This window comes from Acanthopagrus latus, chromosome 7 (genome assembly GCF_904848185.1).
Source record: "Acanthopagrus latus isolate v.2019 chromosome 7, fAcaLat1.1, whole genome shotgun sequence".
In the NCBI taxonomy this organism is placed as follows: domain Eukaryota; kingdom Metazoa; phylum Chordata; class Actinopteri; order Spariformes; family Sparidae; genus Acanthopagrus; species Acanthopagrus latus.
In genome coordinates, this window is record NC_051045.1 from 25,173,092 (window position 1) to 25,229,036 (window position 55,945).

The window sequence follows — 55,945 nt, forward strand, 5'->3', positions numbered from 1 at the left end:
CACCTAACTTCACTTTGATATGGACAAAAAAAAGACCAGTGTTGCTATCATTTAGATGAACATATTAAAATAAAGACATAACACTCCTAAATATGTATTAACCTCAGCAAAAGATAAACAATAATCCATCCAAATGCATTTTCCATGACTTAGAAGAAGTCAATTAAAAAACAGATGTGTTGAAACCTTCTAATTACAGATCGTGCTGACAAGACATTTCCTTCACTTAAATGACGGGTTTGACGGTTTGTCAAATTTAAATGATATATGATCATGTTGTGTGTGTGTGTGTGTGTGTGTGTGTGTGTGTGTGTGTGTGTGTGTACACGCACCTCTGCAATGTGGGTCATATTGTAGGTCGGGAGAAACAGCTATTCTTAGATTGAGCTACCGGTCCTGTAAACATCTGTGCATCTACCCGCTTGTCATTCATCTTGATGAGCTGTCATTTATATCTTGAGGCTCAGTCAACAGCCACCATAAACCCCGTCTTGGCAATTTTTGAAGTAGGTGGAGCTAATGCAACCAATCTAGAGTGTATTATTTGCCAGTCTTGTGATATAACCTCAATTGACCCTTCCTCAGTCCCTCCCATTTGTCCAATAACAGTTGAGCAAGCTTAGACCCTGCATGAACCTCAGTCAACTTTCCCCATATCCTGTTAAACGTATATGTGCCAGCACCCAGCTACACAGGACCAGAGTCACCATTTGTCTTATTGATAGGCTCGTCCGACCCAGCAACAGTAACAGTGAGGAGGATGGGACGTAGGATGGATCAGTTCTAGTCAAAGTGAAAACCAGCGGAAGTAAGTAACACTAACCCTGCAGCTTTTTGTAGGTGAAGTACTTTTATTCGACTCATGTTGGAAAACAATGTATACTGTTCCACTGCTTTATTACTATACTTACTAACTATAAAGGATCTATATGTTCTTGACCCAAGAAGTTCCAATGAAACACTTGAAATTCAAGCCTCCAAATCTGGAAACCTGAAAAAGAAAGACCGCTCGGTCGGAGGACATCACCACACACATTGTGACATTTTGGACCATGACACTGATTCATTTCTTTGCTAATGCTATGACAGTTCCTGTTGACAATCTTGGAATCTGATATGGTGTGCAAAGATGTCTGTGGATTTGTCACTCAGAATCCCAACTATAATGAGCCAATCATCGACCCTCGTCATCCGTCCGCTGTTTCCCCTGTCAGTCTGCTGACCACCAACAGTGTCCTGGTGTGAAAAAAAAATTGTTACAGCTCTTTAAAAAAAGGACCCAAGAGCAGACGGAGAAGCAGGCAGGCTGAACAACAAAAAGCTAGCTTTAATAATGGCAGCTGAAGTCCAAAATAATGCAAAATGCAAGTTATAAAAAGGCAGACAACAGAAAAACTGACAACAAAAGGGCGACAAGGGGATTCCAGTAAACTAAACAGTAATACAAAAACGGAGGACAAACCATAAAAGCCGTGGGGATCAAATCAGGAACGCAGGGAACACATGGGGATCGGAGAACAGACACAGGAATGCACGTTGAAAACATAGAAACCAACTGAGAGTGAGGCTTAAATACACTGGAACGATTAACTAAAGAAGACAAAGACAGGAAGTGGTAAGAAAAACATAGAGACATAATCTACTAACTAAAAACAGAAAACAACTAAACCTTGGAGAAGCCCAAACATGACATGCTGTGTGGTAGTCTTGGACACAAAGCAAAGGACTGCACAAAGAAGAGCATGTGCTGCACGCGTGGTGAAAACGGCCACACATACTTCAGCTGCCCTGCCTCCTGTAAGCTGAAAGCCCCAGCATCAGGGAACCCATCCCTCCTCCCTTCAGATCGGAATCCAGCCTGTAGTCTCTCAACAACCAAGTCATCAGCCCGCATCTGGGGAGCCGCTTCACTATCGGGTGAGGGCAGTTTAAGTGGCAAAAGCAACAAAGAACGTGATGTTGATAGTGGGGATGTCGAGGATGATGAAAATGTCGAGCAACATCACGAGAGAGCGAGCCCAGGGCCCGAACTCTGAGTAAAACCGGCTCCATCTGAGAGCTCTCTGCTCCGCTGCCATGTTCAAGCGTCGAGACAGAAATACCCTTTGAAGACGCTGCGAAGAAGGGATGAGTGCAGTTTACCGTCAGTAAAAAAGGAAAACATCTAGGTGATAAGCCATCTCAATAAAGCTGACACACCCCATAATGTCACCAGTTTACTTATCTAAAACCAAGACGCAAAATTAATAATTCAACAAATACTGACTTTGCTGTTAGTTGCACTCAAGACAAAGGGGAAACGTTGAAAAGGGAAACTCTTTCCATCATGGTCTTTCTATCAAGGTGAGAGCTCTCAGATGGAGCTGGAAAAATACTGTATTATTATTAATGTTTACACTGCTCCAGATGCTCAAAAGAATAGCCAGTTATTTAAAGACTGGTGGTGGGACACAGTTTCATTTCATGAGGTGATTTCAAAACAGTAACTGAAGATAATGACAGGTGCGGCCTCTGCTATTTTCTAAACTGAGTTCAGAGGCTCAACAAGAAAGACAGAGAGGTTTGATTCTGAAACAAAAAACACCTAATAACAGAATAAATGTATGTCCGAATTCTAAAGTAACTCGTAGCGGAAAAGTCTTAAATGATTTGTCGGCTCATCTTTTTGTAAAAAAAGATTTTTTTTTTTTTTATTTTTTTTTTATCCTCTGACACCTCGTTAACAAGAGGCTTCTGAAATAAGTAACAGAATTAAAACATGATAATGCATAAAATAACACAACTTAATATTTTAGCCAAATCAGATATTAAATTATGGGAAGTACTAAAACATTGAATAAAAGATCCCTTTAAATTTCAACTGAGGCAATGAAAAATTATATGATACATTAAAGCCAATGTAAGTGATTAAAACACAATACATCAAACAGTCACAGCAGACGCATCGCAAAGGTCGAGGACTGCATTGACCTACTTATTAACTGTATCTTTAAACGCTATCTTTAATTACATTTACAGCTGAAAATGACATCAGAAAGGAACAAGTTTGCCACTGTCAGATACCGCATCCCTTATCGCCTTATCGCTGTGGACCTTTGCTGCGTGTCACCTCTCTCTCATCCAGTTTCCTGTCAATCTTCAGCTGGAAAATAAAAATCATAAAAAGATAACAGAGCAAACCTGGTTCTTGCTCTAAACTCTGGACAAACAACATCAAAGCGGGTTCATTAGATCCATGTGGGAGCACAGCACGGTGTTACTGTGAAAGGAAAACAGTTTGCTGGATTCACTGTGATCCTGTTGTCTGTGAAAAGATGAAAAGAGAAGTGATTAGAGAACTATGTGCTCATGCTTTTAAAAAAATAGTCTCTCTTTTAGTAACAGTCCCTTACACCTATACAGCTCATCAAATGACACTTTAAGGCAGCTGAGAAAAGAAAAGATGAGGTGATACAGGCCATCCAGCAGTTAAATGTTGAAGAAGATGGTCTGCCCACTGAGCTTTGCCAGTTACATATAGATATAGATGCAGCGTTTTCCACAGAATCAGACTTTAATTGTGGTGGTGGCTGTCTAGCAGGGGTGCCATAGAGCACACTCAATACTTCTGCCTGAGTCGGCTAACGTCCAGTTTAGCGGTGCTGCTATCTTGAATGGGGATAAATTGTAATCGGGCGCCTCTTCTAGACTGTCCAAATATTATTGGACCGAATTGTCCAAATTCCGACATTAAAATTAAATAGTCCTACATTAAAAAATACTCCTCCTCCTCTTCTTCGCTGGTTTTACCTGTGGTCTAAAAACCACACTGCCATCCATGGTATGGGAGTATACAACATCGACTGAGTGAGTGAGAACAAAAATAGAAAAAAATTGGTGTGGCCAATTTTGATATTGAGTCTGACCGCCACAAATAAATGAATGTGTGGGAAACACGGATATAGATAAACAGGACCCTCCTCAATCCAATGTAGTCTGCACAGTGGCTGTATGGGGGACACTTTATATCAAGGTCTTTTGTGATTATTATGAGATGATGTGGATTTTGATAATTATCTACCTTAATTATGAAAACAGTTTATAAAATATGTGTAAGGTGATGTAAATGATCCATTAGATGAAATTATAGACAAAGAACAAATGTGCAATTACAGCGCAGCTGTTCTGCAGAACTTTGTACAAACTAGAAAAAATAAGGGTTTTTAGATAATTGGACTTGTTTAAAAAAAAAAGCCTTTGATTACATTTTCAGAGATAACCTCTGGGCGAAGATGAAAGCTAACAGCTTTCCTGGAGCTTTTATTCCAATAATGAGACGTCTGACTTATTTTTCATGCCTAAACAAACTGAATTAAGAAACTCTTCATTTTCATGACTGAATAAACAAAACAACCTTAAAGGACAATGCTGTTTCACTCTCTTTTAATTTGCTCATATTTGGCGGACCCCGCCACCTTTCTGGCTTCAAAAAGTGTCATGGGGACATTCATGACGTTCATTCATGTTGTAACATGTGAAACATTTGCAGTAATGCTGAAAAACATGTACCACTCATGAAAATGTATTTATGTATTGCAAGATTTTAAACCCCATGAAATCGAAAGATGTGCTAGTTGCATCTGTAGGGAGGCACTTCTCGAGGATATTGATTGGCATTGATGGTAGCCTATAGCACTGCAGAATGTGCCTGTAGGCAGGATGAAAGCCCGGCTCGCTGGGGTAGATGATGGCTCACCTGTATTTATACGACTGCAGACCTTGCCCTGGTTCTCTCTACTTCACCATTCAAGACCTCAAGGACATTCCAGCCTTCCACATGTATATCAGTTGATGATTATGTTACCCCTAGGTTGCACCGAGACCTTCAAGGCCGCGTAACGGCTGCCGGAGCTGATTTCAGATGTGGTTCTAGTCGATGTTCATGTATCCACACGCTGCGAAGCCTCGGCAGCGTCCCATTCCCCACTGAGAATACACGGCAAGTCTATTTTTTACCGAGACGGGCCGCGGTCGCGCCAAGCTGACCGGAGCAGATTGTGCCGGGCAGGAAGTCACTCACAGGAACAGCATAGTGCAAAGTACATAGTGCAACATAAAACACCCTGTACAGATTTTAGGTTATGTTTCACTTTCACCACATCAAACATTTAGGTACGTGGCATACTCACCCATGGTAGAAGCACAAAAATCAAGGAGAATGTGACGAAACAAGCAAAATCTCAGGAGGCTACCGAATCAGCCGGCAGCAGGCTCCCCCTCTGTAACTTTCTCGGTGGGATAGGCAGTTGCATGGAGAACAGAGCAAAAAAGCATCGCGCATTGACTCACGCCAGATAGAGACTAGGCGTTACACACACGATACACTCCCCCATACACTCCTGGTATCACTGATTTCCCTGAGTTTGTTAATTTATTTGCTCTTTAATGCATCTGTTACAAGACAGAGACAATTTGTTACACTGTCGATCAGCGGCTAACCTCGGTAAACCACCTTGGTACTTGATTTCCTGGACACAGGTTTTGAGTTTCATATAGTCCATTTTATTAGTAGTTTTGACAGCATGGTGTCCTTTTGTAGTGCACACATTCAGGTAACTTTTCTTAGTCAACGTTGCTATTTTGTTTTAGTAATTTCAGTTACCCAATTGTCTTGGAAGTTAATAAAATATTCTTCGAGCTACCAGTTTCATGAGTATCACATCTAATACCATTAGTTTCAAGTGTGATCTCACAGGTTTCACACGTTCATGTTTATGGGTTTAACATGGGTATTTTGATCGCTTTTACATGTTATCCCATTGGTTTCACGTGCAGTCCCATCGGTATCACATCTAATCTTACAGATTTCACACCAGGTCTCATAGGTTTCACATGCTTTTGGGCAGATTTAACATGGGCATTTACATTAGTTTTACATGGAATCCCATATGCTCCATATGTGATCTCATAGGTTTCACACGGGCATTTGTACGGATTTAACATGGGTTTCACATTTGATCGAATCGGTTTCCCATTGAGAGCCAAAGGTTTTCCATTTGATCTCAAAGGTTTGACTAAAGTATTCCCACAGGTTTCATAATGGAATTAAAAAGACCGTCACATAATATACCATAAAAATGTTCCCAATCCATGTTTCACTTTTGTAAAGAGCATGTCCACATATTCCCCAGGGGATTCTAACATTTTCAAGTGTTCACTTTCCCATGTGCAAAAAGAAAACATGCTCACGTGATCACATGTCCATGGGATTTTGCACATGGGAAAGTGAACATACTTTACAAGAGTGAAAAATCATGGTCTGATGCTTTATTTTCTGTCCAGGTCGTACAGTTCACACAGTTTATTCATGAGATGTATTTGTACCGTCGCCTCCTGTCTCCTAACTGTCCTCAAAACCAGTCTCCTTTTGTGGAGCAGACAGAGGCGGTTCACTTTTGACACCGCAGGACGAAGATCAGCATTGTCAAGATGATCTTCTGTTGGTTATTGTGGTGCATGTCAAAGAATGTCCATCACTGACCTGAGACACACGTCCATCAGTTCACCCCAGCCAATGGCAACATGAGATTCAATCATGATAAAGTATTCATATCAACCAGGCGTGAATGCAAAGGCCCGCTATCAGATGTCATTATTCAGACAAGCTATCCAGATACGTATCACCTGTTTGTACACGGTGTGTATGAGATATCAGGAAATCTGTACAATAACACACAAACACACTCCACTTGTAATCTCCCTCCACTTTGCCCCACCTCTCAGGCCCCTCTCCCCCCTGTATCCAGCCATCCATCACCACAGCGCTTTTCCACAGCTCGCAGGCTTCCTCTTTCCTCCACTCCACTGCCTCTGCACCGCCAGCCATCCTCCCTCCTGATGTTTAGACACACAGATGGACAGATGTGTGGATGGATGGCAGGGACAGAGGAGAGGTGGATTTGCCGCTCCACCTCTGCGCCTTTGTGATATCGAACGCCCGCCCACTCCTGTCATCACCGCGCTAGCAAATAGATTGCCATTACACTCAGCCACTTCACACGTCTGAATAGCTCTCTCCCTTACCGTCTTTTGTGTCCCTTAAGCTCGCTTTTTCTCTCTCTCTCTCTCTCTCTCCCCCCCCTCACTTCGTCTCTCCAGAGTTTAATTTTTCTTTCCACCTCTGGCATATAAGCAACACTGCCGTGACGTTAACGATCAATTTAACAATATATATCGAGCACAGTTCCCGGGAGAAATTTGTAATCAAGAAGTGCATCGATCCACTGTATTATTCTGTAGTTTGCCGTGAATGTTGGAACAAAGTCACATAATAACGCTTGATTATGGGCAGATACATCCCAGGTTTAGTGCAACAAAGAAAGAGGCAAAGGTAATAACTGGAATTGAGTTTCTCAACAGAAAATAACGGTGACTCAGAGAGCTACTCGGTGGATTGGTTTGTACTTTGACAAACAGTCTCAATCCAGAATAAAGCTCCTGAAGCTGTGTTCAGGTACAACATGAAGCAGGGCTCTAGACTAACTTTTTTTTACTAGGATTGAAATCACAAAATTTAGGGGCACACACTGTAAATCAATTTTATTTATATATATATATATATATGAATTCATATATTGAAATAATAATTAAGAAATGATTATATGTTGAGTTCAGTTTCACACCATTTTCTCTATTTACTAAATAGTTAATTAAATATTATATTTATTTGAATTGAATATTAATTCGGCCTCCTAAGTGCACTGATCAACAGCCTCTTGCCATCTAAATGCAACTGACAGTGGAGTTGCATTTTCATTGGAGTACAGGTCGGGCATATATTGTGCCTTAGACCAACACTGTGTTTGTCCAATGTGTTACCTGCATCACCTGCAAATTTTGTGTTCCCCACATGTTGAGGGTATCGACTGCAAAATTAGCAGTTCATGGAATTCGTCTCTCTGCGAAACATTAACCAGTGAAATTCACGCAGCCATTCTTCATGAAAACAGTATTCTCTGCCCTTTGTCACCACCCTTGTGTCTTCAGACTCGAACTCGTCCTCTGGGTTAGGATTTGAATCGGGCACACTACGAGACTTATGGGGGAGGAAATGACCCAGAGATTACAACAGATACATGTCCAATCCAGTTTTGCTCTGCTCGGCAACCCCCACCGGTTGCGTTTTGAGTCTGCCACAGGGCAGTACTGTCGACAACTGGCGATCACTCACGACCACAGTTACAGGTATGTGTTATTAAAAACAACAACACCAAGTGTTCCCGACTGCAGGATTAGCAGAAGAGCTTTCTCTGGGCTGCCGGAGCTGGGGTGGAGCAGATACGCAGCGCAGCAGACCTGGTGGAAGTTAACACATAGACTAGAGTGAAACCGTAACACGCCGTATCTGGTGGAATCGCGGGGTAAAAGTTTCTTTCGACATCATTCGATGAAAGTGAAACCTTCTCCTTCTGCACTCGGAACAACTTTAGGATCCTCCCCCTCCACACAATAGCCACTTACAGTGCCATTCCCCATTCCCTGCCCCTCTCACACACCAGTCGTCCTGCCACCTGTGACTCCAGATTCTTTGATTCGCCCCTTCCACGTACCAGTGTAAAAACAAAAACAAAAACGGCAAATTCACTGGTCGCACATGCGTGACTAAATGTAAAATTTAGTCACACTGTCTCAAATTTTAGTCGCAAAATGCAAGCATTTGGTCGCAGCCTGGAGCCCTGCGAGGGGATTTTTTTCAGGCTTCTTTGACCTCTCGCTAAACTATTATAGCAACCTATTGATGAGCTCCATTGTGCTCCTATCTCCGTCCATTCAATAACTCATTCAACTCAAATGAAATTGTTATAACACCAGCCCCGGGGGAACCTTGACAAAGCGGGTGGCACAATCACTCCCCACTGCTCTCATTCCCAAGGATGACCAGCAGCATGACAGCATGTCAACAAGCACAACTGAAGTTCAAAGTGGCAGTTTTATCCAACCAGAGATGAGGCATGCCAAACAAAGGCGCCTGATGCAATTCCCTAATCGTATCTGACAGAATAAAAATCCAGCCCTCTAAATATAAATCTCCTCGCTGAAAAACAAACAAAACGATCACTTTTAATGTGTAAAGAAAGAAAAACTAACAAAGAATCCATCCTGGTGCAGAGATCAACTATGATCAGTTGTGAAGTGCATTACTGTAGTCACATTACATATGTCTGTAATGCAGTAGTGTAAAGCTTGATATATGCTTATACGTTTATCTATTCTCAGCGCAGGTGCATGCCCTATGTCGTAGCCTTCGCCATATCCTGCGGTGTACCTGGTGCTTTCTGACTTGTAACTTCCCCAGTAAACACACCGCCCTCTTCGGCTGTTGCAGTCATACCAGACTTGCTGGCTGCTACTTTTTTTGGGTTAGGCTGCTGGAGTGTCCAACCGGCGGGCTGCCCCTCCACGCTCAGGCGAGTGGAGTGCAGTGGAGTAATGCAAAATTAATGAAACTAGAAGTTTCCCTCTAAAAGGAGTAAACAAGTAAGGCATGACTTTAAAAAAAAAAAGATATTAAGTAATGTGTAATATGTACCCCGACACCAACAGTGACATACAGACGCATCACCAACTTCAAGATTGTTGTGTGGGAAATGTGAACAGCATGATGGAAGCAGCCCGGCATCCTCTGGAGAGAGGGTAAGCCACAATGCCTTATTGCACTGTTCTCCTTCTTTTGAGAGGAAGTTGGAGCGAGGAGAGGGCCAGCTGTGCAGGATGCGCTCAACAGCTGGCAAAAGTGACAGCCACCTTGCGACAACACGCCGGAGCACCTCTTGATAATCCATTTCAAAGAAGCGAGCGAGGCTTGTGACATTCTCAGCAGACGATGAGAATTCCATTTTGACATCAAAACACGGGGCTTTGATTCTGTTGTTAATGCAGATGTGAATGATGTGCTGCGGCAGCCCTGTGTTTGAGCCACCAATGGGATTATTCTGCAGAATTCACTGGAGCATTATTCACACTCACGCCACTATTTTTCACTGTACGTATCTAACAAGCACTTCATGACATTTCCAGTTAAACAAAGGTAACATTCTGCTAAGAGAGGAAATGTTTTGTTACACTTTTTGTGTAAATCTAATCTAATCTGAATAAATAAATAAATAAATAAATAAATAAATAATGACTGGGCAACATTTCCTGAAATCTGGGAAATAAACAACAAATCCTCACACCCAAGCAACTGAATAGGTAATTGACAGTGTCTCCTGAAATTACATGTACCAAAATTCCCCAAACATAACCACTGCAGCATACCGGCAACAGGCGTACCAGACTTTGACTGTAATATAACAGTTTGGTTTGGTCTAGGCAAGAAAAAGTTGTTAAAATAAAAAGGTAACTTGTGTTACGAACATACCGCTGAGTTGAGGTTTTTGGGGCTTATTTGCCAAAACTGGCCACCCTATTCACTTCCCTAATTGGACTTTATCGGTCTCAATACTTCATCTGACTTCCTCCTTTGCTGCCATAATAATTACTGCAGCCACTAGAGGTCACCACCAAATAAGACATGAATATATGGGTCAAAATAAACTGCTTCCATGTTCGACCTACATGGTTGCTTTTCTGATGAGGGCAGGCTGGAGATAAAACATATGATTACATTCTAGTAGTACTATTATGCGAATGTAGATTGACATAGAGGAGCAATTAATCTCGGTGTCAGTGGTGTGTCACTGATGTTACTCCAAGATGTTATCTTTGCTCAACAGCAGTTACAAGGCTCTCACAAGGAGCCCTTATCTGGAGTGTTTTGTTAAGTTGTTTCGACACAAAAGTCCTTGTTTTTCTAACTGGCAGGAACAAACCTGTCTGTGTTCCCTTCAATTTTGACAGGAAGAGAAAGCAGACAAAGGGGAGCATTGAGCTGTGAAATTTTCAACTTTCCAAAGCCAAGTTCTGTAATTGCAGTGTTTAAACGACACACTTTGTGAAATTACTTCTTGTATGAAAGATTTATGATTGTCTGTCAGAATATCCACTGGCCTCACGGGTCCAATAGATTATTGAGGATGTTTACAAAGGCTTTGCAGCCATTATTAGGTGCTAGACCAGCCCAGTTACCAGAATAGATTGTTGGCAGAGGTGGAGGGGTCAGTGGTGGACTGGCCACCTAAAAGTACAGTGAGAATGACACCATTGGGTATTATAAATATTTTAAGTATTTTAAAGTCGTCTTGACATCTGAATCAGTCTGTGTTTTTGTCACATATGTCTTGCTCCACATCTCACCTGCACACCAGTATCAGGCCCAACAGTGGCAAAAAAGCCATGTGTAAAGTATTTTCATGGTATTTCAGTGTTTGCAACTTCCATTTGCATTAAAAACGTTGATTGATCCTGTGCTATTCATTTCTGTCCAATGAAATATGCTTTCTTTATTTTATGATGCTGCCATGGATGTATGGAAAGAAGAACAACCAAGCAGAGTGTTGCTTGGGACTGAACCTCCTGGATCACACCAGTATAAAAACACAACTTTATAACTTTTACAAAAAATTTATGACTAAGTGATTTGGGTGAGATTGAACACATTTTTATGGCGGAAAAAAAAAATCAGATCTCTCGGGCTGCTCTGCCATGAGCAGCTCTGGACAGATAGCTTTACTTGTTGCTATAGTAACGGATCACAAAAGAACTGGTAATCAGCAGCTTCTCTATGAACACCTCCTGACCGGGGCAGCACACATCCTCCGACAACAAAGACAGAGGCCAGTCACGGTACTTAGGTGATTTATATCCTGGTGCACATACCCATAGCTTTGTTGCTAAAGTATGCTGCTAAATGCAGTAGGCTGCCGTTTCGTGGTGCTATTCACCGTCACAGGTTGCCAATAACCAGACCTATCAAGGAAACCACGGCAGTACTGTATTTTCTTTGTCAAACTGTCCATGGCTGTCTCAGAGGATGTGCTGTTCCATCTTCTTCCAAACGTGTTCACCGGGAGCTGCCAGTCAGCAGGGGAGAGTCAGCATCTGCATCGAAGCCGTTACCAGGGGGTACGGTGGAGGTGGGGCGAAACGTACACTCTGCATTACTGGCATCTGTCTGTTTTTACAGGAAACACGTAACTATGCTGAAGGAAGTAGCATTCTAAGTAGCATTAACCCTTTCATTTCCTTTCTTGATCAAGTGGCTTTTGCGCCTAACCAGACTGTGGCACAGTTTGAACATATCGACAATTAGCAGGCAAGTGGCAGCATTAAGCCAGCTGATTGGGTGGGCTCGACACAAATCAAATTAGGCGTGTACTTACTTACTATAAAGGACCAACTTGAAGGTGTGGCACAAGTAAAACAGAAGAAAAGAAGAAATTTGGGCTAATCTGTTACATATTTTAAAGTGTTCACTGGTTAGAGAAAAATTAGGAAACAATAATGGAAATTTGCATAAAAAGCTGTTTCATGTGATTTGTCACTGCTGACTGGCCAGCACAGAGAGGGAGAGACACCAGCCAGGTCAAAACAGTGAATGCGAGAGACAGAGAAACACATGGTGAAACATTCTTTGCAGGAATAATTATGCATAATAAAGTTACTTTACAGCAGCGGCCCATTCAGCACGACACAAGACAAAAGAGCAGGTCTCTCTTTGTTCAAATGATTGGACCTCTCTGTTTCCCACAATGCCCCCCTGCTTGAATATGTATTTATCCTGAAGCTTAATGGCTCAGAGTACTTCAGTCCAGTGTGGTGCGAGTGAGGCAGAAAGGAATATTAAATAAGCCATTATTATTAGCCACTTTTATGATTGAAAAAAAAGGGAATTTTTACTATTTCCTCATTTGTTTAGTGCCACAATTTAGTCAGAGGGAGTTGAAAAGTTTCACCACGTCTCCCACACAAATGTTTAAAAACTCATTTCATCACTGATCTATTTGTTTGGCGAGATGAGGCTGTTTAATGTTTCCGCACTTACAGCCTCCTTTTGTTGGGAAAAATATGTACTTGCATTCCCAAATAATCTGTCTCTCCAAAATTATTTCTTAAATTGTTAACTTCAGCAGCAGCAAACAGCATCAAAACAGCCTGGCATCAGCTCCTGTCTTATCTGGACTTTATGCATATCAGATAAACTGTGGCTTGATCTGTTAGTCTTAGTAAACACTATTCAAATACAATAAAGCACAAATGTTTAATTTATTAAACAACCCATATTATACTGTTTTTCCTCAATTTCTCACAGCTGTCAGCGGTCCAACAACACTGTATTCGAAACACTGTAACACTGTATTCGAAATGTACCATCTGTGGTCCTTAATTTCAGCTGTCTAAAAGTTGCTGTACTGAGCTCTACTGAGAGCAGACTGTTTCTGTGCCTGCACCTTTAAATGCTAATGAGCTCTGTCTGTCAACACCTGCCTTGTCTGCGACACGCCCCTCTCAGGGAGATGATGCCTCTTATGCTAGTGGTAGCATGCGGTAATGCTTATGGTGGACGTATCACTATGGCAAGATGCTGTCAATCAACCATACCAATCTGACCCAGAATCAGACCCAGAAGGAGAGGCTCCTGAGGAAGCACAGACTGTGTCGCAGGAAGTTTCAGAATGGTTAGTGTGTCTGAGTATGTTACTTTTTTTGTGTTGTTACAGTTACTACCATGTAGCTAATGGCAGCTACATGGCTAACAGCTAGTGAAAACTGCATTTGTCTCCAACACAGTCTCCAAACTGTTGGACACTGTTCGCATCATCTCTGTTTCCAGTCTGCATGCACGTTTCCAGACTTTTTACTGTGACAACCAAGCGCCATCATAATATTATTAACATTAACTCACTTCAAATGCCATTGCATAGCACACCGAAGCTGAGCTAACTAGTAAGCCAGTTTCCAGCTGACTTCACCATGCAGTTGAGGTACGTAGCTTGTTGCTAAATCTAGCTTGTTAGCTTGTATGCTAACTCTGGTTATTAGCTTTGTGTTTATGACTGCTGGCTAGTAAAAGTGTCTTTCAAGTGACTGGGCAGTTATAATAATGCCAGTTTGTGTTCAGGACGCTCTGAAGTGGTTGAATTGCTCTAGTGAAATAACGTTACTCATGCTTAGAAAAAATGAGAAAAAATGTTGCGCCAGGTAATGATTAGCAGGTAACTTTGTCTACAGTGATGTGAGGAATAGCATTTATTACTCGGGTCATATATAGTGATCGGCATGAGGCACTCGTCATTGTAATTTAGTTGTATTGGTCCGAAATAGAACAATCAGGGCTTGTGTTGCTCTTGCTACTTCGAATGCGCCATCTTGGTTATCTGGCATCCTCTGTTACCGTGGTTACAAGCCTGCGTGTGCACAGCAGGCTCTTCTGTGGGGAGGAGCTTTTAAGGCAGGGCTGCAGCGCAGCAGAGAGGAAGAAGGAGGGACCTGGAAGCTGTTTCATTCAAATATTCTGTCAAAGTCCAGTTTTTTCTCAAAACCTTAGACTGCAGCTTTAACATCTCATGATACTGATAATATTACATTTCATTAATAGGGAAAAAATGTGATCCCTCAAGAATCAGTGTGCAGCCTGGTGGAACTGCTGCAAACATGGTACAACCACCACTTCAGCCAGCCGCCCAGTGAACGTGGGGGACCTCAAGACAGCCGGAACTACAGACCAGCCAGTAATCACAGAGAAACTTATGACATTCACATCTATTGCTGAGTTTGGTTTATAAACATCTCCAGTATCTGATGCTGAGTCCCCTTTAGATGACTCCGACCTTGATGAAAATTACAACCCTACGAAAAGACAAGCAGGAAGAGTCTGAAAGCTCTAGCAACAGTAGCCCCTTTCACACAGAGACTGCACATTATCACCACAGCGGTGGTTCGCCAATTCTCCGCTGTTCGTCATTAACACGGAACGAAGCATCTCCGCCTTAAAGATGAACCGCTGTGCAATTCACACAGAAAGCCGGCACTGCAGCCCCTAAAGAAGCATGACAGTACGCATCATGATGATGACGCGTGTTTTCAAGGTGTTTCCTCAGTGTCCTCCTGTCAATTAAAACCTGTGGATAGTTTATAATCACATGGGTGTGGTTATAATGTGTTGTGATTGAGACGCTGACCCACCAAACACCCTGGAAAGTGTCAAAGTTATGTTTTTCACTCTAAATTACACAATCGCCATCAGTGAACAGGACGCTGTCTTACTCTCACTCGCGGGGAGGGAGGCTGTTGTCTCGGGGAAAGTTCACTGAAGTCCCGGTGGGGAAGGCTGATCGTCATGGTGATTTTTTTTCCTCATATAAGTTGCCAAAGACAATTACAGTTACTACGTTACTTTTGTTTGATCATGTAACGTTGCTTTGTGGGACATTTCTCTTTATTAAGTTGCGTGAGTAGTGAGTGAGTGTGTAGTTATCAGACTGTCCGATCGACACTCCCTTGATACGTGCAGCCGGCTTATCCATTCACTCTGATTAGGTTTGACAACACTGCACCTCCAGAGGCAGATCAGCGCCGGAGCAAAATTTCACCCCTTGCCGCTCCCAAGACATTCACACAGAGACGGAGAATTGGCGTAGGATCCCTGCATCAAAGCAGCAGTGTGAATGGGCCTAATGAAGAAAGTTAATAAGAGGAATAACTGGCAGGGGTTCAAGTACCTGAAGATACTGTGTAGGAAGAAGCACACAGTAGACTTAACAAGAAGAAAGGTGTCAACTACAGAGAACAAAATGTCGAAAACTGAAAAAGAGTACAAGGGGGAAAAGAAAGTGGGGAGGAAAGCCATTGAGCTTACTGGAAATCCACGCTATATAAGGGAAAGATGTCATCGCAGCCTCAACGACGGTCAAATCAGAAACAAGGGAGGACAGCAATGTGAGAATATTTCTAAAGAGCAAAGGCAAAAGCATCATATGCTATCATAGGGCAATAACAGTGTAAAGTAAGCTTGCGAGTTAACTACTGTGAAATCTTTTAACTTAGCTATGTTTAATTTATTTTATTGATTGATTGATTGATTTTTTTTTTTTTTTACAAAGGAAAGGACTATAACACATTTCATCCTACCCCCTAAACTGAGGGGTGGGGCTAAGTGGTAGGGGTATCATGGGATTCTAATGTTTTTGTAAAATGTACTTCGGATGACAAATTTAAACATCTTTAAACATAATTTCTAGGGGAAATCGTTGAGTACTGTTACACTTCACGACACAATTCATTAGTGCACAGCAACACGCAGAGATCAGTGAGTATTTAACTGTGTCACAGCTGTTTTGAGTCGTTCCCAGGGGGCCAAAACTTCCAGCTGCAACCCTGCTTCTCACATCTACAGGAGGCGACGGATCAAAACTTCGGAGCGAAAATCTTTTTAAACAGCAGCGAGTCAGCCTGAAAGCTGGACTGGCTGACATAAAGTACGGGATGATGAGCACACAGATTATGCGGTTTTGAACCACGCTTTTCTTGAGTCTCCTTCTGTGTCACAACTGCACTTCTGTCCATTTGCAGCTCCAGTTAAGTTCTCCTCTAAACATGTGCGCGTGTGTGTGTTTGTTTACTCCGCGACGTCCTCCCACATTCACCACTGAGCGCCACATGAAATAACTCCTCACCGTTCCCATTGGCCTCATATCCAACAGCGCTCAGCGTTTCACCATTAATGCACTGACCCGCCGGGAACCCTGGGTAAATGGAGGTCCCGCTGATGCGGCCAAATTGCAACACAACAAACTAAACAAACACAACAAGCAGGGTTCAACCCAGCGGAGACCCTCTCACAACACTAATGGAGCATTCACAGTATTCATATTTACATTAGGGATGCTTTAATTTCTTTATTTCTAAATAATTGTGTCTCTGAGGATGTGTCTGGGTGTGTGTATGTGTGTGTGTGTGTGTGTGTGTGTGTGTGTGTGTGTGAGCGCATGCAAGTCTAGCGTAACGGGTTTGTTTGTTCTCCGCTCAATCCAATCACAGCAGAGTTGTGTACACAACACACACCACTCATTACTACAGTATCCAAGCCTCCTGCTGGAAGACATGGCAGGAGTCAAGCAGCTCTTCTCCCTCTGCTTGCTCCCTGCAGTACAGCTCTCACACACACACACACACACACACACACGCATGACGCCACACACACACACACACACACACACACACACACACACACACACACACAAGCACAGATCAGTTTCCACGTTGAGATCACCAGCATGGAGACGCTAATCCTTTTAGCTCACGTGAGGCATTTTTGTTCGAGCTGCCATTACATGTTAGCAGATGTGAGTAAGTGTAATAATGTGTGTCCATTTCCATCACAAGATTAGTTAACCAAGACTTGTAACTGAGGCTCAATGAGCTAAACATTATCAGAGAAAGACTCGAGCAAAACACAAAGAAGCAGCGTTTGATCACAAAAAAAGCTAATTAAAGATTTTAACCAAAACTCTAATTTGCTCTGTTGTATCATTAAATAGGGGTAAAAAATGTGTCTGTGAATGCACAGACAAATATAAGTATATTGCTTTGATACTGAAGAAAATGTGAAAAGTTCGGGAGTTAACCTGAGCATGTCTTTTCCTGCATATTTTGCTATCACAGACATCAAATTAAATTAAAAAACAAACAAATTGGCCATCAGCAGTTCTTGTTTTTCAGTAGGGTGTAGAGCAAGTCTATCTGGAAAAATAACCCCAAGGGGTCAAGTCAGATTCTGCCCAGTTTCGGAGTGCTTTACCGACGGGAAGAGCTCTGAGATTGCTTTTAACTTTTGTGATTGTCAGATGTTTATGGTCTGTAATGTTGACTGCTGACTGGATGCTCGGGGGGAAATAGATCTGCTTCATCAACGCAAAGTTGTAGAGAGAAGACGGGGAAAGACGAGAGAGAACCTGATAGTTCAGTGATTCTCCTGAATTCAAACACAGACATACACATGTTTGATGCATGCCCGCTGGCATACAGTGCATGGCACGTGCAGCCGTCTGGCTGTTTGGGGTGAATACTGGAATTAGCGAACACGCCACGAAACAACCACTTTGCTACTGAAAATCTATCTACATGAGTCCGGCACAGATGATCAGTTAAGTTTTAATCAACATTACGTATCGCCAACTTCCATTCAACAGAATTTTTTGCAGCAGGCACAGTTCACCTTGAGTCAACTTTTTAGGTATAAAATTCAACAAAACAAAGTGCAAAATTTGTATGTATTATACAGTGTATTTAAATCTGTATGTGCACATAAGCGGAAGTCATGCTCCTGTGTACGTGTATTTAATAATAAGTGTTAGAACAAGTCAAAGTCCTACCAAAGACACCTCAGGACGCCACAGATGAAAGCAAGGTTGTTGTTTTTGTTCTTGCTTCCTGGTAGAAGGTTGTTGTGTCGCCTTTCTATCCCTCTGTCATCACACGACTTCCATAATCTCCTTATGGAAATTCATAATCATAAACCACCACAACAACAGGCGTAGGTGCGTCGCATGATGAAAGGAAGATGTAAATAAATAACATTAACAAGTGTCACCTCGCCGGGGAAGAATGCCGGAGGAGCTCGTGGGGATTGTGCCACATCCCATGTGGCTTCACTGTTTCCACTTGTCAGCTAAAAAAAAAGAAAAGAAAAAAAAAAAAATCTAATCCAGCTGCTTTTCACCTCAGAGCTTAAGTACGCGGTGCTGCTGTTTTGGGATAATTTAGTCTGGAGTGGACTTAGCATACATCAGCCTCATTTTGTGCCCCTTATCTATCCTCCCTCTTCCTTGTCACCCTGTCTTTGATTCACTCGACTTTGTTTTCGCGCCTTGTTGACAGATTCCGTTCTTTTGTTTGTTGTTTAAACCAAGTGAGGATTTAAGCCCTACACTGACACAGCTTTTGGCCCCGGAGCTGAACTGTTTGACTCCAGGCAAACAGCTCCTTCCCCCCCACCACTCCCTGCGCTCAGTGTAATCCTCACAGATAAAGCAACCTCTTCGAACACAGTGGAGTGTAGCAGTTGCTTAGGCAACAGACTATCCCATCTAATCCAACCTGTTCCCATCTCCCCAAAGTCTGAATACCTGTCGAATTGAAAGGCTTCCTAAGCTCACTACTTGTTAGCCTTGACTCTTGTGAATAACATTTTCAGCTAAGATTTCAATAACAGCATGTCAGCCTATTCATCGTCATTAAATCTGCAGCAGCTGGTCTGACTGCAGGACTGTGGGGAGAAGATGGCACTTAGTTCAAACAAACATTCCAGAAGCAACGATTTCATGAGGTCAATACCTGCATCTGCTTGTCCTGTCGAGAACTGACTGACCCCATATTAAACTGCAGAACATGACATTGTTTGTGTTTGTCTGTTAAATGTTGGCAGGTAACCTTCTGCAAACCGCTGTTACATGTAAATGTACCCTATTGACATGTCTGAAAAGTGTATTACATCACATTGACATGACATGTCTATGAGCTTATGAGGTGGAGGGGGATGGTGGTTGAGTCAGTCAAGAAGGCTGCCAAGCCAGTGACCACAGTTGGAGACTGTGTTTCAACATTTATAAGAGTGACACCACCATCATTTTTAAGTAGGTTTTGAAAAAAATAAAAATAAAGCTCAGAACTATAGTATTTACAGTATTATTAAGGTAACAATACTAAATCGTATATATTCACTAGATAGTATTTCTATAGCTGAATAAACATGCTGTTCTCAGGGGGGGATGAGGTCCCGAGATCACTGTTTGACAAAAGTTTGCTTATTCTCCTGCAGCGATCCTAGCAACAACACCGAGTGTTTTTGATTAGACCTCGGGACCAGCTGTGACCTCTTGTTTTCCCTCCCTCCTGATTGTCCTGATTAGTTTCACCTGATTATCCTCCTGTGTATTTGTTCTGTTGTTGCTCAATTAGTTATCACTGCCTGAGTATTTAGGTCCTTGTCCTACCCTCTCTCTTTGTCAGTTTGTCTTGTGTGTTTTTTCCACCTCAATCCTGTGTTCCTTGTGTTCCTGCCTGTCCTCCCAGTGTCACCCCGAAACACATAAGGTGGATCCAAATGCAGGAGACGGAGGGCAGGAAGTGCAATGGATGAAGATTTATTGGAATCAATGGCAACACAAGGAACAGACAAATGCAACAGAACACCAGGAACAGGAAAACAAGCTAGAGGACTCAGCGAAGACTGGACTTACTAACAAACTAAACTAACGAGAGGATGAGGTGCAGGTGGAGAAACACTGTAGAAAAAACACCAGGAATAGGGAAGGAGCTGATAGGTTGGAAAAACACTGGGAACAGGGCCAGGCTAATGATGGAGACACAAGACAGGTATGGAGGGAGAGGAGACTGGGAAGGCACACGGGAAGCAGGAAGGAAAACAGAACACTGGGAACAGGACAGAAACTATAAAACACAAACAAAATTAAACTTAAATAACAGATTCATGACAGTTTCGCATGTATTTTATCTCATTGTCCTAACCAAGTGTTTTTTATGTGACCAGAACAGAAACATAATTGTCACAATACAGAATAGAAAATGGAACCTAAATAAGTGTAAAGTTTCAACACATCGGTGGTTTGCAGAGCCACATTGTCAACATTTATTCTGGGGGATTGGGTTGATTTCATGATGTCAACAGCAAATCGAGACATGTCCAGTAGTTGAGAATCGACTTTCTTCAGTTCAGCTCTCATAATGAATGCTGAATGGACCTGTCATTTTTATGCCTCCTATTCATTGTCTGTGTAAGCTGCCGTGCAATGCATTCTGGTAGAGCTGCATTGCGTTTGGAGAGATGTGGCGTCACCTGCTCCCGTTTGCATAAAGTTTAAGCTACTTTAAGCCAATCAGGGGCATCCATCCATCGGCCACCTGAAAAACTGTAAAAATTAGCCATCGCTGAGTTAAAACAAAGAATGATTCGGCAACTGCTTTGCTTATTTCTCATTGAAATGATCTTCAAGTAGGCATTTCAGTTACCTATTTTTGTAATATGTATTGTTCCAGTTTGAAATCAGACAGCCCGAAAGATTTCGTGACTGTTGGAGGGTGTCGCCTGTGTTGGTCAGGCACGCAAAGCTGGGAACTGGATCGAGCCCTTAAAACGTTCCATGGACACGAACCATTAATTCCCACCTCAGCGAGAAACAATGGGTGGAGTAGATCTGGCAGTAGCATTTTCCTAAGATCACTCATTTTTTGCTTTCACCCCTATGAATAACATTTTTTAGCTAAGATTTCAATAACAGCGCATCAGCTTACTCATCGGCATTAAAGCTGCAGAAGCTGAACTGTAGGGGAGAGGATGGCACTTAGCTCGAAAAAACAAATCAAGAAGCACCAATTTCATGATGTCAGTACTTGTAACATGTCCACCAGTTATGCACTGACTGTAATGAAAATGGAGGTGACCCCAGATTACCCTGCAGAACAACACATTGTTTGTCTTTGTGCCCCACCACCTCAACAAGAAAAAAGAAAACAGAACATTCTTCAATTCAGCTCTTAGTTCCCACCTCAGAAAGAAATGATGGGGGAGAGATGATCTGGCCAAGCGTTTTATAATCTTCCCTGGGGTGCCGGGGAGCAGCAAAGTGTTGGGGACATAGTATTGATTTATATAAAACTCAATGTTCCCTCTGCTGCCCAGATCTGAGTGTGTCTGGACCGTGAGAGCGATAAGGGATTGGACTAATGTGAGTGCAGAGCAAAAAGGCCTTGATGCCAAATGGATAAGCTCAGAGTTTTAACAACCTGAAAGTTTGCACTCTCGCTTTCTCTATTTTATTTTTTTCCTCCTTCATTGTGGCGTTGTTACAGTGCTGGGTCTTGATGAATTGCGGCATTAAGGATTATGTTCTCCAAGAGATGCCCCTAGTGATTTGGGGTGAAAACTGGAATATGTCAAGTCACAGTCTGAGTGGAACTAGCAGCTACACTGCATAGATTCTGGCCAGATTTATAAACCTAATTAGGCAAGCCCACACAGTCACAGACAACTTTGCAGACTTTACCTTGTCATAGTTTTTTATCTAATGTTATCCAAGGGCAGCTGAATCTTGAAAATGTTGCCGGGGTAGCATATTCTGCACTTGATTGGGAACAAAATCCATATAAATATAGTGTACAGCCTGTGAGGTACGAGATCACCTGAAGGTACCTTCTTAAAAATGAAAACACTTCATTACAGCAATGTAATTGGTAAGCCACCAACTGAATTTATTATACATTTCAGTGTCATATTTCATTCATTTAATTGTCTTTGTGAGTGTTACCTTGTTATTTTCCAATTATCGAGAATGGCAAGCAAGTTGCCTTTTTTAATTGCTTGATTATATTTTCTTAGCACATGTAATAAACACACCCTTAATGAGCCGTTCTGTTGTTCACTTGTTACTTAACATGATCCATTGACTGCATTACAGGAAGTAAGGGAAACACTGAGTGTGGATATTTTAACAGAAAGTATTTATGAAAAGAGGCGTGGTTGAGAAAATACTTTAACCAAATCATTTAATGCAACTAAAAGTGTCAATGTCAAAATGAAAAATCAGAAGTCCTGCATTTTATTTTATTTTTTGTCTTATTCCAACTTTGTCAAATACTGACTCTTTGCAGCCATTCAGATCTACACTTCCTTCAATCAGTATTTGATGAGTTGGGATTGAGACTTTTCTAACCAGTAGGACCTCTTAATAAAGGAATGAAAGTGTAATCAGTCAAATGTACTCGAGGTATCAAAAGTAAACTAACTATGTCATTGTTACTGTATGTTATCATCTGCCTGTTTTGACCCTCAGTGCATGTCATACAGTAGTCTGGTTACACCGTTATTGTTCAAATCATCTCCCCCCTCAAGTTATTGCCAATGTGTGCACTAGCCGACACTATTGTTAGTAAATGTTAACGGTGCTGCAATGTAAGCTAACATTTGGACAGTACAGTAAGCTGGGTGCATACCTTTCTAATGTTTTTCCACAAAATGGCAACTACCAAGATGGTTGATGCTAATGAAACACTTAATACAAACTGTGTTTTAATATTGGCTCACAAACCTTGTCAGAAGTTGGAAGCAACTGTCAGAATTCTCACACATACATGAAAGAAACATCATTTTGGGACCTGACAAACATCTTAACGTTATCAATTCACAATCATAATATTGTTTTTTAAGGAAAATGTATACATCTATTCTGCACCATTCTACAAGCTCTATCGACCAAATTGTGATCATTTCACATTGTCAATAACATGTGAAATGTTTGTTAGCAAACTTTAGGCTTAACCGGACATCGCATATTACATAGTATTGCTTACTTGACCTCTGAGCCATTCATATACAAAACTGACATTAGGGGGGGAGGGAACGCAAAATAGTTTGACGTTTATGGCCACTGACGAAGCTGCTAGAATAGACAAGTTGGGAGTGAGAACATATTGTTATAAAAGATTATTTTACAGGATAATTATAGGTGACGCATTAACATGCTAAGCAGAAATGTAATGTTTATGTAATGGTTTAGCTCATTGAGATGAAGCTAATCTTATCTATTTGGTCTACAGTTGAATCTATGACCATGCTTGATAGTTTATATTGTGACCATAAAGAAATAAAGAATACGTAATATGGAACTGTGGCTTGGGATCCAAGTGACATAATCGTGACAGGCGGTGTGGGACGGGTCATGGCCATGAAGATGCGTTTAGGTATTTTGATTTGCCATGGTGCTGTGTGGCTGGTACACAAAGCGAGTGAAGCTTTGCCTGTATTCAGTGCAGTCATCAGATTTACACTAGTGAAACACATCTGGAGGAATGTGTTAAAGCATTTTATAATCTTGAATACAATAGATTTCATACAAGCTGACTCAGCAAATATAATATCCAGAATGAGAGGTTGCTTATGCTCTGAACTTGTGCAGCAAACAGCACAGCTTGATACAATATCTGCTGATGCTACTTTTTTTTTATGTAAAGAGGCTGTCATTTCTCCCAACACTCCATGCAGCCATTGTCTCCTACTCATTTTTTGTCTGAGTTTGAGGTAATTTTCTGTCTGAAAAGAGTTATGCCTGCACACTGAGTCCAAATCACAAATGTATTTAAATATTCACTTCTATCACAATCTTCCTCAGGTCAACATGTTTGAAATGGTGACTACACTCGTACAGTATATACGCATAGGCTGACCAAACCCAGCCAAAACATCTCCAATAAAGCTAAAGCTATTTGGATTTTGCCAAAATAGTTGATGTGTTGTATAATCCATTCATTGTTTCTAAAGAATGGGTTTACCTGGTCCCTAATGAGTTCTTACAGCCCAGTGTGGCTTCTTCAAATGTCAGTTTATGTGCAACATCTGCAATTGTTTGGGAGGTGTTTGAGGTGGGTGTTACTTGTAAGACTTCTGTAAGATTGTAAGATTTCTGTAATAGAAGACGGATCACTTCCTTAGACCAAGTCGTGTCTCGTGGTGCAAGTCAAATTAAGATGGCAGTCTTTCTCTAGCCGAAACCAAACGCTTAAAAGTCTCAACAGCCGTGAATCAATCATTCCAAACATAAAACCACTGACAGGTGAGGTGAATTACACTGACCTATCTCTTCACAATGTGCTGGGAAACCTGGCATTCTGGTGGTATTCTTTGACACGTACCATCCATCTAGACATCTAGACCATCATTGCAGAATAAGTACAGAACCGATTAGCAATGGCTCGAGGAACGTGACAAAGAGCTCTAGGTGCCAAACCTCGCTCTCTCGAACTCCCCTGAAAATAACGCACAGGACCCAAATCAGTTGTTGTGGCTGATTTGAGTCCTTTGGGTTGTGGAGGGGTTTCCTGAATGCTTTAGATGGGTGTAACTGGTAAATATACTTGTATACATGTGGCATTTTCTGGTCTACAGAACACTCAACACTTTCACATTCACCCATCCATACATTTATCCAGACGCTGCCATTCAGGGTGGCTCTTCTATTCAAAACACATTTGGCGTTCACAGCCACTGGGAGCAATCTGGGGTTCCGTATCAAGGACACTTCAACATTTAGACCGAGACGGGGATCAAACCCCCGACCCACTGATTGGTCGACAAGCTGCTCAGCCACCTGATTCTTAGCCACCCCTGTCCAACAACATGAATGCCAAGAGCCGAGGTGACATGATCAGTGCCAATTGCTTTACCTGTCAGTGGTTTGTCATGTTTTGGCTGATGGTCGTATGTTGCAGGCAACTATTAAATACTGTATTTTGTCACTGAACATTTTGCAAATACATTCAGTAATAAAATGTTTGCAACCTGCGAGACAGGTGCATGAGAAGTGTTTCCTCATTATGTTGAGGCTGTGTAATGTTTCCTTGCGAGTGTAGCCACTGTTACAAATTAGAAGAGCGATATAAACGAGATCCCTAGGAGACACGGCCAGCAGTCCAAACATAAGGATATTCAATTTAAAATGATCAACAACACGGAGAAGCAGCCGATTTGCCTGATTAAACAACTTAAACAATTAACTGACTATCAAAATGTCACTCTGTTTGCTGCTGTTACATTTCTTGTGATTGACTAATCAGTTTCTCGACTAATTGTTTCACCTCCAATCTCAAGACAAACAACTCGTGTACAATGAAAACTAATTACCCTACTTCTTAAGCGCTGCGAGGTAAGGTAAGGTAAGGTGATGTGTTGAAACCATTATGTGAGTTGAAGAAAAATGGATGTAGACTTGATGTTCAGCGTGATGGATTATTCAACACTGGACTATAGGTAATTAAATGGAAGCTGCCTAGAGCAGAGGAGAAAATACAGCTGAAAATCTAAAAATGTACAGCACACATTTGAGAAAGATAACCGATATAATCCTTTTGAGACTTGATGTTTATTCTCCTCTTATCTCACTGTGTCTGAGTAATACACATCTAGTTTCTGTTTTATTTCTCTAATAAACCAATAATCGGTTGATACATTCGGAATTGAAATACTTGGGTCTCTGGATTGACTCTAAGCTTTCTTTAAATCCCCATATTGACTCAGTGATAAAGAAAATAAATTGCAGACTGAGGATAATACACTGCTTTATTAACTGCATAACCATACAGCCAGGCAAAATAATTATTTCACAGTTGTATATTGCCAGTACTAGATTACGCAGATATTCAGAAAACTCAGAAACAAACCTCCATCCTGTCAGTGCAGTTTTATAACAGCACCGGTAGATTTATTTTGGGGTGTCCTTATAGAAGCCATCACTGTTTTATGTATGAGTCACTAAATTGGTTAAAGATATAAAATGCATTAATTCTGCATTAAAATGTATGAACACAATTAGACTTTTATGGTATAATTACTTGAGCTGTGCACTTACATTATCACAAATGTTCAAACCCAGACAAATCCTCAAGTTTACTCGAGGCAACGGTCCGGTTTCGTTTGGTCGACCATTGCTTCCAGGATGGTGGAAGTCTAAGGCATAATGTAAGGTCAATGAAACTTTAAAACATTACCTCGTCCCTGAACATTTGTGCCATCAAGCCCCGTTGGATTGATTTTCACCAGCTGTGCCGGTTGTTTAACGGTGTTTTCACCACCATGGAAGCCAGTCTGACCACAGTTAACGATTGTTAGCGAGCAATGGCGCACACACAGGCAGGAGAGCAATGGTGGACCGCTCCTCAAGCCTTCCTGTTAGGTCGCACTTGGGGATCGACACTTTTTGTCTGCCATGACGGCGGCGCGCCGGAGATCCAGCTCCTACGGTGAGTAGGTCAAAAACGTTCTTTTTAGTAAACCCTGCTTACACAAACAATGCTCTTAATGCTCGTGTTCACGTGTAGAGACCCTGGTGATGCTACGAGCAAAGTTTCATATTGTGTCGAGCCTTCTTAGTGTTTTGAAAATAGCAATTTTGATGCTCCGTTGAAAATTAGCTTGCACAAAAACGAAACTACGGAAAATCTTAAAAGTGCCTCTTTCGTCGCAATTATGCTTTTACACAAAGGTTTGACTCATATACAATCACAATGCTTTTTGGTGAGAGTTTCACTTTAATACCACTCAGACTATAGGCTACCCACCTACTGGGTTACAGATTGACACCCTTTCCTTTGTCTTTTCTCTCTCTCTTTCCTTTTTTTGAAAACCAGATTTTGATTTAGGCAACATTGTGATCGCTGTAGTTCTGGCACATCTACTGACTGCAGCTAAACACTATCAGGACCAAACCATTTCATGCCGACACAGACAGTCAATATGGATCATTGGGTCAATTTTTGTCAACGGGGATATTGAACTTTTACTGCCAAAAACAAGTCAAAACAAAGAGATCATTAATTTTATTATTATACTTGAAGTATATACTCAATGATGATGTTTTTTTTTAATTTGTTTTTAACCGATTTTGGAATTGTCTTTTCCACCCAATACCCCCCTGCTACAGATGTTCAATGGCTTCCAGTTTGACTCCCAAAATAAAGCTTGCTGACAATCACTACATATGACATATTATGATTTGGGGGATTTTATAAACGTAGTCAAGCAGTCGCCATTTGTTTACATTTAGGAAAAGATGCTTTGGGTAAGAACAACCACATTCAGTCTCGTACACTGAAAGTTACAAAAGTTAAGTAAGTCACATAACGTTTTTGTTTTATTGTTTCATTCATTTGAACTTTATTTACCCAGGCAAGTCACAAGAACAAGAACAAATGGCAGCCTGGCAAAAGGCAAAGCTTCTTGAGGGAAGGGGGCGTAGGATCTAAAACGAAATTATCAAAAGCAACAGCACACATCCAAAAATTCCAACACAGCCACTTCTTACACGGGAGCACATGACACAAGTATTACATAAGAGACAAGCAGATAGCTAGCAGACAAATGCTATAGACAGTTCAAAGAAGAACAACAGCATCTTACACCGACGGTATGACAACCAAGGAAAGAGGAACAGCAGCAGAGAAAGTTTAGAAATATGCAGCGAGACGACGGTGGGCAGCAGACAGGCGAGGGCTGAGTAAAATAAAAGCGAGTTGGGAAACATCTGCAAACATCTACATGCACATGATAGAGTTCTTGTGAGCTGGATCACTAAAACAGATCACTCTTGACTCTCGAACAGGAAGCGAGCCACAGTTTCTTGCGGAAAGTCCGGTGTATTGACCTATTCGACCACCCCAGCCACCCCCTGACCTTGACTTTACTTTCTCTTTGTACTACTGCACTAGGGGGGGTCTATTCTAGAAGTGACATTAGAGAGGTAACTACAGCATCGAACTTAGGCATAGGGCCATCGACCATGCTGCTTATATTCACACATTGGGAGAGCTCATCTTTTATTTGCCTTTGTTCCCGGAATAGAGAAAAGAGAATGGGTGCCTTTCAAGTTAACACTCCATCTCATTGGAGAGACTGGCACAGTCCACTCAGATCTATTATGTCTTGTCATGTGTTTGAGGCATCTCTTTACACTCATCTTAAATCAAACCGCTCCTGTTTTTTTTTAAATATGATTATATCTGACATTTGGTAATAATTCATGATGTGCAATGTGAAAATTTGTTCAGCTTTGTATGGGAATTTGTGGGGTTTTTCGTATTTTATCTATGTTGGTGTCAAGGACTCGCTTGAAAACGTGATGGTCCATCTCAGGGGATTCATCTTTTGAATAAATCACATAAAGGTTTATTATGACCAAAGGCAACACACAACTTTCCCTTTTGCTGTACTTCATTATGCGCCGTTTTATTGTTTTTATCAGGGGAAACATTGCGCGGCATGTTTTCTATGTGCCTCTAAAACATGAAAAAAAACCCCACCCGTGGCTCGACTCCTTCAGCGCACCTCTCGTCTGGTGTTTCCATTACAAAGGGGAGTGCGCACGCTTTGATGGAGAAGGTACTCTGTCGCTCCCTCTCTAAAACCCTAATGATACCTGCTTCCAAAGCCCTATTTCTGGGACATCAAAGGATCAACTAGCCTAAGTGCTCATGCCACAGTGGTGAGGGTACATATTGAAAGCCCGTATTTGGAAACTCCCGTCATTACCATACTGGTGTAAGGAGAGTTTTTTTTCTGGATGTGCTGCAAAGAGGGTTCACCTGCGAGAGGCTCCGGCTGCTCTGACGTGAAGCAATGGCGCCATCATATGGACAGCGGAGGTACAGGCGGGGCTGCGAGTGGCTGATTGTCTGTTTGAATAAAAGATGAAACCACGGGCGATGGGGGGGAAAGTAAGAGAGGTGGGATTCGTGCATTGGTTTAGTTAGAAAAACTGATTTTGACTGAAAGGTGGGAAAAGGACAGTTTAGGCACCCAAAGCTCCTGCTCTGACAACGAAATCCTCCCTGCTGTCTAAAAGTGCGAAGAAGACACATCTACTTTCACCTGTTCCTCATTACAATGATAATACGCTGCTGCTGATCTCCAACCTTAATGATTATAAGATACATTTTTTCACAGGAATCAATAGAGTGTTGCATATCTGTTGACTGAAGAGAGAGAGCTAACCTGAGTCATGTCAACTTGTGATTTTTTTCTGTCATGGGTTGAAAAACATCCTCCAACAGCATCTGCTGCTGGAGGGAGGCCAGAGTGATATATCTGTTGCTAGGCAACCACTTTGACTCTTATTTTGTTGTGCAGGACCACTAACTAGATTTTCAGTCAAGGTTGCATCAGTTCGGTCCGATTCCTTTGCAACGCTGGGGAACATGCAGAAATCAAAGACAGATCTGTTCATTATAGATGTGTCTATGTCAGCTCTTGTTACAAAATGTATTAGCAAACACATTTAATCATTCATGACTTTATAGCTGAGCTGCAAACGTGGGAATGGAAGGTAACATAAACTGTATTTTACAGCGATGCATTTGTGGAGATGGCCGAAGAAAATTTGCTTCTCGCTTTCATAAATCATCACAGGAATGGTACATCAGAGGTCTTCAAGCTGCGAGTTGCGCCTCCCAGGGCGAGAGTTGAAGGGGGTGAGGAGGTTACTGCGAAAAGTCTAGCATGTACTCTAAAAACCCATGGTTAATTATTTTAGTTGCCGACAGTCTGCAGCAGGGGCCGTGACAAACATTTATATATACCAATGTAGATTTTATTTTAAGGGTGCAACATGAATTATAGGTTAAAACCGTTAAAATGAACTGAAATTATTGCGAGAATATGAGAAAATGAACAGTTCCGATGCTACGCTCAACACACCACGTAATGCGTTGCAGAGACAGCTGCAGAAGTCAGCATGCTAACCGGCTAGCCCTCAACCTGAAACTCTCTCTCTCGAAGCGGTCCAAAGTTCCTGCGCTAGTGGTGTGAACGCCAACACTCCCATGATAGTCGGGCTAGCTGCACGGCTAACGGGCTAACGTTGCTACAGTCAAGGATTGATTAGAAAAAAAACAAATGCTATTTGCAGCAATTAGCAAGTTCTCTGGTGATATGCCGCCCCTTTAAAGGTCATTTCATTCACATTACAGGGATTTTTGTGGTTGCTTTTGCTTGTAGTTTTTTTTTTCTTTGTTTGTTTTTATATTTTCACCTGCTGGTAGTTATTATGAGATGTGTTTTGAATAAGTTTAATACTATATATATATATATATATATATATATATATATATATATATATATATATATATATATATATATATATATATATATATGTATATATATATATATATATATATATATATATATATATTTATTTTTTTTTTTATTATTATTATTTTTTTATTTTTTTAAAAGGCCGTCTGAACAAAACAATCCCACGTGCTATTGACCTCACTGGAGATCAGGAACACATTAAACAAAAGAATACCTTTAAAACTTATTCCTGATCTCCAGTGAGGTCAGCAGCTTGTGGGAGTTTTTTTTTCATCTGATGTATCGGGCCCTTGTTCTTGTCCTTCACAGCTCTGTTTATCTACAGGTGTGCAAAGGTAATCCGGTGACACTTGTATGTACATGTATGGTGGAGACTCCTGCAGAGCACAGTCAAAACTCTGCTCTAAAATCCCTGTACTGCCATTCAGAGCGCTTTCCACCATGTGCGAGCGGCAAACACTGAGGACAGCACGCAGGATCCTTCAGGACCCCTCCCGTGCCCTGTCCCCAGCGTTTGTGTAGCTCTTAGCTCCACTGCCCGGGCTGCAGGCCACAGAGGAGGAGGGCAACCTTTGTTCCCAAGGCTGTTCAGCACCTAGTGTTTTTTCTGTGTAACTAACATGCTGACTTGCAAACTACTCCAGGTGCCTTTCATTGCCCCCCAGGGTAAAATAAAGGTTTTTTTTAATTGAATTCAAAAACAGTGCAAAAAGGCACTGCTTAAACCTAATTTGTCATACTTTTTCACGTTCTCAAAACTTTGAAATATCAATACAAATATAGGCTAAAAAACCAGTAGCCCACAGCTAACCAGCTGAATCCATGGCAACATTATACTTTCTGTTAACATCTCTTAGTGCAGTTGCCTCAGTGTTGTTTTTAGAGGGTCCTCAGTACTGCATCTGATCAGGTAAAAGTCCTCCCGATGGGGCTTAGAGCAGCAGTAACAGCAAAATACAGGTAAAGGTTCAAAGTTCAGTAGGCGGCGTTTATAAAAGCTTTGGGCTGCTTCATCGGCACGCGAGTCAAGTGTTTTTATGACACTAGACTCACCCTCAATCTTCACATTTGAACATAAAGGCTAAGAATGTGTAAAGAGATGGTATTTTTATTCATCGTAATGTGAAAAGTGTGAAATGTATAATTTCCACTTCTACAGGGCTCGTTAAATTAGAAAAAAAAAAAAAAAAAACAATTAAACCTTTCAAGGTCGGTGTTTCATAGCAGTGTGAAATGGCAATTTCCAACCCGTAAATCTGTCAGAGAATGTTTTATCTCCGTGTATTGTATTAATGCATCATCTGCAGAAGTGGTTTGACTTCTGTGATGACTAATGTCTGTATCTTTACCATCGTCTTACCTGTATCACTTCCACAGTGCTGGGACCTTTCTCTCTGTCTGATGTTGGAGGCATCACTTGGAACATGATGTGATCCACAGGTGGGCACAGTGATGTAGCCTGACTTCAACTTGGCTTTGGATTCAGTTTGTTCTTCTCTCTCTCACACACACACACACACACACACACACACACACACACACACACACACACACACACACACACACACACATCACATGCAGTGATGGCTTTTCAAACAGCAGCCCACCGGTGTTGCGCAAGTGCCCTTGAGCATGGCACCGAATCACAAACTGTTCCAGGTGCATTGGTGGAAGCAAGTGAACAAGTCAAGTAAAAAAAAAAAAAAAAAAAAAAGCAAAATACAGGGAGTGAATAGGTGAATATTGATTGCACCAACCAGTGCTTTTCTGGATGCTATTCAACGCTAAAAAACACACGTCCGCAAATATCCGCTGTTATTTCTGTTGTTCACAGAAGAATATGCAACTAAAGTGAAATAAAAATGTACTGGAACGAGTCCACGACGCTGCTTTTGTCTCCTTTTGATTTTTTTTTTTCTAATTTGCCTTTTTGAATAAACACAAAGACAACAAAAACACAAAATGCAACAACAAAAAAATACAAGAATGCACCACCCACCCACCCGCCGTCCTCAGACTGCCAGAGCAGAGACTTCCTCAACATGAGCCGCTCTCATGATTGTCTTTCATCCAAATCCATCTGATGCTCTGATGTTCGCACATGACTCACAAAACAGACTAGTCCGAGCAGTAAAAGCCCACCAGCAGGTTTAATTTTTCATAAATAACCCCTTAATTATTGATGCCCTCTGCCTTTCACACTTTGATGTAGCACTCATTCTTTCTGAAGATTTTCTGAGGATGAAGATATCAAAATTTCACAAACGTTAGAAAACGTTACAACCTTAGATCTCAGAGGCATTGCGCATTTGCTCCAGTTGCACATGAAGGGATGCTGTCTGACTTCGGCTGAACAGTGGCCTCATTTCCCCAAATTATTTAGAGTCATTTGCTTTAAAAAGGCACAAAAAAAACAAACAAAAAAAACATGTCTGCCTGTGAGGGTACAGTAAGTTACCTTCTTGTTAAGATTAGACCAGACAATGAAAACCAATACAGGTGGGATGTCAACACTTTGCAAGCCTGTCACTCCGTAAAGCCATGACCTAGCGATGAGCACACCATCGTATGTATCAACCAGCCAAATTATCTGAACCTGAGTTCAAACTCTGTGAGCAACCCAACACTGAACTCACACACTAAGGGTGGTAACTCATCTATTCTATTTATTTATATTAGGCTTCTTTACACAATAGTCATAAAGAAATAACTGGACACAGGTTTTGAGTTTCACACAACACTCCTTTTTATTAGTAGTTCTGACAGAATGGTTTCCTTTTGTAGTCACATTGAGCTAACTTTTCTTAGTCAGTTTTGCTATTTTTGTATCAGTAATTTCATTGATTGTCTTGGAAGTTATCAGTTCCTGGGAGTCGCAGTGGAGTTCCTGGCTGGCCAGCAAAAGGAGGCCGAGCTGCATCAGCTGGAGTTAAACAGTGATGGCTGCTGCGTGGACTGTACCATGGGCCTCCTGCATCATGGGGAGGGGCCATGGTCCATGCTTTGATTGTTAGATGTTATTTCAGTTAAAACTATTATTATTATATTAATGAGTATTATTTTTATTTCATTAAAGGTCAGGTAGACGTACTAATAGTTATGATTTGTGTTTTTGTAGTTTTGTTTAAATGGTTATATCCTTGTTTATCCTTCTGTGTGTCTAAAATGGCCTGATCAGCCAGTCTCAGTTGTTAGGTTGTTTTTAGCCTGTACTGAGCCATGGTATATTTAGTTTAGGTTAAGTTTTGTTATGTTGACCTATTTTAGCAGCCCAGAACCATTTTGTTAATTGATTATCGTAATTTTTGTTAATAAAAATCATTTCTTTGAAAATGACACAGTGCATTTTCGTGCCTGCTAGCTTGGTCCCTGACACTCGGAATGGGTGGGACTTAAACCGGAAGTGGGTGGTGCTTAAAATGAAAGTTGTTAATTTACCTCCAAAACTGATATGGTGATTATAGGCTGTTACACTGACAAAACCATTTTTCTGAAATGCTTAAATATTGAGCTTCAGATTGATGTTTTGCTCACAAAAGCAAGAGAGCTATTTACAGAACAACATTACATTCCAACATTTGTAAGCGCTGGAACACTAAGAGTAAGGGAGGTTAGTCTGGGGAATAGTACGACATCAATATCTCAAATCTAAGTTCTAGTTGGAGGATTAATAAGCAAAACACAAGTGTATCATTTAAACAATATTAGGGTGCATTTATTCACCAACAAAAAATAGGAACACCTCTCTCAATAAGTGCTGATCCACCTCTATGAAGTGCTTTGACAAAATGAAAAAAACAAAATACATTGAACCAAATTCAGATGAAATCAAATGTACCTCTGTTAACTCAGAGCTCCCTAAGTTCACAATAAAACCATTATCCAAAATGCCTCAATTAAGCCAAATGTAAAATTACTGTACCCAGGTACTTAGAATAACCAAAAACAAAATCACCTCCACTGTAAAGTGGGATCCTCCTCATAAAAGAGAATGTCTTTTTTCAAGTTCAACTTAGTCCAGTCAAAAGTTTGTAATCTCTTCGTCTCCTTGGTAGTTAGTTCAGTCTCAGTTCAGTTTTATCTGGGATCCAGTTGAAGCTGCAGTAGTCCGATCCACGGAGTGGCTCCACTTGAAGCTGTAGTAGCGACACCTCACATTCCTCCGATTGTTTTTTTTTTTTTTTTTTTATCACTCACATTCATGAAATGAGCTCAAGCTAACAGAGTTAAGCTAGCACTGAAAACGTAACACACTCACCGGAGAACAGTCATCAAAACACATTAGTTAGACGTCCTCCTTAATCCAGTGGCGACACGACATCATCCCGGACAACTCTGACCTCTTCTCAAACAACAATAATTTCGAACTTAATCAGTATATTAATATTCACTCTGGCTGTTCACGAAAGCTGCGCTCGCACTTGCGCTCATCTTGCTTGTTTTTCCACTTCCTGCTTCTTCCTCATTTCTACCGCTGTTTTTTGGACCCATTGGTGAGCACTGTGCGCCACCTTGTGGAAGTTCATGCGCTACTGCATGCAAAATCACAACGCTTCAAATCATCATACTATTATGTTAAATTTATGGGGGGCTACATCGCGACACGACTTTATGTTTTTAAAGTAGTAGAGGGGGTCTTTTTGACGTGGGGTCGTATGAGGTACTCACCCCTCGTCAGTGCATTACCTGCAATAGTTGACCGTCTTTGTCCCCCTGTGGAGAAGGAGCTCCTGGTACCCGTGTTTTAGCCATCAAAAAGATGGCCGACCTATAAATATAAATATATATATATATATATATATATACACACACATCTGTGCCCAAATTTAAGTCACTTCTTCTTCTAGCATTGTTGCTCCTGTTACACCATTGAACTCATAATTAACGGTTTAAAAACGAATTATCCTTTTTACTTCAAATTCTGGTACCTACATTACCCATAACGCAACTGGCCACAGAGTGGCATCACCGGAGGAAATTCATCAGATTACATGCAGCTTCCTCTGGAGCCACACAAGACTTCATTCTGCCTTTTTCCACATATGGAAGCAGTACTCTACAAGACCTGTAAACACAATTCCGTGTGTAAAATTGGTGGCGTTGCCCTTTAATGTGAAGAAGGCACCAGTGGGATCCGTTTTAGGCCACATAAAAGCATGCAAATGAACCCATATGTAGTATGTCGGTGTGAGCTGGATTAACTGTTTCCATCAGTGGTTACGCCAGAGTCGCAGATCACTCCTGCAGCTGTGGAACAATCTGGTAAACCTCTGAGCCTCTTCGGTCGTCGCACACTCCTCATCCACATGAAGACTGATGCAGAGAAAGAAGAAGTTACCTGTTTTTTTTTCGTCTGCCGCTTCTGGAGAACACCCCCGGTGTGGCCACCCACAGAGTATAATCAGCCAACCTGGAAAAAGTCAAGTTGTTGATCCTGGCGCGCTGCTCATCTTCGAGCCCCTGAATCTACGTGTGTTTCCTCATAATTGCTTTCCCCTTTCTCCGAGCGCCTTCACTCAGGTTTTCTTTTTACGAACACTGGCACTATGGAGAGCAACTTCTACTTCACTCGCGATAAAGGCGCACACATCCCAGGATGTCTGGGAGCAAAGGCGCCGCGTCGTGAACCAGAACGTCTGGTTCCGCAAAAGTATCCGGCGGCACAAAAATAATCTTTGAAAATTATGTAATCCGACGCAGCGTCGCAGAAGTCAATCTAATCTATTTCCAGAACGAGTCTGGAGACGTCTTGTTGCAGGAGAGCTCCGACATTCTATTATGTCAAGAGTGGAAATATCAAGATTTAATTTTCAGCGTTGTGTTTGTGACAGGCAGGTGGCAGAGAAAGAGTTTCTTCTTCTCTTCTGCTGTCGTGACTGCACAGAGGAAAGTGACAGATTGTTTTTGGCAAGTTGCTAATAGAGTGCAGAGCAGAGTTTCAGCGAAAGGCAAGTGTCTCTGTTCTCTGCGTGCATTTGCAGGGGGACACACTTCCATTACAGACGGCACGGGACGGGCTCGTCAGGTAGCGCAGAGGGAGAAACCCACGGCTGCGAAATGGAACTGTTCACATGAGAAAGAAAGGAAAAAATAAAATAAAATAAACTGGCAGCAATAAAAACTTGAATCTGCGGGACAGTTTTTGAAAGAGGTCTCGGCAGACGAGTTTCTGCCTGGGTCTTCCTGTCTTTGTTTCCTGGTTTGAATACGTTTCAGGCGCCTGACACATTATTTTCTGTGCGTGGACAGCACAGTGATGCTGCAGTGGTTAAGGCCCCCCCGCCTGCCAAACCATTTTTGCCCCCGCTGGCTGCAGAATTGAATCCCCAAGAAGTCTTTTCTCTCCGCGCTCACCAAACTCAGAGCTCCTTCGCTCTTTCATACTGTTTTAGAAATAAAAGATGGCGAAGAGAGTGGACTTCTGTCTGCACTGAGCTGGTGTAGTCAGGGATGGCTGTGCCGCTCTGCACGCTGAAGGAACTTTTCAAAAAAATAGCTTTTAAACCTGGGCGCTGTATTTACACGCTTCGGTGTGCTGACTGCGCCTCCTCCCGAGATTTCAGATTGAGAGATCTCCTTGACTGAGACTTGATGTTCTGGCACCAAAAAGGTCTAATTCTGTTGGAATTGGTTCTGTAATGTTGTCACAACCTTAGAATAACAACCTCAGTGCCAAAAACAAGCACTTTTAAAGGTTCCATATCATGAAAAACATATTTGCTCTGGCTTCTACATATATACACTTGTCCTCCCTGAGCCTGCAGACTCCAAGAATGAGGAAAACAAGTGATTCCTGCATGGTCTCTACAGCCCACCCAGTGGTAAAACAGCACTCCTACAGGCTGTTCACAAAAGGAGTCATTTTCATAGGCCGACTTCCTCTATGCTGTGATAAAACATATCCAAGAGGGGGACGTTCATCCCTGAGGCGAAGTTTGGTGTGTCCAGCAGTAAGTCAGAGTTAGACATGCAAATTACCTTGTTGTTGGTTGTAAAAGTCAACATCAGTGCCTATATTCTGTCCCAGCTACAGGACAACAGAGGAGACAGTGGTTGCGCTTAATTTTTTTAATGACAACGTGCTGGCTGCGATTTGTGTAAGTTTGTGTGTGTGTGCTAACCACTTCACATCGGAGTGCTTCAGTAACGAGGGTCAGTACAAAAACTGGCTTTGCCTCGAAACTGACCCTCGTAAAAAGGATCAGTCCCAACCATACGGGACCCAGCAACTGCACCTGAGCCACAGGTAAGTGTCCCCGCGGTTTGATAGTATTTACAGTTGCCCACGAGTAAGGTGAAGTCAGCTGGAAACTGGCTAACTAGTTACCTCCGCTTCTGCCCTCTATGCAATGGCGTTGAATAATATCACGATGGAGCTTGGTTGTCAGAGTAAAAAGTCTGGAAAAGCGCAGCCATGGTCATATACCGGACCGATTCCAAAACTTTTCGTGAATATGATTCAATTGCACAATGCCGAAATATCCCTTTAAAGCGCCTTGACTTGTAATCCTTTGGTCTGATTTCCCCTGCACTGTATTCATGACACCTTTTTATGAGTGTGGTTGGTTTTCTGTGTAAATGCAGGACACAAGTTTGAACCAAATTTGGAGTTGAGTCTGTGAAGAGTAATCCAGGAAATAGTTAATAGTTCAAGAGGGGTTATCTCACCGTTTCACACAGACATTATTTATTTTTTTCTCACTTACTTTCATCGACACACCAACATTTCCGCTCCAGCCAAGCCAAACTTTTTATCGATATTTTCAGGTTATTGTCTGGGTAGTTCAACAATATTTTGGCCGTCGATACATGATAGTAAACGATGTGATGCCTCTTCACTCTGATCTCCTCTGTTTTACTGCTAATTATCTTGTCTGGCCTGCCGTCTTCCAGGTGTGGCTCGGGCACTGCCAAGAGACGCCTGGGCCTGCTCGGTCGACCCCTGAATCCACACACTTTAAATTCATTATAATTTGTATCAGACATTCTGTCAATGCAACTTGTAAATGGTGATTTTGTTATTCTGTTGTGTACATGCAACATCTATTGCATGTCTGTATGTCCTGAGGGAGTTTTTTTTTTTTTTTCTCTCAGTATGGCAAGTTTTTTCCTCACTCGAAACAAAGCCTGGACTGAGGCAATGTGATTTTGATTTGGGGCTGTATAAATAAAATTTGTATTTGATTTGATTTGATAAACAGTATCACAGCAAAGACAGTAATAAACCAAAGGTTTTTTTTTTTTTTAGTTAAAGCCCTGTTATTCTTTGTGGTCACCTTTACTGGGATTGCTGGTCTCAGATCAGTTCTGCAAATTGAAGGACGTTTTATGTAAACAGACTCTGGATTTCATTGCACTGACTGACACAAGATGTCGCGCCTGTTCATCCGCTTTGCTACAAATGTTTTCGCCTCTGACCAGATACCAAAAACGTAACAATCCCTCCTCAGATTGTATTCTCTTCCTTAAAGGATAAAAGACTGTTAGTCATTTACACTCTGCTCTAAATCTGCGAGGACCCAATTAAAAGTCACCAGCTTCCTTTGCGGTTTCCACTGAAATGGTTTTTTTTTCTGCATGTTCCCTACTGAGTTCTCTGTCAAACGACATGTGTGCCTTCACAGATTTTACGTGGACTTAACGTCATGAAAACAACGCGGCATCATGTCGGGAGTGCATGTTTTCATTCCTCACGAAGCGGGTTTATTAAAATGTCTCCAGTCATGACATCACTACAGATTTCATTAAGAATTTTTCTACAGACGTTACAGTTTCTGTTCCATTTTCTATCTCCTGAAATAAGTGGATTTTGAGATGCAGCTTTCAAATGACATTAAACGTAGCAACATCGTCCTGTTCTCTTTTTTTTTTTTTTTTGCTCTCACACGACGGACCATCTCCAGCTCCAGAGAGATTAAGACAAAGGTTTTGTACGATGCAAACTGCAGAGAAACAGCAAGAAAAATGGTGTCAGAAAAAGTCAGAAAGTTGCCGCCCCATGGCGACAAAAAGAAAAAGCAGTGTGCGAGGGTTGAACTGTGTGCTGTCCTGCAGGAGGAACAGCTCTAGCCTCCCAGTCTGCTCAATAAAACAATCCAATTCAAACCAAAAAAAAAAAAAAAAACTTGCTCTTTGGCAAAATACATACACAACTGACTTTTTTTCTTTTTTGTTTTGTTTGTTTTTTTTGTTTTTTTTTAATTCTCCACCCCCTGGGAGCTGCTGAGCTCAGTAGGAGGTGACAGATTGAAGAGTGCGCAAATCCTCAAGGTGGTCTGGAGGCCACATGGAGCCCCGCGTTCTCCGCGGTCTTTAAAGTTGTCTAAAACTTTGGCCGCTCCTCTTTGTTAACTAGCAGCAGCTTTTTGCCTCGCAATAAACTTTGTTCGGAGTACATCCTGTTATCAAACTCATCCGCACGTATTTGTTGTGTAATAACGGCAGAAACTAAACGGGGAGGGGACCAGGAACGACAGCTGCAGGGTTACAAAACCGTGTGTGTGTGTGTGTGTGTGTGTGTGTGTGTGTCTGTGTGTGTGTGTGATTTCGACACAGTAGGTGGAGTAGGAAAGTACTAAACTGGCACATAATGGGACTGGTACGTCTGATGCCCAGCTGGCACATAATAGGACGGCGCTGTCTGCACATTCACTTTGGAAAACTGTCACTATGCTTCCTTCATCATCTGTCTTTCTCTTTTTCAGTCTGTCACTCTCTCTGTCTCCCTCTCTGTCACTCACACCTCTTCAGCCTCCCTCCTGTCCTCCCAGTCTGACGGTGTTAGGTCTGTGGGGTGAACAACAGTGCCCTCTGGTGGCGAAATGCGACTCCTGAACAAGCCGTGACTAACTTCACATCATTTCTACCACATCTTTTTGATACGACAGCCAGAAAAAAAGCTTATTCTTCTTGTGTTTTAAGAGGAAAAACATGACTTTGTGTTGCAATCTAAGGTTGAATGGATATTTAGGGTTATGCTGTAAGTGGGGACAGGCAGAGAAGTGCAGCCTAGATGCGTCTTTCCAAAAATAAAAAAATAAAAAACTGCTCCTGGGGAATCTCAATAGGATCTCAAGCCTTGAAGGTTATGATGATGAACTTGATGCGCGGCTCTTAACTTGGAGATGGAGTTTGAGCTTTTTCAGTGAGGTATTTTGTGTTCAAGTCGAGTTATGTTCAAAAGTAAACCCAGCTGTTTCTCTATAACTAGAGAAATAACTGGCAGAACATAAACCGATTACCAGTCATTCTGTCTTATAACTTGGTTACAGGCTATTATCATAAATCATTAGACTGATAAGTTATTTACCAGGCATCATTGGATACATCGGCTTGCCTAAAAAATAAATAAATAAATAAATAAAAACACACATGTTGGTGGATCTGTACAGTTAGTGTGTCAAAGGGTGTGTATTTTGACCAAAACTACTATGTATTCCTAAACCTAACCAAGTTTTTTTTTTGCCTCATCCTAACCAAACTGCAACCATAAGCTACGATGGTCATGTTGTTTTGGGAGTTACTGGCAAAAGACTTATTCAGTCATTACGCAAAACCATGCGATGCTATTTCTCAAAATTTTAAAGCTCCTGTTAGTAAGATAGTTGATTTTTTTTCCCCAGCTCATCAAATACTGATGCTCATGGATGGCGGTAAACCCCACGTACAATCCCAGATTTTCAGTATTTGATGAGCTGGGAAACCCAAAGCATCAGCACTACTGCTACTACTACTGTTATCAACAGGAGCATGAAAACTCAAAGAAAACTCTGTACATACCCATCTGCAGAACAAAAGCAGACAGCCTAGCGACTAGCTAGTGAGCATAATGGAGCTTTTATCAGCTACATGTTTAAAATCCCGTAAAGTTATTCTGTAGCTTTTGCAAATTCCCACTTTTCTAACAGCCTCCCTCTCCCATTTATTTTTGCCTACATACTCTTCTGAAGTATTTTTTCACTTGAGAGCTTGGAAAGTACCCAAGCAGAATAATGTCAGTTTGTAATCAGTCTGTCCTTTGTGGTCACTCCTTCCCTCTCGGACGTTTAAAGAAATCAATATTTCGTCTATTCTAATTAAGCTAACCGTGCATTTGGAGGGCCTCGGCCTCAGCTTAGTCGGAGTGCTGCGGGACGAGCTCGGGCCCCGACTGCCACATGAGTGAGGTTGTATACTTTGGGAACTATTCAAGTGGTTTCGCTGCGGTCAGGCAAGCCATTTGCAATATATTCAGAGCGGTTCTACCTTCCAGCTGGACCGACGCGGAAGGAGCTGAAGTTTTATAGATGAAATGCAGAGACATTCCACTGCAGTGAGCTCTGCCGAAAAGTTTGGAAAGGTGCGAGTTCTGCAATAATTCGCAGTGTCAGTGTGGACGTCGGCCCAGTCACCAGGCATGCCTCGCTCGCTGTGCAGTTACCGCTTCACTCTGTACGCACAGAGAGCACGCGCAGAGATATCACAGGCCAAGAGTGCCTATTGTGATCTCTCCAGATGTGATTCTTGATGTGGCATCATAGAGGGTACCCAGGACATGAGCTGGGTTCTCATTAAAGCCAGAGTCCCACACCATAAGCTAAGATGCAAGCATATGGAAGCACTCAGGCTGTGATAGGACTACTCCACCCTGAAGACCACCAAATTGTCGCTGGAGAACAGCAATTACTGCAAAGAGATAATCAAAGATAGCACAGTTGTTCCAACAATAAAGGCATCTTCGCCCTTCGGTGCGTGTTCTAGGGCGCTCTGGAGACTTGATTATGCCAAATAAGCTTGTCAAGCTGTATGGAGCCGTCCTCTGTTTGTTTTTGGGGTTTTTTTTTGATTCCGTGTTTGTTTTTAAAAATCAGAATGCCGCAGCACTGTTTTGCTGTGAGGCCTCAGAAATGTTTTATGGACAACGAAACGTCCATCGGCATGGGGTGGTCAGTAGATAATGACTGAATTTTTCATTTTTGTGTGAACGGTTCCTTTAAAACTTCATAATGAGCACCTGAAAAATAGAGCAGGACAGCATAGAGAGAGAATCATAAAGTCAACTGTAGATGGATATTGTACAAATGGATACTATATGACTTGACTTAATTTTACTTTTATTTTTTTTCTTTTGCTCCTTTCTTGCTTTCCGAGTCGCATTGCGCCAAAATACATCAAGTCTCAAATACCGCTTGCCGGCCAAGCACACAGCTGATGCAGAGAGCCCTCCTCCCAAGGACAGACCACACTGGATAGTTTGACATGGAGGCGCCTGAACAATTCTGCATGAGAAAAACTTTGAAAAACATTGTTTGGTTAACCTTTACACGTGCACAGCTGGACACTACATCATGTTAGAATTACTAAAGAATGTTGAATTCAGGCCAATATGCCGATCGCTTGTTTGTTTGTTGGGCTTGAGTTTGCCATATTATGCTTTCAGCATATTTTTCGAGCATGCAGTACCTTTGAGCTTATTCTGGAGAATAGTCTGGACAGTATTTGTCATTGTTTTGGATTGTTGCAATAACATTAAACATACATTTGCATAAAGAAAGCATATTTGTCCACTCAATGTCAATTAGTGTATTAAAAACCTGAAAAAAAAATCCATTAAGAACAGATAAAAAAAGTGTTAATTTGCAATTAGTTGCAAGTTATCGATGAAAAATCATGCAATTGTTCAGGATTACATATTTAATATCCTAATCAAATGAGTGCCCTAATATTAAAATAAATGTTTACATTTGTGATGCATTTCCAAAGAAAAGCAACAGACAGGGAATTGTATTAGCTTTTTATTAGAGGTGTTCCTACTGTGTCTGCATTTAATTGATGTCAGCTGCATCTTTGGTGGAGAAGTGTTTATAGTTTAATCCAGCATCATGGCGGTCCTGCTGCAGGAACACAGGCTTGTAAGATGTTGAGGTCATATTTGGCAGATGGAACCTGCACGTTTTATGAACACTTTTATATGCCAAATGCCCGGCCAGTCTGTGGAATTTTATTTATTTTCTGCGGTCATTTTTGTTGATGTGAGGTACGGCAGGAGCACAGGGTCTGTGGAATATTACGTGGTTTTACCTCATACGGTGTAATACAACCATAACATCAAACCTTAACATGCATGATTGCATTAGTTTGTGTACTTAAAGCCTTTAAAGTTCCCCACCAGTCCTATATTGTAATATTTTGTACAACTTTTACTTGCAGCACATAGAAAACATGTTTACATCAGCGTTGCTAAGGAGGAAAAAAAAAAAAGTTTTCACAGGCAATCTACAAAAACTATTCATAGCTCTTAGAAGAAACACTGCAAATGGAAAGTGTTTCATATTCTTCCTCGAATTAGTCACCATCAACAATTATGAGTGATATTTTCCTCTTTTACAGGAAAGATTTAAAGTATTCATCAAGACGACGAGTACTGATGGGGTTGGGGTGCACAAAGCTTTAGTGAAGGTTTAACCTCATTAGTTTCAGTATGCTTTGAATTTGTTTCCTATTTGTCAGACTACAGAAAAGGCCATTCTTGATGCCAACAGAGACACAGATTGTGAACTTAGAGGCCGTCCAGGGTTCATTCATTGTTATCATTCTGTTGCTACCAAGAGGGGAGGAAGTGGGGAAGAAGACGTGTTACAAGGAGCCCCTCTCTGTACCTGGCCAATTCTCCAGGAGTGTTGGAATAGTTTTTGGCCAAGCGACATCCTGTCAAGAAAGCAAGCCCTGATCCAAAGATGCAATGGCTCCAAAAGTAAGATGTGATATAAGTTGATAAGATTTTCGCAGTAAAGCCTATACCATTCTACTCAACATCAAAATGAGCGATGTTTTCAAACACAGGTAAACCTGGTAAAACTTCACACACAGCGTCATTAATGCGCTGTAAAACAGAAAACCGTTGAAAGCAGCAGGTTACATACTTTAATGGACGAAGATTGCTTCAACTTGTTTTTGAAAAAGCCCCTTTCAAAAAATCATACTCACTCTAACAGAACGCAAGGAAAATTTTAGTGACAGCCTGATCACAATTATAGTAAAGTCAGTGGAAAGATTCTAAATAAAGAAGGGTTAGAATAAAGAGAAAATAAAGAATTTGAGTGAAAAAATAGCAACCTCATGACAACATTTCCATTCCTCCATCTGCACACACATGCGTACACTGTATACTGTAAAACTTCTCACACATTAAGGACAACATCACCACTCAGTAAGTTCACCATGCTTTTAGCAGGGTTGGGCAAGTTACTGCAAAGTAGTAATTAGTTACAGTTACTAGTTCTACTTCTTTTAAAAGTAATTGAATTCTTTACCAATTACTGTATATCAACAGTAATTAGTTACTAGGAAAAGTAACTTTTAAGTTACTTTCATGTCTGCTTTTTAAATGTAAATATGAACAGTACTGAACAGTCAAACACAATAAACATAATTTTTAGGCCTATTTAATGTAATCAACAGGGCATGTCATGGACAACATACCTAGCAATCAATTTATTCAGCTCTGCCTGGCTTATCAGCTGCACTGCAGTCCCTGTAAAATCTAGCTTTGGTTGTTGTGGTGCCTTCAGTATCCGTTACCGTAATTCCACTACTTTTAGCGGTAATTAACATTAGTGCGTGCCACCGCTAGCGTAAGCAGCATCCTCTCCCTGAGAGGGGCGTGTAGCAGGCAAGGCAGGCGTTGACAGACAGAGCTCATTAGCATTTAAAGGTGCAGGCGCAGAAAGGTGTGCTGCCGCCCTGCACATTTCCAGGGCTACTGTGTGAGTCATCAGTTTGAGTCAAGCATGGAATACGCAACTAATAAAGCCATCCAGTCAGATGCAGATTGGGGCAGGCTGTCGCAGCCGAGGTGTCTCTGGGCTCGTATTCCACCTAACCCTAACATTTTATGGAGATGTTATCATGGAAGGAAACCGGGGCACCCAGTAAACCCATACACTCATAAGCAGAACATGCAAACTCAACGTAATTTAATTGAATGATTAATTGATTTAATACAGTTTGCACATTGCATATATGCACAGTTTAAACAGATATTTAAATTAATTTGTTTATTGAATATTAAACGAGATATTTATTAGACCTTGTGACCACAGGTGACTGCATGTCTTCGGGCAAGTGCGGCCTACAAGAGAGGAGAGCAAAGTTGAGCTCCGACGAAAGACTGTGTCTCATTGAAATGATAACGTAGTGTGAAGAGTGTGCAGATTGTGCAGAGATTTACTGGTAAATATGTGCAATATCAGGTGGTAGAAGTGTTAGTGGGTGCTGACTAGTGAAGTTGTTTGTGTCAACACTTACTTGTCTGGTCCTGTGTCTGCTTTAGGGTGCGCAGCCAAAAGAGGCCCCTGGGGACACGGGCACCATGTTTAATGTTCCGGGAGAGACCAAGTGGCAGAATAGGAAGTTGGGGGGGGGAGGCTTCAAATGTTCAGTGGTTATTTCTAATTATTGTAAATATATTTTATATGTTTATTGGTGGGGGAATAGCAGTAACAGAGGAGTTGTAAATATTATGTACTAAATGTAAAATGGGAAATTGTCATTTGGTAAGATAGCCATTTGATAATATTTCAATATTACCTCAGAAGTGGAAGAGTCCAGTAATAGTTAATGGTGACACAGTATATAAGGCGCCAGTTAGCATCTGTCTGTGTTGCTGGTTGGAACTACTACATTCATTATCATTTCGTCTATAGCTGCTATAGGGAGTGGAGTAATAAACACTTGAAAATTGGTAAACCTGACCAAAGATGAATATTTTGTTTAAAGAAAATGTTTTTATTTTGTTAAGAAGCAGATGTTTTTGGATTAAAATGCATACATTTCATTAAGACCCAGTTAATACAGAGGCCCTAAAGGGCCATGTATTCATACATTTTATTTCCTCCGTTCTCCCGGGATAACGGGGTAATTTTCTCGAGATCTCGAGATAACAAAACTAATTTGTTAAAAAAAATAATTAATTGAGATCCTGAGAAAACAGAAAATTACAGCTAATACACACATTTGTGTGCGTAATCTATAAAGACAGTTAGCAAGGCTTCAGCTATACCGGGCGTCTCCATGGATACTGGATGCCCAGGACCTTGTCGCTGGCCAGCTATGTAAGTTAACGACGACATCAGCCTCACTTAGATTGCGTCACCCATATAGCTGAAGCCTTGCTAACCGTCTTTTTTAGATTACGCACACTAATGTCTATATTATCTGTAAACCAATCGGTCAGCATGCCTTGCCATTTGTGTGTGATGGAAATCTCAGGTCTATCACATCACAGTCACTATCTCGAGATCTCGAGAAAATTATCCCCTTATCTCAGGAAAACAACAGTTGTTATTTCTAGATAATACCTTGAGATCTCGAGAAAACAAATTAAATTAACTTGTTATCATGGGAAAACGGAGGAAATAAAATGTATGACGCTTCCGGCAGTTAACACAGATTTGGCAGTAATATACTGAAAGTGATTAAGAACATGCCTTTAAGAAATGTGATGATGCTTCCCCTTTAAGGGACTCATTGCCACTTGTTTACGCATGCTCTGGTCAGAGCCGAGCAGAGAAGTTAACAAGTGAAATAGTTTCAAAATGAGTTGGTTTAAAATAATATCTACTTCCTTGGTGTTTCATGAAGACCACGTTTAAATAAGCCACAACGTTTTTGGTCCGATTTTTTTGGTTGCACCTCGTTGAAGATTGGTTGAGGCGAGACACTGTTCCTCGACGCGGGAAACCACACATACGCATGTGGGCATGGGACACAAGATGGCGAGCCAAACCCACAGACTTCTTTCATAAAAGAAATCTTCATCTCCACCTTCACATTCATTGCTTCAATGACGATTTACTGGATAGATTAACAATAAACTCACTGCCAGTGCGGTAGGAGCATTGGAAATATTTATTTTTAACTGAACTGAGTTGGAAAAATAACTGAACTGAACTAAAACCTTATGGAACTTTAAGGTATAATATTGTTTCACTTTATTTGGATTTAGATACATTAAAATGGTGAAAAGGGTTTTCTTCCTATGGAAATAAGGGAAAAAGGGTTAAAGGGATATTCCAGTGTAAATTTAATCCATGGTCTAACACATCGTGAAACTGTGTTAGACTCCCTCTCGAGAGATCAGGGTAGCACACTGCTAATTTACAGAGTTTTATCAACCTCAGAAAAAGACTGCACAATAACAATATATTGCAGTACGGGGCTCCAACAAGAAACCGCCATCAAAAAACCAGCGGAGGTTAGATGCCCCGGACTATGTGCTGAGACCCTGTTTGTACAGTTGCTGAAGTTTGGTGTTGTTCTTAGCATTATTTGTGGCTTTTTGGTGGCGGTTTATAGTTGGATCCATTTACTGCGGTGTATTGTTGTTGTGCGGTCGTTTCTGAGGATGCTAAAGCTACGAGAGCTAGCGCTCTGCAAACTTCTGGGCTCATGGTGGAGCAGGGACAGGTTAGCCACCAATGTCTAGTGGCTATTCCACCTACACCCTAACATTTTTTTAGATATTATCATGGGCGAACCGGAGCACCCGGAGTAAACCCATACACTGATGAGCAAAACATGAAAAACTCTGGATTTGTTCAGAGGAGCAGAAAAGTGGCTGCCACCACACTGGCCTGCTGCTTCTCCGCCAACTGGCCTGGCCTGTCTCTAACAAAAGATCTTACTCCACACTTCACTCAAACTGTTAAATCAGACATTCACACTCTCCCATTACCAGAGCTACTGTAGGGCGGGCTGTTGCAGTTGCAGTGTCTCTGGGCTCATGGTGGAGTAGGGACAGGTTAGCCACTAATGTCTAGTGGCTATTCCACCTACACCCTAACATTTTTTTTAGATATTATCCTGGGCGAACCGGAGCACCCGGAGTAAACCCATACACTCATGAGCAGAACATGCACACTCCTTACAGTGAGGTCGAGCCTAAACCAGAACCTAACTGTTAGGCACCAGTGCTAATCACTGAGCCTATGTGGTGTCCTAGGAAAAGGTCTTCTGCAGTTGCAGTGTCTCTGGGCTCATGGTGGAGCAGGGACAGGTTAGCCACTAATATCTAGTGGCTCTTCCACCTACACCCTAACATTTTTTTTTTTTTAGATATTATCGTGGGCGAACCGGAGCACCCGGCGTAAACCCATGCACTCATGAGCAGAACATGCAAGCGCCGCACAGTGAGGTCGAGCCTGACCTAGAACCTGACTAGTGCTAATCACTGAGCCTACATGGTGTCCTAGGAAAAGGTGTTTTGCTGCTCCTATGGAGGAGGTCCCTCGTCCCCTGTCCCCTGCTGCTTTTCACTGGATTTATTCAGAAGTGTGGAAAGGTGGGCTGTGACCGCATTTTCATGTGATTCTCATGTGATTCTCATGTTTTCAGTACTTTAGGTACTCAGTGAAGCAGAAATTTTGTGTAGGTTCTATTCTCTGATAGGCCTCAATGTTCTTGCGACACTGCAGCAGTTTAGTGACCTGAGGTTTAGCCATCCTGGGCAGTGGCTGGCATGTATGCTTGATAAGTCTTGGCCCCTTCATCAGAGCCACCATGGCTTGTTCCTCTTGTGCGGCGTCCTGTTCATCCTCAACAATTTGTGTGGATGTGGCAATCGTCCTGGTTGCTGGGTCCTGGGTGGCTTCATAAACCGGTGGGAGATACGAGGGATCAAAAGGGACGTCAATATCTTCCATCTGCTGACGGTGAGCACGGCGTTGAGCAGCCAGTTTGGCATTGTCATTGACTATTCTGATTTTTTCTTCCCTTATCTTCTGAGCCTTCAATCTTTCTTCTTCCCAGAATAATTCATCAGCTTCCACGTTAGCACGACGTTCATCTGCTTTGCTCTGCCTCTCTGCCTTTTCCTTCAGTTTTTTCTCCCGTATCACCTGTAGTCGGTGAGAAGAAATGGAATCAAGCATTGCGGTCCTCTTCTCCTCATTTGCCTTCATCTGCTTCTTAGCTAAAGCCTTGACAAATCGTGGCTCCTCCGTAAGAGCCATCATGGCTTTTTCCTCCTTTGCGTTGTCCTGTTCATCCCCAACAATTCGTGTGGATGTCTCAAGTGTACAGGTCGCATCAGTCGCCGGTCGGGTGGCTTCAAACACCGGTGGGAGGTATGAGGGATCAAAAGGGACCTCAATAGCTTCCATCTGCTGACGGTGAGAACGGCGTTGAGCAGCCAGTTTGGCATTGTCATTGACTATTCGGATTTTTTCTTCCCTTATCTTCTGAGCCTTCAATCTTTCTTCTTCCCAGAATAATTCATCAGCTTCCACGTTAGCACGACGTTCATCTGCTTTGCTCTGCCTCTCTGCCTTTTCCTTCAGTTTTTTCTCCCGTATCACCTGTAGTCGGTGGGAAGAAATGGAATCAAGCATTGCGGTCCTCTTCTCCTCATTTGCCTTCATCTGCTTCTTAGCTAAAGCCTTGACAAATCGTGGCTCCTCCGTAAGAGCCATCATGGCTTGTTCCTCCTTTGCGGTGTCCTGTTCATCCCCAACAATTCGTGTGGATGTCTCAAGTGTACAGGTCGCATCAGTTGCCGGTCGGGTGGCTTCAAACACCGGTGGGAGGTATGAGGGATCAAAAGGGACCTCAATATCTTCCATCTGCTGACGGTGAGCACGGCGTTGAGCAGCCAGTTTGACATTGTCATTGACTATTCTGATTTTTTCTTCTCTTTTCTTCTGAGCCTTCAATCTTTCTTCTTCCCAGAATAATTCATCAGCTTCCACGTTAGCACGACGTTCATCTGCTTTGCTCTGGCATTGCACCTTTTCCCTCAGTTTTTTCTCCCCTACCACCTGTAGCCGGTGGGAAGAAATGGAATCAAGCATTGCGGTCCTCTTCTCCTCATTTGCCATCATCTGCTTCTTAGCAAGAGCCTTGACAAATCTTGGCTCCTCCGTAAGAGCCATCATGGCTTGTTCCTCCTTTGCGGTGTCCTGTTCATCCCCAACAATTCGTGTGGATGTCTCAAGTGTACAGGTCGCATCAGTTGCCGGTCGGGTGGCTTCAAACACCGGTGGGAGGTATGAGGGATCAAAAGGGACCTCAATATCTTCCATCTGCTGACGGTGAGCACGGCGTTGAGCAGCCAGTTTGACATTGTCATTGACTATTCTGATTTTTTCTTCTCTTTTCTTCTGAGCCTTCAATCTTTCTTCTTCCCAGAATAATTCATCAGCTTCCACGTTAGCACGACGTTCATCTGCTTTGCTCTGGCATTCCACCTTTTCCCTCAGTTTTTTCTCCCCTACCACCTGTAGCCGGTGGGAAGAAATGGAATCAAGCATTGCGGTCCTCTTCTCCTCATTTGCCATCATCTGCTTCTTAGCAAGAGCCTTGACAAATCTTGGCTCCTCCGTAAGAGCCATCATGGCTTGTTTCTCCTTTGCGGTGTCCTGTTCATCCCCAACAATTTCTGTGGATGTCTCAAGTGTACAGGTCACATCAGTTGCCGCTTGGGTGGCTTCAAACACCGGTGGGAGGTACGAGGGATCAAAAGGGACGTCGATAGCTTCCATCTGCTGACGGTGAGCACGGCGTTGAGCAGCCAGTTTGACATTGTCATTGACTATTCTGATTTTTTCTTCTCTTATCTTCTGAGCCTTCAATCTTTCTTCTTCCCAGAATAATTCATCAGCTTCCATGTTAGCACGACGTTCATCTGCTTTGCTCTGGCATTCCACCTTTTCCCTCAGTTTTTTCTCCCCTACCACCTGTAGCCGGTGGGAAGAAATGGAATCAAGCATTGCGGTCCTCTTCTCTGCATTTGCCATCATCTGCTTCTTAGCTAAAGCCTTGGCAAATCGTGGCTCCTCCGTAAGAGCCATCATGGCTTGTTCCTCCTTTGCGGTGTCCTGTTCATCCCCAACAATTCGTGTGGATGTCTCAAGTGTACAGGTCGCATCAGTCGCCGGTCGGGTGGCTTCAAACACCGGTGGGAGGTATGAGGGATCAAAAGGGACCTCAATAGCTTCCATCTGCTGACAGTGAGCACGGCGTTGAGCAGCCAGTTTAACATTGTCTTTGACTATTCTGATATTTTCTTCTCTTTTCTTCTGAGCCTTTAACCTTTCTTCTTCCCAGAATAATTCATCAGCTTCCATGTTAGCCTGACGTTCATCTGCTTTGCTCTGGCATTCCGCCTTCTCTTTCAGCTTTTTCTCCCGTATCACCTGTAGTCGGTGGGAAGAAATGGAATCAAGCATTGCGGTCCTCTTCTCCTCATTTGCCATCATCTGCTTCTTAGCAAGAGCCTTGACAAATCTTGGCTCCTCCGTAAGAGCCATCATGGCTTGTTTCTCCTTTGCAGTGTCCTGTTCATCCCCAACAATTTCTGTGGATGTCTCAAGTGTACAGGTCACATCAGTTGCCGCTTGGGTGGCTTCAAACACCGGTGGGAGGTACGAGGGATCAAAAGGGACGTCGATAGCTTCCATCTGCTGACGGTGAGCACGGCGTTGAGCAGCCAGTTTGACATTGTCATTGACTATTCTGATTTTTTCTTCTCTTATCTTCTGAGCCTTCAATCTTTCTTCTTCCCAGAATAAGTCATCAGCTTCCACGTTAGCACGACATTCATCCGCTTTGCTCTGCCTCTCTGCCTTTTCCTTCAACTCTTTCTCCCGTATCACCTCTAGTCGGTGGGAAGAAATGGAAGCAAGCATTGCGGTCCTCTTCTCCTCATTTGCCATCATCTGCTTCTTAGCTAAAGCCTTGACAAATCGTGGCTCCTCCATAAGAGCCATCATGGCTTGTTCCTCATTTGCGGTGTCCTGTTCATCCCCAGCAGTTTCTGTGGATGTCTCAAGTGTACAGGTCGCATCAGTTGCCGCTTGGGTGGCTTCAAACACCGGTGGGAGGTACGAGGGATCAAAAGGGACGTCGATAGCTTCCATCTGCTGACGGTGAGCACGGCGTTGAGCAACCAGTTTAACATTGTCTTTGACTATTCTGATATTTTCTTCTCTTTTCTTCTGAGCCTTTAATCTTTCTTCTTCCCAAAATGATTCATCAGCTTCCACGTTAGCACGAAGTTCCTCTGCTTTGCTCTGGCATTCCGCCTTTTCCTTCAATTTTTTCTCCTGTATCACCTGTAGTCGGTGGGAAGAAATCGCAGCACGCATTGCGGTCCTCTTCTCCGCATTTGCCTTCATCTGCTTCTTAGCAAGAGCCTTGACAAATCTTGGCTTCTCCGCCAGAGCCATCATAGCTTGTTCTTCATTTGCAGCATCCTGCTCGTCCCCAACAATTTGTGTGGATGTCTCAAGCTTCCTGGTTGCATCAGTTTCTGCTAAGGTGGTTTCATTAATTGGTTGGAGGTACAAGGGTTCAAAAGGGACCTCAATAGCTTCCATCTGCTGACGGTGAGCACGGCGTTGGGCTGCCAGCTTTTTGTTGTCTTTGACTATTCTGATATTTTCTTCTCTTTTCCTCTGAGCCTTTAATCTTTCCACTTCCCAGGATAATTCATCCGCTTCCGTGTTAGCCCAAAGTTCATCAGCTTTGCTCTGCCTCTCTGCCTTTTCTTTCAGCTTTTTCTCCCGTATCACCTGGAGCCGGTGGGAAGAAATGGAATCAAGCATTGCGGTCCTCTTCTCCTCATTTGCCTTCATCTGTTTCTTAGCTAAAGCCTTGACAAATCGTGGCTCCTCCGTAAGAGCCATCATGGCTTGTTCCTCCTTTGCAGTGTCCTGTTCATCCCAAACAATTTGTTTGGATGTCTCAAGTGTACAGGTCGCATTAGTTGCCACTCGGGTGGCTTCATAAACTGGTGGGAGGTATGAGGGCTCAAAAGGGACCTCAATAGCTTCCACCCGCTGGCGGTGAGCACGGCGTTGAGCAGCCAGTTTAACGTTGCTTTTGACTGTTCTGATTTTTTCTTCTCTTTTCTTCTGAGCCATTAATCTTTCTTCTTCCCAGACTAATTCATCAGCTTCCACGTTAGTCCGAAGTTCAGCTGCTTTGCTCTGACTCTCTGCCTTTTCCCTCAGCTTTTTCTCCTGTATCACCTGTAGTCGGTGGGAAGAAATAGACGCAAGCATTGCGGTCCTTTTCTCCTCATTTGCCTTCATCTGCTTCTTAGCTAAAGCTTTGATAAATCTTGGCTCCTGTGCCCCATCTTGCTCGTCCCTAACAATTGGTGTGGATGCTTCAAGCTTCCTGGTTGCATCAGTTGCTACTAAGGTGGTTTCTTGAGCAGGTGGGAGGTACGACGGCTCAAAAGGGACCTCAATAGCTTCCATCTGCCAACGGTGAGCACGTTTGTGAGCCGCCAGGTTGATTTTTTCCTTGAGTTTTCTGGCTAGCTCTTTGTTTTTTGCCTGAGCATTTAATTCTTGCTCTTCCTGGTATAATTCAGGATTTTTCTCATCCTCCACTCCTGTCCTCCACTCCTCCATGTCCATTAAAGACATTGTGACTTCTTCCAACTCTGTGGCTTCCTATTTGTCCTTAAGCTTCTCGGGCTGGATGACGTACCTGTGAGATATCTTCCTAGAAATTACTTCAAAACAAATCCTTTACTATCCAACTTGTGTATCACCTGTGATGGCTTCTGTCCTAAAGCTTGCAGCTTGCAGTGGTACTAAACATCAGAAAAGCACACCAGCTGTAGGTTTTATCACATTCCATTGCTTTGATCTTTTAAACTATATTTTGACATCATCACATTCCATTGCTTTGATCTTTTAATCTATATTTTGACATCATCACATTCCATTGCTTTGATCTTTTCTTCCTTTCATGTGACATCACATTCTATCACTGGTTGACCCGGTGACATCATCACATTTCATTGCTTTGCTGTTTTTTTTCTTCAATGTGACATCATTAGCCCCATTCACGCTGCTCTTTGAGTGTGTGGATCCTGTGCCAATTCTCCACATCCTCCTCTTGGTGAAAGTTTCAGATGTTGGAGAGGGATGAAATCTCGCTGCGGTTCTGATGCACCTCTGGAGGTAGCATCTGAGCCGCAGCAGAGGTAAACCATAGCTGTTTGAATGGATAAGCCGGCAGTATGGAGTGGGGGCATGTCGATCTGATGGTGTTTACAGCGTGATGACTAAACAGATTTTTTGCTCAACAAAATAAAGATAAATTTTTCACAAAGCAATGTTACAGGAGCGAACAGCAGTAATAATATATAATAGAATAGAACAGAATAGAATAGAACAGAATTACTTTAATGATCCCAGACTGGGAAATTATTTAAGGTAGTAACTGGTACTGCCAGTTATTGCTGACTGTTTCTCTTCAGCAGCACAATGTAAAATATAATCCTCAGTTGAAAAAGAAATTATCTTGTTCATTTTATAAATAAAATAAAGTTACGCTGACTTGTTCCTGTAGTTTTCTGTCCATACACTGTGCATTTGAGTGGTTTTCTGTTGGAAAAAAATTCAACCAATCAGATATTTTTTCTATGGTGTCTCTGGGCAGAATATCCTCCATCCAGGGTGTTCTGTTTCCTATATATAATGCCCTGACCATTAAAGGTAGTGAGAGAGTACATTTAGATTGACAATTTGATCACCCAATCATATTTGGATTTGCTCGGTCACACGAGACCTAGCTTAACTGGTGAAATGTGATTGATAGCCGACTTTGAAAATGGCTTGAAAAGATGATATTGATACAGCAGGTGGAGGAGATATTATCGTGAATTTATTGTCAGTGCCCTTTTCAAGACGACCTTTTAATGAAAAGATGAACATTAAAAATTAAAAAAGGTCGCCCAACGTCCAAACTCCTCCTGCTCAATCAGTATGCAAAAGCAGGCTACCTTTAAAACCAGTTCAATTACTACATCTCACAATCGAGATATATACATTACATAGTGCATAGTACTACAGTGCTAAGAAACAGACATGAGACATGATCTTGTACCTCCTTCAGGAAGGTAGATGGGGCTCTTAAGCCTGTGTTTATGCATTTTAACTGCAGTTGTTTTTTCAGTTGACTTTTTAATTGTCTTAATCCTCTCCATAAACGCATTAGTGCCAAAATCTAATTGAATTACAAATGACAAAATCGGTTGCGAAAGGCAGATTTGGTCTGTATACCTCACAGGCATCCCAAGATAGTAATTTGTAAGGCTACGTTGTGGTCTATATTCAGCCTTGACAGCCAATAAACTCTTTTGGCATCACTTAGACTTTAACAGGCCAATAAAAACATCCGTTATATTTCCAGGCCAGTGTTGATATATGTGGAAATTGCTGTTCATTTTGCTGGATTGCCTCACTAAAGTATTCTTTGCTATTTTTCACATCAGCTTGCTGTGTGCTTGAACTTTACAGGCAGTGTTGATAACAGGATCAATGAAGAACCTAAATGCCAATTCAAATGCCATATCTTTGAAGCCAACGCGGAAGACCAGGC

The 55,945-nt window shown here is 42.0% G+C and overlaps 1 protein-coding gene and 2 long non-coding RNA genes across 3 annotated transcripts in view; 2 read left to right on the forward strand and 1 right to left on the reverse strand.

Annotated features, from left to right (window-relative positions):
• Positions 1-11,701: 11,701 nt before the first annotated feature.
• On the forward strand, positions 11,702-15,058 carry LOC119023195. Its single transcript, XR_005076198.1, has 3 exons — positions 11,702-12,053; positions 13,430-13,595; positions 14,516-15,058. It is a non-coding gene; the product is annotated as an uncharacterized LOC119023195 (long non-coding RNA).
• Positions 15,059-45,606: 30,548 nt separating this feature from the next.
• Positions 45,607-54,140, reverse strand: LOC119023112 (trichohyalin-like). Its single transcript, XM_037104789.1, has 2 exons — positions 45,854-54,140; positions 45,607-45,677 (listed from the first exon to the last, which is right to left on the reverse strand). Exon 1 carries the CDS (start codon positions 53,977-53,979, stop codon positions 48,937-48,939), a length of 5,043 nt encoding a protein of 1,680 aa, XP_036960684.1. The 5' UTR covers positions 53,980-54,140; the 3' UTR covers positions 45,607-45,677; positions 45,854-48,936.
• Positions 54,141-54,228: 88 nt separating this feature from the next.
• The window catches only part of LOC119023114, a 3,006-nt gene continuing 1,289 nt past the window's right edge, over positions 54,229-55,945 (forward strand). The window contains exons 1-2 of the long non-coding RNA XR_005076164.1: positions 54,229-54,545; positions 55,864-55,945. The exon at positions 55,864-55,945 is cut by the window's right edge and continues 1,289 nt beyond it. This is a non-coding gene — a long non-coding RNA (uncharacterized LOC119023114). The remainder of the gene's footprint in view (positions 54,546-55,863) is intronic.

Excerpts from the sequence above, each read along its gene's own strand:
- LOC119023112 (XM_037104789.1), bottom strand. The coding sequence starts at position 53,979 with ATGTCTTTAATGGACATGGAGGAGTGGAGGACAGGAGTGGAGGATGAG.